Here is a 69,209-nt window from a genome sequence, read left to right as displayed (position 1 = left end):
CATTCAACCTCTCCCTCCTGTGGTGACATATGTGGCTCTATGTAGCTGGATTTCCAAATACTCTAGTGCTGAAGATGCATCACCTGATGGTCTGGTCCTCTAAGCTTCCTCATTGTTGTGGTTGATACCAGGCTGTCTGCGGCATTTGGTTCATGTTTGGAAATTCTGTACGTCTTTGACATCTCTGGGTTGCTTGGTATTTCATATCATTGTAAATGAGATGTTGTCTCCATTCTTCAATGGGTATAGCGTCTAATGCCACCACATCTCCCAGGCTTGCCTGCACTGATTGGGGAAGGGCGTTAATGACCGCGTTCTTCCACAGCATTACGACAGACGGTGAAACGTCATGTCGTTCTCCAGTGGAGTCCTCCCACACTCCTTCACATCTCTTCAGGAAGGCATACATGTCTTCCCCCGGTTCTTTTCTCAGGCTGTTGAGGGCATGTAAACTCCGTGTTGTTGGGTAGATGTGACGAATAGCAGCCCAATAATTCGACCTGATGTAGTTGAATGGAGTGTCATCTGGGTCATTTGTGCAATTGGCCTCGGAATCTATTGCTCTCACTTCAAGTCGTCTTTCAATCCGTCCGAGCAGGGCCCTCATGTCTCCCAAGCACAGGTGGTCCTGGGCTGTGTATCTCTTCAGATCATTCACCCACTTCTGACCTCCTTTCGTGAGTGGAGGTAGCTTTGACACTAATGCTTCCATGTCTCTGTGAGTCCCTTTTTCATTATTCTGCCGAGTTCTTCCACATGTAAGCTGTTTGTCAATCCTTGGCTGGCATCTTCCAGATGGAATACCAGACTTGCAACCATAGCTTTTCTTTTTTCAGCTCTGTTCATAGCAATGTTTACAGGTCCATACCAAGAGGGTTGTCCGGCTTTGATCCATGCTTGTTGTTCTCGCAGGTATTCTCCATTTTCATGGTCAATTACTGCTTTTCTATTGGCTTTCGTTGGTGCTGGTTGATCATCAGCTGGATACAGTCCTCTTGTTTGCCATTGTTCCAACAGTTTCTCCATGTGGTTCCATGTTTTTTGTCTAAGATTTGGAGCTGTTATGGCATCTGATCTGATTTTTACCCTTTCCTTGATATCTGCAGTTGAGCCTGGCCCTGCGTCTAGTCTCAACTTAGTTTGTTTTGGTGACATGTTCTCTAATTATTTATTAACCTATCAAAGATGAAGCACTAATCTTCTGACTAGCACCTTCGTTGCTGTTCGTCCGAACTTTAATTTTTTTTTTTTTTTTTTTTTTTTGCTCAAAGTTTTATTATTTTTATAGATTTTTTTTTTTTAAGTTTAAGGTAAAATATTAATAAAGTTAATTAATATATAAAAAATATGCAAAATTAAAATATGAAATGTTAAAATAAAGTTGTACCGTGTATGGTTTTGACTTTGAAATATGAATTTGGTTCAAATTCACAATGTTATGGTGTTTCCACTATTTGGGTAATAATTCTGTACTACCACCAGAGTGCGCTATTTTAAATTCCAGCTTAATCCACTAGGGAATAGCTGTTTCAAAACTGACTCGTTTTTAACAAGGAGAAACTTAGTTTCCTCAAAAATATCTTTAAAATAGGAATTTACACTATGGTTACACAACACAACACATAACCGCCAAAACACATTTGCAAAGAAGAATATTCACAATGTTATGGTGTTTCCGCTATTTGGGTAATAATTCTGTACTACCACCAGAGTGCGCTATTTTAAATTCCAGCTTAATCCACTAGGGAATAGCTGTTTCAAAACTGACTCGTTTTTAACAAGGAGAAACTTAGTTTCCTCAAAAATATCTTTAAAATAGGAATTTACACTATGGTTAAACAACACAACACATAACCGCCAAAACACATTTGCAAAGAAGAAGTACTTCCAATAGTTCTAACTCTAACAAGAAGTATGATGTTCTTTAGAACAGTGGTTCCCAACCTGGGGGTCGCCAAAGATCGCAGGGGGGGCGCCAGACCTCAGATGATTTGAGGCCTAATATCATATTTAGAATTAAAAAAAAAAAAAAAAATGTACATATCATTTTTTTTTTACATATCATTTTTTTTACATATTGTAACGCAATACATGATTGGCGCTAAAAGCCTTGTCTACATTACAATCAAATATAGAAATGAATTGATTAACTAAAATAAAAATTCAAAAAATTCATCTGATACTCCTCCGATTGGCGCCAACATTGACGTTACTGTGTCAGCTTTCATAATAATAACAGTTTGCTGCGCTTGCTAGCTAGCGACCGACTTCATAAGGTGAATATTTTTCGTCTAAAAATGTCTGAAAAACGTAAAGGAGATGACAGCTCATCTGCAATCAAAAAGAAAATGAGGACCTACCTAGAGAGCTATCTTAACTTCGGTTTCATGGAGGGAACGGACAAAACCCGCCCAGAGTGTGTGATATGCAGAGAGAAGCTAGCCAACGAAAGCATGAAACCCAGCAAAATGAATAGACACCAACAGACCATGCACCCAGAAACAGTCGGGCGTGATCGGGACTTTTTCATAAAGAAACAACACCTTGCAAAGGCAAACAAGCCAATGGATATTAGAACAGCATTTGTTAGGGCTGGCAGCGATGCACAGAAGGCCACCGAGGCCTCTTTTGAATGTGCACTTTTAATAGCAAAGGCAAAGAAACCGCACAACATTGGCGAGCAGCTCATTAAGCCAGCTTGCATTAAGATGGTTGAGAAACTGTGCGGCCCGCAGGTGGCGGAGAAGCTAAAAACTGTACCACTGTCAAACAATACGGTGAAAGACAGAATTGACAAGATGGCAAGTAACCGCGAGCTGCAGCTGCTCGAAAAGCTTGGAAAGGGGCCATTTGAGATACAACTTGATGAAACCACAACTGTAGCAGACAAGGCTGTGCTGATCGTTTATGTGCAATATATAGATGGGGAAGATTTGAAGCAGGACATTCTTATGTCAGTCAACCTTACCACTACCACCCGGGGTGAGGACATTTTTACTGCAGTGGATTCTTACCTTTCATCCCACAATCTTTCCTATGAGAATTTAGTTGCATGTTGCACAGACGGAGCTGCATCAATGATGGGGAAAAACAAGGGATTTAACAGTCGCTTGAAAGAAAAGGCCCCACACTGCACAATATTTCACTGTGTGATACATCGCCAGGCCCTGGCCAGCAAGAAACTGTCAGAAGACCTCAGCGAAACACTCTCAACTGTTGTTAAAATAGTAAATTTCATCAAAGGTCGCCCCACCAACAAGCGTCTATTCGCAGACTTGTGCGAGGCTGAAGCGCACCAAACCCTCCTCCTGCACACCGAGGTGCGCTGGCTCTCACGCGGCCGAGTGCTGGCACGCTTTGTAGAACTGAAGGAAAAAATTGAAGAGTTTCTACAAACTCGTAACCGCCCACTGTCAGAGCAAGTGACTGAGTCATTCTGGATTAAAACAGCATACCTGGCCGACATCTTCGGTCTCTACAATGAAACAAACAAGCGTCTGCAAGGCGTGGAGTCCAACATTCTCCAATGTGAAGAGGCGCTCGATGCATTTGTGCGCAAACTGGAGTGCAGGGTCGGGAAAATGGAGAGGGGGGAGCTGCAACAGTTTCCACTACTGCTGAAACAATCCCAAAACAATCCTGAAACGGTGCCTGTGTCTGTACGTCGCGAGTTCATCCGCCATATGAACGCACTGCAAACGGAAATGCAATCACGGTTCGCTGACATAGACGAGTATGTCTCCAAGGAATTGTGGGTTTTAGATCCCTTTATTGCCAAAGTTGAGGATGTGGAATACCTGGATTGCGAAGATGAGCTCACCGACATACAAGCTGACTCGCTGTCAAAGAAATACTTCCAGGAAAAAGGATTTAAAAAGTTTGGGATTGTCAAAGGACCAAGCCTCGCTCCAAAGATCACACTTCATGCCACGACCATGATTATACTCCCATTCAGTACGACATATCTATCAGAAACAGCCTTCAGCGCACTTGTTGCCATCAAAACAAAAGCACGCAACACACTGGACGTTCACAACGACTTTAGACTGGCTGTCACTCACATTACACCGGACATTCCATCCCTGGCTGCGGGCGTGCAAGCCCAAGGTTCACATTAATGAACCTACTTGAACCTCGTCTTCTCTCTGCTACCTTTTCCATGGCAGACAAGCATTTGATTTACCTGCTTAATATGCCAGTTTTTCATTTTTGTTTTATACAGGCCTATGCCACCATATTACAATTTTTTTATTAGACATAGTCTATTCTTTTGAAGTGTCCTGTTCTTCGACATTTGAAATAATTATGATGCATACTTTCGCAAGTTAGTAGCTATTAAAAGCATAAAAAGACAGAAATGTATCATTTTTTTCTTTAATAGAAATGTTTCTTCTGCGCGTAAAGTGTCGGTTTCAGTTGGATTATTTGTCACAGTTGCTCCGATCAGATCGGTCTCCTCCATTTTGTAGATTATTTACGATTTTTGAATCCACATAAACACATCGCCAAAATCCGGAATTGAATTGTTTCCACTTGCGTCGTCCTTTAATTTCTTCATACAGTGGGCATCCAAATGAATTAATCCTGAGTCCAATAACCATCAAAGTCACTCCAATAGTGCTCCTTAATTACGCTTTCATCCTCCTTTAATGAAATACTTCACATTCATCCAGTTTGTGACAGTAGTTGTAGCATTTTTGAGACTTTTAAACGTGTGTGTGTGTGTGTGTGTGTGGGTGTGTGTGTGTGTGTGTGTGTGTGTGGTTGGTAACCGCTGTTACCAGGCACGGCTGTCACTAACCGATCTGCCCCCCTGCCCGATCTGTACTGCACATGTGCGAAATGGTCCGTCATACTGGACAACTACATACGGCAACTCTAATAGGACACTTCACAAAGTGGCGTTTGGCAAAGCAGAAAAAGAACACAAAAAAACGGGAGAGATGAGTTATTGTTATTACAACGTGACTTCACTATTATTTAACAACTCTTTTTATTGGGTTCTTTTATTTGGGGTTAAGTACATTGTCAGAATAAGTGAGACATGGATTTAACTTCTGTTAGACAGCTATACGCCATACATTTTTGCATACATTCACAGTAAATATTTATTCAGTATGATAGCTGCCAAACAGAAGTTAAATCCATTTCTCACTTATTCTGACAATGTACTTAACCCCAAATAAAAGAACCCAATAAAAATAGTTGTTAAATAATAGTGAAGTCACGTTGTAATAACAATAACTCATCTCTCTCTTGGTTTTTTTTGTTTTCTTTTTGTGCTTTGCCAAACGCCACTGTGTCAAGTGTCCTAGTTGGGTTGCCTTACGGAGTTGTCCAGTATGGCAGACCATCTCGCACATGCGCAGTACAGATCGGGCAGGGGGGCAGATCGGCAACAGCGATAATTAAAGTTTCAAAGTTTTGGGGGGTCGCAAATACCAACAGGAGTCATTTGGGGGGGCCCTGGGTGAAAAAGGTTGGGAACCCCTGCTTTAGAAGATGGAATGCCTAGCCTCAGTGTGTTAAAGCAAACAGTACTTCAATTAGCATTTCATGAAATGGTGACTGCCGTGTGGCTCACCGTGAACATGAGGTCAAGACAAAATGGCAACTGGTTTTCCAACCTTTGACCTGAAGAACAAAGGGATTTGAGAAAACACCTGGAGTTGAAATTGGTGAGGTGATATTTTGTCTAGTAAATTCAACAAACAACACTGTAGTTTAAAATAACATTTCCATTTAGTTTACAATGATAAATGGGCCTCATACCCTTACGTCATAGCCCTCTACCCATGTACGTAAATGTTTTGACTTTAAGAGTCTGTATGGTCATCTCTTCTGTTTAAACACGCTATTTATGGGACAAATAGGACGCTAAGCAAACACAATTAGAAGAATATCGTCTATCTAACGCACGAATGTCGCACTTCCTGCCGTAATCCACAACGCAATGTCTTGAAAAACAGAATGGTGTAACCACTGAGAGCTTCAAACTACTCAGGCCTTTTCCTTGAAATAGGACTTTTTTAAAACAGCCTCACGCTGTTGTTACACAAAACACTCACTCCAATAACCTTAGCTTCAAACTTTGGCTGTGTCTTTGCCTCAAGCAGTCCCGACTGCTTAATGGCCTAAAACCATTCACGTAAAACGCCACAAAAGACACATATAGTGATTGGCCTCTAGCCGACATGTACTAACAGACAAACGAATAGCATGCAGGGTTAAATAGAAAAAAAGAAATTGAACTCACCCTGCCTGTAACAAAGCAACGCCACGTGGTATGCTACCAATATTTATCAATTTAGGCTTGTTTTAACTTAAATTGCACAGCTATTTTCAGGATCCGCTGGCCGCCGTCAAACACACAGAACTAACATTGTCCTACATTAACTATTGAAGAATTCGGTATAACAGGTTTCTCCATACCTAGTTGATTTGAGCTCTCTGTGTGCTGAACGGATGCCAGCGGGTCCAGCAAGCAGCCTGCTGTAGTCTCTCCGGGTTTTGCGAGATCCTGGCTAGCTCGCCAATTGTTAAATATGTTCTTTATTCTCGCGTCCAGGAGAGAAGCTTTAAAATGAGACTAAATGGAGTCTCTGAAAAGATTCAAATGGGATACTTTAATTAAAAAAAGGCGCGGTAGTGTTACAGACAGAATATTGTTCCGGCAGAAAACAGCTGTGATCTGGTTCTCCTGAGCAAGAAGAAGACAGCGGATCTCTCCTCCGGCGCTGCTATATATATCCTCTGCTGGCTCCTCCCCGCCAGCCGGCTCACCTCGTCTCCAATGTCCGTTATTGCATTTAAACAGAGGATAGGTTCTTTTCACATTCAATATATGCTTAACACGCCGTTTCTCCTCATATTCTCTTTCATCACTTTTCATTTAACACATTCTAAACGCTGTAATCAATACTCTAAACAATACTTCTCGGCTCGTTTGGTTTCCGGTCATTCCGGATGTTGTCACATGCTTCTCTCGTCTGTAAACAATAATGTATTCAAATAAACTGTACTTTCATTTAATATTCAACATGGTAGTACCTCGACATCTATCGTTGTAGTGTTAAATCAGTAGGTTTCGGTTTTCACCACACCAAGTCATTTCGCTTCTCAATTCACCTCTTTAGGAAATCGTATATTAGATGAAGTATAGTATAGTAGATGAAGGATTTTCAGAATAAAAGCTTAACTGCTTGTGCACAAGAATTTCTGGTTTTTCAGTATAAAAGAGCGTTTAAACTGACGGTATGTTTAAGCTACATTATACCATCAAAACATTGATTTTAATTTCTAACAAGGCCTATATCTGTTGTATACTGTATGTTTATACTTGAAAAAAAAAAAAAATTCAGCATCTGAAGTAACTTCAAGCCTTATTGGTGATCACAGCTAACTGCCTGCCGTCAGATTTCATTTAAAAAACAGGTCTGATTTTAAACTTGTATCTTCAGTAGACTCGACTACTGCAATGGTGTCTTCACAGGCCTCACTGCTTTCACACCGTCTACAGTTTGATTTGCATAGAGGGAGCTCTGTGGCTGAATAGCCAGCGATTAGGAGTGGCCCATTTATCATAGGTGATCAGAGCTACGTGTGATTCTCATGGGGGGATGGGCACATAAGGCACACACACACACACACACACACACACACACACACACACACACACACACCTCTGTAACTGCCTGCCGTCTGATTTTAAGACTTTCTGCGCTCATGAAGAATGATAAGAATAATGCGTATTGAACTGGTTTCAATAATTTGTGAGTTTATTTAACACTAGATCCGCCAATCGGGTCAATTTGTGTGATGTGGTGTGTGTGCAATGTAACTTTTTTCAATAAAATATTAAAGTCTCCCAGTCCGTGACTTTTCCTGAAAGTGTGTTATGTAGCACCCTATGTTTTTAAAAATTGCATTCTAATAGCGGGATATGTTCATGGCCATGTTACCATTTGAAACCTATGAGAACATGGTCAGAATCACAAACTGGAGCGGGAGCAAAGGGGAAATGCCCCTTCCCCTCAATGTGAGGCAGACACTTGAGTCCAGTGTCTCCCGTCGGTTCCCAGGCCTGACCACGGACCAGTGGCATAAAATTAGCGAAGAAGCATGGTTGTCATGGTTACCCTTCTGTCTATTCTCAGCGGTGGGGGCCGAGCAAGCCCCCAGGAAGTGCGCAGGACTCTGAGTAGAATATTCGTCGTGGCCAAACGGCGGTACTACACTTCCGTTAGGTTGCTGGGCCCGGAAACACTTTTTCCCATTGACTTACATGGGGAAAGAATGGTCTGTAAATCGTTGGATAATTTAAAAAAAACTAAATAAACCACCCAGTATGAACACTTGTATAGCCCTAATAAAAAACATTCGTTCCTCAAGTTGTAAAACTGTGCTAATAACGTTATTCTGAGAGTTATATCCCTCTGCATTATGAACTCGCATCGAACCCACGGGACCGCGCCGCCCGGCACGTTCATGTTACGTGTTCAGCAGGTTCAGCACTCCATGCGTTTATCTTTACCCATGGATGCACAATAACAACGGACCCATATCGTCTCACTGCCATCCCACGGAGCTGTAATAATGGATATATTGCACATGTTTGCTGTAATTCCTCATTTGTAAAATATTATACTACATGGGTTGTATGATTAAATCTTGTACCGTAAATGTTGTATTAAATAAAATGTTAATATTACCGACGTTAGATTAACGTCCCTGTAGCTACTTATTGCACTAAGAAGCTTATTGCACTGTATATATATATATTAATATACATGAAGAGTTTATCGCCGGCCACTAGAGGGCAGTGTCACTGCTGTCGCTGCCTGGTTATGCCGTGCTCTGACCCGGAAGTGCCGAGCGGCCATTTTAGTTCAAACATTGTTCATGCACTCCGCCTCGAGTTGAGACGTTCGTCCACTCATTCATGTAAGACTGTTTCCACTATTATATTATACCATATATTATACTATATATATATTATACTATTATACTACTATACTCTGTTTCGTGGTATATATTTGTGTTGATTGAATTGCATGGATGTAATACTTTGTCAGCTTATTTTGCTGCATTATTCTGTTTTAGGGTGTCGTCATCCTTGTCAATAAATCACCGAAACTGACATTGAGGAGTGTGTTTCTTCATGACGACACCATGGTCGTTGTTGGATGCCCTGTCCCCGGCTGCGAGTTCAAATCCGATGACTTGTCTGAAGCACTCGTCATTGCTATATTGACGATTCATGGATGTAGCCACCAGCACGCAGCGCCTGTCATGGCCGCGCTGGCCCAGGCCCCAGCCCCTCACGGCCCGAGACTCGATCGGCCCAAAGTTGATGTGGGCGTGTCAATAGAGGAATGGAACGTGTTCATCCGCCGTTGGAATGTATTCCGCGCCGGCTCAGGCATAGGGGACGCACAGGCCCCCTTCCAGCTGTTTCAGTGCGCTGGGCCTGTACTTGGAGACAGCCTGTTGAAAGCCGTCCCCGACGCCGTTTCCGGACCCTTGCCAGACCTGATCACCGTCATGCGTTCCCTAGCTGTCATCCCAGTTGCTACATGCGTCCTGCGCACCGAACTACTTCAGTTACGCCAGGAACGCGACGAGACATTCCGCGCATTCGCTGCCAGAGTGCGGGGTAAAGCAGAGACATGCGCATATAATGCGGTATGCGAGTGTGGTAAGGACGTGGACTATACCGACCACATTATCCGCGATGTGCTGCTCAATGGCATCTATGACTCGGACATACGCCGCGAGACGCTAGGGACAACTGACGTCCTGGTCAAGCCAGTTAATGACGTGATTGCACTCGTCGAGAACAAAGAGATGGCCCGTAACGCTCTCCCGTCGTCCTCCCTATCAGCCATGTCGTCATTCCGGCGCTTGAAGACGACTCCACAGGCGAGCCCCGCCCCGAGCCCCGCGGACGGGGCTAAACGTGCCTCGTGTCCGGAATGTAAGAACGTCTTTAACGTCTTCACGGAGGGGCCTCGCGGGTGGAACCCTAAGCCTCACCAGGTGTGCATCGGCTGCTACAGGGCCCGCCGACAACAGAGGCGTCAACAGCCGTCATCCGACAGTCAACAGGCCGCCATGGGGTCGGAGCTGGTATCCCAGGTCTCGTCGGTGCAAGCTGGAGCCCGCCCTAGCCGACGTCGCGGGAGCCTTCGCCGACGCCGCGCCCCTACGTCGCACGGCTGTGTCGACAGGCCTTCACCTATCATACTCGAGCACCACATCTTCTCCAAGGGCGAATGGAGGCGAGCCAGGCTGAGAGACCACCCCCGGGCGTTAATCACCATCTCGATGGACATGCCAGTCGGGCCGAGGGATGGCACCAGCAACCGGGGCTCGGCCGACGGAGCTCGAATATCCGCCGTCGCAGACACTGGCGCGCAGTCGGACCTTTGGTCTCTGGAGGAGTTCCTGGCCTGCGGTTTCGCGCGGGACGACCTGCGACCCGTCAGCCTCAGCCTGTTGGCCGCCAACCGCTCCCCTATAGCCATCGAGGGAGCGTTCTTCGCTAGGCTCTCGACGACCTGCAGCGGGGGCCGTACTACATCCTGCCGTTCCATGGTATATGTGAGCAGCTCAGTCCGGGCCATGTACCTCTCCTACGAGTCGTTGCTCAACCTCGGCCTCTTGCCCAGTAACTTCCCGTCGGACGACGTTGCAAGGGGGCCCAAGGACAGGCGTAGCCCTGACACGGCTGACACGCCAGTCCAGCCGCTGTCCATCAATGCGACGAGGTCAACCAACGGCGGCTGCGTGGGGCCAAGTGACCCCGGGGACGCCCAATGCTCATGTCCTCAGCGCACGGTCCCCCCGGCGCGCCCCGCAGCACTACCGTTCCCTTGTACGCCAGAGAACAATAACCGGATGAAAGGTTGGCTACTCGGGAGATATGCCTCGTCGACATTCAATACTTGCCCCCATCGGGCACTACCATGCATGGAGGGGCCGCCTATCGAGATGCACGTGGACCCCGCAGCTACGCCTAAGGCATGCCACACCGCGGCTACGGTGCCTCTACACTGGCAGCGGAGGGTTCACGATGACCTCCTGCGGGACGAAGCCCTTGGGGTCATTGAACGCGTGCCGTACGGCGAGCCGGTGACGTGGTGCCATCGTATGGTAGTCACTCGGAAGCACGACGGTTCCCCCCGCAGGACCGTGGACCTCTCCCCCCTCAACAAGTTCTGCCAACGTGAGACCTTCGCCACTGAGTCCCCGTTCCACCTCGCACGCCGCGTCCCGAAGGGCACCTGGAAGACCGTCACGGACGCCTGGAACGGCTACCACAGTGTTCCCCTGCGTGAGTCGGATCGCCACCTCACTACCTTCATCACGCCCTTCGGCCGTTGGCGCTACACCAGGGCACCACAGGGTTTCCTGTCGTCAGGGGATGGCTACAACCGTCGGTTTGACGCCGTCCTCTCGGACTATGAACGCAAGGAACGTTGTGTGGATGACACCATCCACTATGACACCGACCTGGAGCAACACTGGTGGAGGACCATCGACTTCCTGACGCGTGTCGGCCGATCGGGGATCGTGCTGAATCCGGACAAGCTTCAGTTCGCGGAGAGGTGCGTCGACTTCGCTGGCTTCAGGGTGTCGGAATCTACCATCGAACCGCTCCCAAAATACTTGGACGCCATCCGGGACTTCCCCACCCCAGGCTCCACGACGGACATCAGGAGTTGGTTCGGCCTTGTCAACCAGGTGGCTAACTACGCCCAGTTGCGTGACACGATGGCTCCATTTAAGCCGTTCCTCAGCCCACGCTGTGCGTTCCTATGGTCCCCCGTTCTGGAGGAGGCCTTCCAGACGTCCAAGCAAGCCATAATGGAGGCCATCCGCGAGGGCGTGGAGATCTACGACATGCAGAAGCGGACCTGCCTCCGCCCTGACTGGTCCATGCGTGGCATTGGCTACTTCCTGCTCCAGCAACATTGTCACTGTGCCTCGGGCATACCGGACTGCTGTCCAGGAGGGTGGAGGGTCACCCTCGCGGGCTCGCGTTTCCTGTCCCCTGCGGAGCAGCGCTATGCAGCCGTCGAGGGAGAGGCCCTAGCTGTGGCATGGGGCCTGGAACAGACGCGGTACTTCACGCAGGGGTCCGACAACCTCGTCGTGGTCACCGACCATAAGCCGTTGGTGAAAATCTTTGGCGACCGTACGCTGGATGAGATCACAAACTCGCGTCTGTTTAGACTGAAGCAGCGCACCCTCCCATGGCGCTTCGACATTGTGCATCTGCCTGGCAAGAGCAACTATGCCGCTGATGCCACGTCGAGGCATCCTTCCCCCTCGGGTTCAGCGAACGGCCTCTCATTGGGGCTGCCGAGCGGGCCTGACGCCATGGAGTCAGCACTCATGGCCTCCATCCGCGACGACGCACGGGAGCTCGGAGCCGTCTCTTGGCCCCTCCTCGCACGGGAAACAGCGGCTGATGGATGCCTCGGCCACCTCCTCCAACTCATCGAGCAAGAGGGTGGGATTGACGTTAACGACCCTGCCCTGGCGAGTCTGTCATCGGTCTGTGAGTCCGTCTACGCCCAGGACGGCGTCCTGCTCTATCGGGACCGCGTCGTGGTTCCCCCATCCCTCCGTGGGAGGGTCCTTCGGCATCTCCATGCCGCTCACCAGGGGACCTCAGCTATGGGGCAGCATGCCCGAGCCATAGTTTACTGGCCCGGGATGTCCGGGGACATTCAGGCCACCAGGGACGGGTGTGCAGACTGCAACCGCAATGCTCCGTCACAGGCGGCTACACCCCCCCGGCCGTCCCCACCCCCGTCCACGCCATTCGAGGCGGTGTTTGCTGACTTCTTCGACTATGGGGGCCGTCACTACCTAGTTGTCGGGGATCGGCTCTCGGGCTGGGTAGAGGTCCTGAGCTCTACGGCGGGTACTGCCCTGGCGGGCTCAGCTGGCCTGGTCCAACACCTCCGGTCGTTCTTCGCCACCTTCGGCGTACCGGAGGAGCTCTCGAGCGACGGTGGTCCGGAATTCAAGGCGAGCCACACCGAGGACTTCCTCCGCTTATGGCACGTCGAACACCGTGTGTCTTCCGTTAGCTTTCCGCAGTCGAATGGGAGGGCGGAGGTTGCGGTTAAGACTGCTAAGCGCCTCTTGATGTCCAACACCGGCCCGTCGGGCAGCCTTGATCAGGACCGCTTCCTGCGCGCTATGCTGCAGTTGCGTAACACGCCTGACCCCGACTGCGACCTCTCGCCAGCACAGATCATCTTCGGCCGCCCACTTCGTGGCTCGCTCTCCTTCGTGAACCGCCTCGAGAAGTTCTCGAACCCGCATATCCGCCTGCTATGGCGCGAGGCATGGGCGGCGAAGGAGGACGCCCTTCGGACCCGTATGTCCCGTACCACCGAGTCTCTGGGGGCTCACTCGAGACCGCTCCGCCCATTGGCACTCGGCGAAAGGGTATTCCTCCAGAACCAGCAAGGCCCGAGCCCCCACAAATGGGACAGGTCGGGGATCGTGGTGGAGTCGCCGGGCCACGACCAGTATCGGGTCAGGGTTGACGGTTCGGGACGTCTGACACTGCGCAACCGGCGGTTCCTCCGTGCCTACACGCCGGCCACACCCTGCGCCCGCGAGCAGTCGGCTGCGCCGTCGCCGCCGCCCGCTGCCCTGGGTCATCAGCCCCCACCTATCCACCCGGGCTGGGCGACGCCCCAGGGGATTGCTCAGCGGCCGGCTGTCGGGCCCCGCGACTCGGCTATTGGCGCTTCCCCACCGACGCCTGCTGATGGGGCGTCCTCTGACCTCGCTGTTCCTACGGGTGCCTTCCTGGGTGCACCGCTCCCGGTGCCGCAGTCGCCGCCGACGCTGCCCCAGCCGACTCGGCCGGGCCGCTTGAGGAGGCCGCCTGCACGTTACGAGCCCGAGTCTGGCAGCTGGATACGGGATGTAGACCGTTAACCTATTCCGGCCCATAGCTTTCCGGTCTGGGGGGGATGAAGAGTTTATCGCCGGCCACTAGAGGGCAGTGTCACTGCTGTCGCTGCCTGGTTATGCCGTGCTCTGACCCGGAAGTGCCGAGCGGCCATTTTAGTTCAAACATTGTTCATGCACTCCGCCTCGAGTTGAGACGTTCGTCCACTCATTCATGTAAGACTGTTTCCACTATTATATTATACCATATATTATACTATATATATATTATACTATTATACTACTATACTCTGTTTCGTGGTATATATTTGTGTTGATTGAATTGCATGGATGTAATACTTTGTCAGCTTATTTTGCTGCATTATTCTGTTTTAGGGTGTCGTCATCCTTGTCAATAAATCACCGAAACTGACATTGAGGAGTGTGTTTCTTCAATACATATATATATATATACAGTGCAATAATCCTTTGCATTTTGGTTAAAGTTGCGCATGCGCTATGAGCACATACGGGTACTTCTCAGGCATGCCGGGTAATCTGTGACGTTTCGCTCTCTCAAAAGTTGGGCCATTTTATCATCATGCGCCAAGCAATGAATGAATGAGGCCCCGCCTCCCACGCTGTATCCAGTTATTATTATACATCCATGGGGCAGAGGTCAACGTGTATTAAATTTTAAATCTTCCGGACAAAATAATAAAAAGTGCCGGTCAAAGGTCTTCTTTGTTATTTATTGAGCTTTAAAACAAATAAATAACGACTCTATATAATAATAAAATACACGGAGCCTCTCTTTTTCCTCCCTCTCTCCGGACAGTGTCATTGTCTGTCTCATGCAGCAGCTGATCCAGTAATGAGTGACCTGGCCGACAGTAAAAATAAACATATTTATAACTAGTTTAGGTAGTTCGAGAGGTAATTAAAATAACTAAAGGCGATGATCTGACTAAAGTGTGTGTTTTAATCCGTTCCCCACTGCATCACAGCGGGGGGAGCTGCAGGTGAGCAGGGCTGCGTGTCTCCGTCCTGTCAGATTAGACGTCACTCGCGTTTATGTCCATATCGAGAGAAAGATAAATAATCTGAATAGACCCTTTTACAGCCGACGTCATCAAAAAGTTGCGCGCGCATGTGGGCAACGGAAGTGGTGTTGTTTTCAAGCAGTTCTGAATGACAAAGACGAGGTAGCAACTGGTTAGCAAGCATTTACAAACTGTACCCAGCATCAACATGTCTGGTTGTTGCGTATACGGTTGTACGAATCGCTATTCCACCGGCGGACTAAAGTTTTATAGGATTCCGAGAGGACCACGACCATTTCAGAGCAACCGGCGGCGTCTGTGGCTGCAGGCGATTAAACGTGTGGACTGGAATGAGGACATAATCAAAAATGCTCGCATCTGCAGCGCCCACTTTATATCAGGTAATGAGGTTATCTAGCCTACTCTTTGATTTTACGGGAGAGCCTTGTTTACATTTACATAGTGATTGTCTGTATGATGTAGAATAATAATCAAATGCAGCTAAAGTTTGATAAGCTGGTGTTAGATTTGCCTAGTAGCTTGCTAGGCTAAACAAACGTGTTTGTGTTTTATTTTTGCAGACGAGGCATCATTGGACTCTAGTAGTCCTGATTTTGTGCCATCTGTGTTCATGTACACAAAACAAAGCCAGAACCCAAATGCAAAGATGGACAGGTAAGATTAGAGTTGACATCCTCTCAGTCGTTTTTTGTTTTGTTTTCCTCTCTTGCATAAGCTTTGGTGCCTACAGCTGCTGTTTTGAGATATGGATTAGTCTAACTATGAATTTCTGCTGTTACTGTAGGTACCATAGGAAAAGGAGGAGAGCTGACACTGCAGTAAATCAACTTGTTACTTCTGAAACTCCAGAACAAGAATGCAGCATGGATCATTGTCCTGGTATGAATATATGAATATATCATCTTAGAATTAACTGATTGATTGTCAGGGTTCCCACCCTCACTGAAAGAGTCAATGTGCTCCTAGTGTGTGTGTGCTCCTGCCAGGCCCACTGCTCCAATTGCTATGTATGTCTGTGTGTGACGTGTACACTGGCCCCTGGATGGGTCAAATGCAGAGGAAAAATCTCCCCCTGGGATCGATAATGTATCTTCTCTTCTGTCATGGAAAAGTTTTGAATTCATTGATAAAAATGTGTGAGAACCCCTGAATTGTAAACTTGTTTGCATTGGTTGCAGCACATGCTAATTTTTCACTTTTCTATATTTAAGCTGAAGAGGATATCCCAGTTCCAAAGAGAGAGTACGATGATCTGAACCTGAGATACAGTCAACTTCAGGAGGAATATGTCAACCTGCGACAGGAGTTTGACACACTACGAGCAGAAAATGTAAAGCTGAAAGAGGAGCTGCAAAAATCTACATTCTCCTACACCACTGTTAAGTGCAACATTGGACAATTGATTTTTCTCACAGGACTGACCTCTGTGGTCTTTGAGTGGCTGATTACAAAAATGATGGGCAGCGTAGAAAGAATTCACAACAAACTTACAGTAGAGGACCACCTATTGATTATATTGATGAAATTAAGGTTGGGCCTATGTAATACTGACTTGGCTTATAGATTTCAGGTATCAAAAACCACCTTATCAAATATTTTGCGGAGCTGGTTCCCTGCTATGGCCTTGGTCCTCAAGCCACTTATTAAATGGCCAAGTAAGGGTGCAGTACTTAAAAATATGCCAAAAATATTCAAGCGCAGCTTTAGAAGAAGCCGGTGCATAATAGATTGCACAGAAATGTTTATAGCTAGACCCAGTAATCTGACTTCCAGGGCCCAGACATGGTCAAACTATAAACACAACACCATTAAATATTTGATCGGCATCACTCCAGCTGGTGCAATTTCCTTTCTGTCTCCTGGGTGGGGTGGACGGGTTTCAGACAAGCAGATCACTAAGGAGTCAGGTTTCCTCAAACCTTTGGAGCCTAGGGATGAGGTTTTAGCAGACAGAGGATTTCTCATCAGAGATGAGCTTGCGGCCTATGGTGCAACCCTTCGTATCCCTCATTTCACAAAAGGAAAGAAGCAGCTTTCTGCACAGGAAGTGGACACATCTAGACAACTTTCTCGTGTGAGGATCCATGTAGAGCGAGTTATTGGTCGGTGGAAAAACTTTAAGATTTTACAAACAGTTATTCCTTTGTCGCAGGTTGACATACTAGATGATGTTGTTATTGTATGTGGTGCCCTCACAAACCTCTGTAAGAGTGTTGTTCCCAAATGAGTTACACATAACCATGTATGACTTATAAAGTGATTTTACATTTGTAAAACATGTATATAGGCCTACTGTACTTAAAACTGAATGCATTTTAATAAACCTCCCCACATTGGCTGCCACTGGTGTGTCTAATGGTCCTTTCCCCCCCAGATTATCTCAACAATTCAGAGTGCAGTATCACATTTATTTGTAATGTTGTTACTAACAGAGTTTCATTCCATTCAGGTGCCATTAAAGTGCCACTAAACATTAACAACATAAAAAGTAGGAGTATGTACAATATATTAGAATCAAACTGGTTCTGTATGTTGTAAACAGTAAATAATAATTTTAGGTCGTAAATTATCTCTATGGATACATATATAGCATTACAGAATAAAACTTAAAATATCTTGTTGCACTGAAGTGCATCTAGACACAGCTGTCAATAACAACATCAAATGTAAAGAAAAGGCTGATGATGAATTCATTGTTTCAACTGTAATGCAACTTTAACAACCAGGGAAAGACAATCCATAACCGACATCTAACACCATATCTGGTCTCCTATCACAATACAATACATTATATTGCCCACTCCTACATGAAGGCATTCAAGCCTCAACTCTCAGACATTTCCTACATAACCATGTTGCTGGCTTCCTTTTTATGTGTGCACAACTGTAGTGAATGTGGTTGTTGCATTTGACACAGATGATCATTTTACCAAAATCTGGTCTTTCACAGTATTCGCAGGCTCTCTGTGACACCAAGACAGGATCATGTCTTCTTGTCAGTAATTCAGGCAACACACTCGAGCTAAAGAACTCATGTGCTTTTGGCAAAGCCTCCTGCAGAAACTCTTCATTTCTTAGGATACGTTGCACAATGAACTTCTCCTTAGTCCACAACACAAAGTCACAGTAGCTAACACCACACACAAACATGTGAAGTTGAGTTTGATAGTAGTGCGTGTGTGAATGTTTCAAAGAGAATGACTTGTCCAGACAAAACTGCTTGTCTTCTGTACATCCTTGAAGGCTATTCCTGTATTTGTAGGGACATTTGATCTCTACCACCCCTTTGCCACAGCAGGTACATCTTGCTATCCCATCTGGCGATGATCCAAGGTGTGGCTCAGAAGGTTGCACTACTAAGCCACATGAGCTGATGCTGAAATCTGGATGGCTTTGCGACATAAATGCAGTGTAGGCTTGTCTTGCCGTTTCCTCCATGTTTTGACCCCAGAGCACAGATGGGACATTTAACTCTGTTTTGTTGTACTGCATTATACCATTTAGGTATGTTTTGCTGATCTTGTCAGTTGTGGCTGCATGGTGAAATTTGGTACTTGTGATCCGACCAGCCCTATAGGTCTGCCACTCATTTGACCTTGACTGTTTCCGTGTCACAAATTCCAGTTTCTCACATTGTTGAGGTTGTAGTGTAGTTTTTAGTTTGTGAAATGTATCCTCACATTTCACCTTCATTTCCTGTGGTGAGAGTTCCCGGAGTGTTGCATCAAATAAAGCAGTCAAGGGCTCAGGTAAGTCTGGATGCTCCTCTGAATCAGTGTCAGACGATGCAGTGTCACTGTTTTCCAGGCTCGTCAGCACTGCAGCACCTGGGTTCACATCCAGCAGTTCCCGGATGTCATCATCTGTCAACACTGATAATAGAGCAACAAAAAGACACAATTAGTGTGCTGCATAATGTTCACATTTTAAGAATAATGACTGAATTATTCTAAAACCAGACCAGTTAAGCTGTAGATAACAAACAATCGAATTTCTAGAATCAGTAATCTGAAGACAAAAAGGCAGACATATTCAAACTAACATAACAAATGATACTGAAACTATTCAAACTGAGCGTGTATGTTTACAAAAAGTCATGATGCCACGTTGGTCTGTAGGCCTTTTCATCTCTGCATCACCAAGTAACACCTTTCTCAGGCTACATTATGGTGTCAAGACACTGAGGAGAAATCCTGAGAATTAATTAAATGCACTATGGCAAAAGGAAACTTATCTAGGCTCTGTCAACTATTACATGCCTCTGGGTGTGATACTATTCTTCCTAGCAGATGTTGAAGCTGCTGGAAGTTGCCTGCCAAGCCTCTTTGGTTTGTGGAAGCTGATTTCCCTCAATGGAGCTGGTCTGACTTCTTTCCTGCTGATGTCTTTCCACATGCACACTCCAGAAGTAACCACTGCTTTCTCTGTCCTTCCCATCCTAACATAGAGCTCAACTTTGAATAATATTGCAGCTGCATGGCTGCAGCATGACCCAAGCCTGACATTTCACAAAATCATAATAAACATACTGGGCTTGAAAGTAACATTTGCTCTCAGACAAATCTCGGCTCTGGCTATGAAGTAGGTAAACATCTAACTTACTAGACATGTGAGTATCCTAAGCTTAATCAGGTTTTGAATGTAACCGAATGATATTGGCTGCTGACATTTTGAACCCTGTTGTCATTGTGTTGTTGTTCATGAACATGTTAGTTTCAAACCCTGGTTATGATGAGAAAGTTACAGGGCAAGGCATACGATTTTTGATATGGAAAGGAGAGTAATAGCCAGCTGAAAGGACAGTAACACACACATGAACTGTTAACTACAAGCCCACAACACCAAATAATAGGCTACTCACCCCGCCATACAGGTGCAATTCGCTGTGAGGACGTAGTTTTCTCGTTGGTTGATTATGACCCAAGCCTCATACATCGTTGTCTTGTGTCCTTGTCTTTGACTAGGGAGAATTTCTGATCTCAAAATACAAAACTCTGAGTCTATGTCATGGTATTTTACGTTCTGTACATGACCACAGACAACGTATTCGTAAGCATCCACTGATTTATAGGCTCGTAATTTCTCTCTGGTGTACACGCTCGGTTTCTCAATTAAATAGGTATATCTGGCCACTGTATATTCGGCCACTTGCTAACGTCTTCAACCCACTCATCAATAGAACACGGATCTGGAAATCGGACACCATTTGTCAAAGTCAACTTGTTAAGGTAACATTCACGATCTTTAAGAGATAATCCCCTTGCGTAGCTTGACAAGCTGTTTATCTCTGTCATCCTTCTGTTGCCACAATGCGCGCGCATACGTTCTACGTCATTATTGTGTACAAACACAAAAAGGGTCTATTCAGTGTGCAGTTTACTTTGACGCGGGGGTGAGCAGCAGAGATGGGGAGAGGCGGGGCTATTGCGTCATCATTATCAGAACATGATGGTATAATTACTGAGTTTAGGCACGTTAATAACGTTTTAATGAAGTTGAATACAGTATATTCATATTTGTCAGTGATTTCATGTCAATTCGGCAAACATAAACATAAATGATCGTGGTGAAGATGATTAAATTAGGATTAAAAATAGAGAGCCGGGCTGCATTTCCTGTACTGTACAGTATCTGACTTTATTTCACATGAGCTCCAGTGTGGAACCCCACTGCACCCCCTGGTGGATCAATGATCCATTGCAGCTGGCTTCATTATAATTACATTTATTTATCACGGGGGCGGTCTCAAGTCAAGCTGGAGGTTTTCCCTTGAGCGAGGGCAGATCACGTACCAATCACGGCCCTCGCGTTTCAAACTGTCTGAAATTAAGTGCTACATCTGTATGTATTTTCAAGCTAAAGGTGATACACAATATAAACTGTATACTATTATTTTTTCAAAGACAAGTTACATTTCAAAAGAGTATATTGCTATGTTTAGGACAAACAATTAAAGACTGCTTTAATTGAACAAATTCTACACTATAAAAGTGGCAGATTGGCTTTATTAAACAGAGCAGACCTAGGCTGCATACCAACACAATTAGGAACATGCTCACATCTTACTATGTTGGTCTGAAGAGCTGAAGCATTCATACACAATGGATACAAACTGTGTTGTCTCATTCTATATCCTGTGAGAAAATGATATACATTTTGCATTAAAAACTCAACATACTATTCCTAGCGTGAGGAAGATCTGAATAATCAACAGATTTGAATGGAATCTCTAACATTTTCACGTAGAATAAAGACAAAAGAGTGATTATACAAATTACATTTATTGAAATTTGAACCAGAAGATAAAGTCTCAAAGAATGTTTTAAATAAAAGGACATGAAACAAAAAGGTGGATAATAATAACTTCTATTAAATGTATATGTAAAGACATTTGGTCAAATGAAATGAAACTGAGCCATTGATAACAGCAACGCCCAGCGTGGAGGAAGATGTTGCAGGTCCTTTTTCATGCCCCCCCCCCCCCTCACCTCCGTGCTGTCCCCTCAGAGGAAGTGGGAAACGGGATAAGACTCTGGACACCACGCTGTCTCAATGATCCACACTGTTAATATGAGAGGAAAATAAATGTTTTAGGAAATGAAAAATATGAAGTTAACAAATAAAACACAGCTCAGGGGCATCATGGATGGTAGGGTTTCCTACAAAGTTAACTCAGCCTCCGTTGATTTTCATATCAAATTAGCGTGTTAATAAAATAAGCTATCATGGCTTATATAGGGGTGTAACGGTTCACAGAATTCACGGTTCGGTACGTACCTCGGTTTGGGGGTCACGGTTCGGTACGGGTTCGGCACAACAAGAAAAAGCAAACTCATGTTGAATAATTAACTGTATTACACTGTTAAAAACAAACCACAAACAGTACCACACAAACTCAGATGCCCAGATTATATAATGGCTGATGTCAAACAAAAAGGTTCAATAAGCTGTAAAACTAAAAAGAATGTCTTGAAAATATTAAATCATAAATAATAAGAAAGTGTTTCAAGAGCGCATGGCCGTTGAAATATATATGCCAATAGCTTCCGTTATTTCTTTTGGTCTATTGGCTTCTTAAAAACAAGCTGTTGTCTTTTGCCGGGCTCCGGTGATTGGCAAATCTGGGTGATGCCTTCTGATATGATTTAGCATGTTTGGCGTGTGTTACCATTAGCATACCGGACCGCTGTCTAACAACGCCAACACACCGTCCTCGTCCGATCCACCATTCACACTCCATCGTTATTGTAGTCAACAGGGAACCCGAAATGTTCCCACACAGCTGATTTAAAAGAAGCAGGTGGGTTCTAGCTCCTGTGTGTTATCTGAAATCGCCATACTAACTTTTCTTCTTCTTGTATTTTGTTAGTTTTGTTGTAATGTGTTTTCTTCTTGTTCTTCATTTGTTGTTTAAGGGCGGCTGGCAAACAGCTTTTAGGCGCAATACCGCCCCCTGGATTATAAATAGTGTAATGGATACTGCTCTGAATGACAGACCTTTTTCCCACTCGTAAAAAAAGGTGTATTCGTTGTGTGACTGCATGTGCCGAACCGTGACGTCCGAACCGTGACGGTACGGGACGAATACGGATACCGTTACACCCAATGTAGGTTGTACCCAACCAATGTAGGTGCCCCCCAGGGCTGTGTGAGTTCAGCTGTGCTCTTTACTCTCTACACTGATGATTGTCGTACCAACACACCAAATCAGTCATCATTAAGTACTGGGATGATACTGCAATAATATCTCTGCTCAGTAACACAGACGACCCTGAGCTGCACCAACAGGCTGTAAATCAGGTGGTTGAGTGGACTGATAACAATGCTCTTGAGATCAACACCAAGAAAACTGAGGAAATTATTTTTGGCTCACCATCTGACTCCCATAAAGTCCCCATTGTCATCCATACAGATGAAATCAAGCAGGGAGTTTCATACAAATACTTGGGTGTAATGATTGACCATCTTCTGTCATGGAAAGATCACATTGAATATCTGTGCAAAAGTAAAAAACAAAGAATTTATTTTCTCCGCCGTCTTAGGTCTTTTGGGGCGAGCAGAGAAATTCTTCTGTCGTTCTTTACATCTGTGATCATGTCTATTCTGCAGTCCTGCAATACTACCTGGTACAAATGTTTGTCAGCAGCTTTAAAATCAAAACTGCTCCACCTGTTAAAAATCTGCTCAAAGATTGTTGGTCAACCCTGTCAGAGACTATGACTCAGCCTATCATAACAACCTAGTGAGGCTGTCCAACAACATCATCTCTGACCCAAACCATGTTCTGAACAGTGAATATGAACTGCTACCATCTAATCGGAGATACAGGGTCCCACGATTCAATAAAGTCCGACTGAAGCACTCCTTCGTGCATCAGTCAATCCTCACAGTAAATACAGAGCTAAATCCCAGATCAAATGCACGCTGAAGGTTCTTTGAGCATGTTTTCTCTCAACTGATTGTGCTGTTATGTTAAATGTTTGTTGTTTGTGTTTCATGTATTGTGTCTGGATACTTGTCTGTTGATGTTGGACATGGAGCCTCTGTGACGCAAGTCAAATTTCAGACTTGATCTGACGAATAAAGTATTATCGTATCGTATCGTTATACTTGCATATCTAAACAGAATCATGAAAGCCTGTTTGTAGAGTCAGCCTTCTATTAGGCTACTAGCTTGCATTGTTATGGATTTAAAGGTAGCAAAAGCTAACTTTCATAGCACAGCTTTACTTCTCACTTAACACAATAAAGAAACAGACCGTATAGTACAGCACAAACAACACAAATGATCAATACTTACATATATTTTCACTTGTAGTATTATAATAATTGAAATGCTGGTTCTTTTGGGGGTGTTCTATCCACGCTCACCTACCCAGCCTGTCCTCCTACAAAAAACGACCAAATAGGTCGATTGTTTAAGCAGTGTTGATCACGATATTACGACCCATAGCCACGTAGCTTTCCCATTATTCATTTCTAGCAGCAGTTTATTACAACCTTTTGTCACGTTTTGTCACGATCGTAATCCCGTGAACTTTAACCTTGCGCATCAATAAAAGTGCGACGAGCCAAGAAGATGAAGATGAAGAAGAAGATGAAGAAGAAGAAGGATTGTTAAAGAGCGTCAGAGCTTTACAAGTGGTAAATCTGATTTCTGTATTTCATTTGATTTGTTTACGCTTTTAATTAATCCTGTCGTTTTTCTACTAAGCATGTTTAACCACGATATTTCAGTTTTACGTTTTAGGGCTGGCCCGTGGCATAGGCAGTATAGGCGAATGCATGTTGTTAGCAATAGCATGGCTGTAAAGGTTAGCGCTTAGCGCTTAGCATATGCGCTAACGGATATGTATTGCAATATAAGAAGGTTCGTCTACAACAAGTTGTAGGGAGAGTTTTCTCCTTCGCACAAAAGGAGCTAAAATCTTGCCTAAAAACAAAACCCTTGGTAGCACGTGACATAACACATAACAATGGCAAAAGTATGTATATTCAGCTAACCAGACCAGGACATGATATGAACGTAAACAATGCGAAAGGAAATGGCACTTTAATAATAATAATAATAATAGTTGACATTTACATGGCGCTTTTTATAATGCACACACTTTTTCTTTCTTCGAAATGTCACCTAACATGTTGCATTAATGATAGTTAGGGTAAGTTCAACACTTGAATATCATCAGGTCATAGTTGTTTTATTACTTTAAACATTCGCTAATTCAACTTAAGTTTTGTGAAAGCATCACATCTAGTTAAAAAGAGAAATATATTTCCCTGTAATTACTGATTTACCTGGGACTTGATTGATTTTGGTGCCTGTAGTTTTATTTTGGCGAATGCTTATTTATGAAGCAACAATTAAATTACATGGTAGCACAGCTAATCTGAGTTCATCTGTTTGGTTTTTTTAAGGTCATCTATCAATTCAATTATATGAAGTAGCCTATTATCATAAAAAAATCAACGGTTCTTTTCAGAGCCATATTCCTCTTCCTACTCTCTTTCACCCCTCTCGTTTTCTTGTCTTTTGTTTTGTTTTTCTCCCTCCCTGTATGTCAGTTCATCCTTTGTTTGTTGTTGCCCTTTTTATCCTCACTTAAAAATGGCATCCAAGCAACTGAATGAATGGCTAGAGATAGGGAATGCCCTCGCAGATGAGTTGGCAAATAAGGCAAGTACAACATTATCCAAAAATGTATTATAACATTTACTCAAATGATAACAGACACACACATTACAAAGATGTGTGTGCAACAATTAAGGGAAATATATAATCTCTTTTATATATTTATATATTAAGATATCAAAGAAACCAAAGAAACCGAAGATACAGAAGATACCAAAGAAAATAACGCAAGGATCAAATGTTTCCTGGAGGAAGAGGGACCTGGATGGGAACATTATAGCCCAACATTGGAATAAGAATCGATCTGGTCTGTAAAATATAATCTAGTTCTAGTGTTTCATTAAGTTTTAATGTCGTTGGTCGGTCCTCAATAATGTTTCCCATAAATTCGTACTTTGTTTTATGCAGTTAAACCTTCCAGCTCTCAGAAGTCCCCAGAGGTCGAGGAGACACATGAGATTCCTCTACAGGTCCCAAGTCTTGGTATGCACAATGAATTCTTAAATTATCCTTCAACTTGAAATGTAGGTAATTGTTTGTAGTATGTAATAGCTTTGTTCATGATACATTGTAAAGTGAAAAGCCATGTATGGAATATCTTTTTTAAATTAAACTAAATTCCATGATTTGTTTTATATTTTGTTATTTTAGATCAACATCTTCAGACACTGAGAAACCTGTTGGGTTCTCTCACTGTCCCTGCATCATCAGAAGAAACACCCACTGCATCAACATGGACCCAAAGACAGTTGAAACGTGAACAAACATTCAGAGCTGCAATGCCAGAGCTCCTTCATTTGAAATTGGCTGCAGAGATTGTCACTACACGTTCCTGTCTCCAATGCAAAACTGCTGATGCTGTGGTCCGGTGCTTGGACTGTGTTCCACCAGGAACTCCCTTTCTTTGTCCGGCATGTGACCCTATTATCCATGGTAAACATGTCTTCCATGACAGGGAAGCCATGTTTGATGGGTTTTACAGACCTATTCCTCCCACATCCTTAGTGGTTGTGGATGAAAGTGGCCAATATGGACTCTGTGAACAAGGTGGGTTCAAATAAGGTATTACATATTCCCTTACCATGGTTTCCTAATGTGCACTACATATACAGCGGCATCATTTTCACCATGTCGGAAGTTTGCTTTAACAGTTAAAATGTCTCAATTTGTATTGACTACATTTCCTAACATGTCCTAACATGCATATGAATCTCTGAAATTGTCTTTGCTGCAGTGTGTCTGCTTCCAATTCCTCCGCCATCCCAAATCTGCTTCTCTGGTCCAAGCCAAGATTTCACCATCATCCCAGGAAAGCAGACCGTGTTGGTGACTATCAATGGTTTGTTGCCACCAGAAGACGATCAAGCAGAAATACAGGATTACTATTATACTTTTGTCCTACATTGCATAGATAGCTGTCAAATTGCACATTTATATTTTTTCTCAGGTCCATACAACGTTCGTCTGCCTTCTGTGTGCTGCCCAATTTGTTCCGCCAAATGGTCCCCGAGCATAGGTGACTTGCTGGGATACAAATACTGGCCAGCAACCGACAGCTGCAAAATTATTTTTAACTTTGATGTGTTCACATCATTCGAGCAAATGAAATTGGCCAGCCCAGCATTATCCCAGCAAGTATTTATAAAAATGCTTGAACATCGATCGTTTTCCACAGGAAGGGTAAGAATAAAATGTGGATTTCAAGATGTTTGAATACCAAACTTTTAATTAACCAAATGAATACCATTCTTTTTTCCAGACAGGCAGAATCTGTAGCGATATCTTCCACAGAGTCTTTCGGGAGTTTGCCTTCTGTAATTACAGACAAGAAGATCTATGCCTGGTGGAGCCCTTTAAATGCCCAGCATGCACACCTGACATGCTGGCTATTGCTGTAGATGGCAATAGAAAGCATTATCGCTTCAAGAAGTCCAGAGGGTCAGTGAAATCATATTCTCATTTTAGTTGTTGTTTTATTGACTAAGCTGAATGTCTTTGCTGAAATGTCTAACTTTCCCCAACTCTGCAATTTATTTTTCCAAAGTTTGTAGACCATCAGAAAACAATAGTTGGTTTGAAATTACACATAATTATATAAATCCAATTCATAAAAATTATTATATATGACGCCTGTAAAGTTAACTCAACTTTAAAATGTTAAATGGTTGACGTTAGTTGGATATGTTGGAGCTAAGAACCAGTTTTGGATATAATCGCTTCATGAAAAATGTATTAAATTGCCCAGGAACCTTTTTCTATGCCTTCCTCTGCCCTATTCCATGCCCATCAATATAAATGATGTACTTTTATTTTTACCTTTTTACAAGAAGTCAGTAAACTTTTCACTAATGTTAAATAATGGTGGCAAAAGACTTTACACAGAATTACAGATCAAATTCACAAAGACCTTTTCCACATTTAGGAAAATGTTATGGCAAAAGCAAATTGGCCACATTAAATAGAGGACACAATCAAACTTATGTATGTATGATAATGTTGCTTACAATGTCTTTCTCGAATTTCGCAGGACAGATGAACCGTCTCTATTTGATGGACTGTTCATTGCCCAGGACAGTAAAGTGTCTGCCTTTGTCGACAAAATCAGGAGCCAGATGACGATTGTAAGAATCTATTCAATCCCTTAACCCTTTATTTATTTTTCTTAGCACAGGGTTAAATGTAACAGATTGTGTCTATTTCAGAAAAGTGGTCGTGATGTTTGTGGACCGGCAACATTCACAGCTTGCAGAGAAACCTCACACAAGTCCAGGGCCAAGGTGGATGAGGAAGGACTGCAAATAGCTGTGTGCAGACATGGCATCTTACTACAAGGCCTAAATCACTACCGTGGTGAAATATATGCCTACCCAATGTTCCTGCAGAAGGAGCTGGCTGAAGTTGCGAATGCAACATTCTTTTGTATGGATGTTGCCTGCAGGTAGTTATAACTATTGCAAAATTGGAAGTGTTTGTGGGAAACGTGTTATCTATTTAATTCTTGCACATCCAGTAGATGTAAAGCAAAAAAAGCATTCATTTGGATAAATGCTGATGTTGGTTACAAGGATTGTACTGGTAATTTTAAGGACCTGGTTTATCTTTTTACTATTATGCCATCATGCAACTGGAAAAGCTAATTGATTTTGTCATTACAGGTACTGGCCTTATTTGGAGAAGATGGCAGCAAAGTTGCCTGAGCTCCAACCACTTACAGAGATGAAACCTTTTCTCTCTGTAATGCACGCCAAGGCCCACACAGGCAAATGCGAGGTACAGTATGCAAGTTAAACATTTGTGTCACTAGATTCAAATGTTTTAGAAATTGTAGTGCACATAAGAATATCATGTAGTATATTCTATTCAAGCCTGTGGAATAATTGTAATAGTTACAAATGTTGACAAAATTGTGACAAAAGAGACTGTCACAAGGATAGGCTTCCAAAACCCATTATGTTTATTTTAGTAAATATATCCGCACTGTAGAAATAATGAATGAATAGAGCTTCAAATAACTGCAGTTGTGACATTGTAGTTCAAAGCATAATTCAATATCAGAACATTTTAACTTTCTGAAATTGCTCCTGACACTGATGATAACTAAAGATGTACAGTACAAGAAATTATAATATTGAACTAAATAGCTAGATCTCATTGTTTATGATTCTGAGCAGGTGAAGTGGGGTGGCAGAAGCCAGGAAGGTGCTGGAAATACTGTCGGCGAGGAAGTGGAACAGGTTAACAGCTTCCTCTCAAGGGCAGCTCTGACAACAAAATACATGACCAAATCAGGTTGGTAGAGGAAAACAAATAGTTTTAAGTAGTGCCACATTGTAAAGCTCATATGAATTTTCATGTTTTTGTGTTTACAGCTAGAGCAGATATGATAACCGTGCTGGCTATGCAATGGAACCACAGGAAGGTGGAGAATCTCCACAAGACACTCTCAAAGAGATTTGTCAAAGTAAGACGTCCATGCTGCATTTCAAAATGTATATTAAGACTATCCGAGTTTGTTGTTGTAGTAATTTAACACCATCCTTAGCTACATGTTGTTGAATTGAATGTATTCTGCAATCATTTCATTATGATGGTGCTGCCATGGCACACTGTTCTGCCAAGAGAGTCTCTGTTCTGTTTGTTTTTAATAAAGCACTATAGGTTGATTCATCTGAATTTCTGGATAATAATAATAATAATAATAATAATAATAATAATAATAATAATAATAATAATAATAATAATGTTAATCCTGCTTGATCTTGAAAAAAAAGGGAAACTAAGGTGATACTTGCCAACCTTGAAGAGAAGGTGTTTAGCATTTCATGTTGTTGTCTGGTCAGTTAATGTGCATAAAGGAATTCAGTAAAAAACAACCTTCTCAACCAACTGGAACGCATATTCACTTTTTCCTTTTAAACATTCTAACCAGACTACACAGAGAGCACAAACTGAAGTGGACAATCTTGAGAGTCTCAAGCAAGAGCTGAACATCTCCCTGGAGGACACGGAGCAGTGGGTGTTGGAGGTCAAGCAATGGGCAGCCACTGGTATGTTATATGATCACTGTGGTATAGATTTGGTTCCATATTTCCAAACATTTGGCTTCATGTTTTATGATTACACCTTGTTGTTTCTGTTTTCAAGAGAAACATGGAGCCCAGAGTAGCCAAGAGGAGCTCCAGAGAGAAATAGATGAAATTATTTATTCCCTCCGAAGAAAGAAACACGACCTCTATCGACAAAATGGTATTTATTATTACGTTATCTAGAAACAATATTTGTTTCTTGTTGTTGTTGTTTGTATTATTAATATTAGTTTATTTGTATTTTGTTTTACTTTACAGACAGCAACCAAACAAGGCAACGCAAACGGAGAAGACTGACAGAGCTCAAGAAGAAACTCAGAGAGAGGATACTGCAGTACAACACCATTGATGCCTGTTCAGAGAAAATTGACACAGAAGCAGCATGCGGTCTGTCTGAGGATGTCATTCTGCCCTGGGAGGCGCAAGGAGATGGTAAGAAACAACTTGTTTTTGTTTGCCCTAGATATTCCATAAATTCAGTTGAAGTACTAGAATACAATCACCAATGTAACACAGAGCTGTCAACATAGGTGTCACAAATCATCATGATCACAACAAATCATTCTAAAATAATTATATTGAAAGGTCTGTATGATGTTGCCCTATCAAGTCTTAATAGTCTAGTCTCACTGGGACAGGCATATCTATGGAAACAGTAAAACCCTTCCTGACCACCCTGAACTGCATACTAATGTTGAATCTCAAGACATACTGAATGTAATTCTGCCAACATAGACAGAATTGAAAAAATTCAGCAAGCGGCGAGGTTGAATTTTTTTTTACCAGATTTTAAGGTTTTGGTCAATTTAATTAAAAAAGATTGGATACAAACTGATATTATTTGTTTTATTAGCCTTACCATTGTGGTTGTTATATTTTGTGTTTTTTCCATTATAGTGGTGAACCTGCGCACAAAGAGGCGACTTTTTGACCAGGTTATGCTGGTCAGGCGTATGGAAGAGGAGAAAGTCATCATTGTGAAGGAGATGACCCAGCATTGTCAAAATCTGAGGCAGGCACTGGACAAACTGGACCGCCTCCTTCATCAGACAAAAGACGACATCAGAAACCAAAGTATGTTCCACAAATACCGATTTATAACATTTGCCACTGCCCCCCTCCCAGTGTCAAATGTCTATCACTGAATAGCATCTGTAATGATTGCGTTTTTTCTGAATCACAAATCTTTTTAGCTAATATACAGCCTCGGAGTTAAACATTCAAATTGCTTATATGGAACCAACATCAATGCTAACTAAAAGTTGCCTTACATAGACTGTCATTTTGTCTTTTTATTTTAGTTTCTCCAAGCGATATAACAGAAGAGGGATACAGGGGACTGCACTGCTGTATTTTACACCATCAATATCTTCTGGAGCAGAAACTGAGCAGAGTCACCAGCACCTACAGCTGTATTGGCTCGGACTCGTCTTTTCTCATGATGGAGGAAGACATTGAAGATGGTAATGAGGACGACGAACAGGACGGTGATGAGGACGGTGGTGAGGACAACGAACAAGACGGTGATGAGGACGGTGATGAGGACAACGAACAAGACGGTGATGAGGACGGTGATGAGGACAACGAACAAGACGGTGATGAGGACGGTGATGAGGAAAACTAACAGGACGGTGATAAGGACAACAAACAGGACAACGAACAGGACTTAACAAGTCTATTGTGTTGTATGCATGTCAACGTATTAAAACGAGTATTACGATTGAATGGCTTGTTTATTACCTTTTTTTTTATATGATCCTGCTTTGCATTTACTATGTCTGGTATTCAAGTAAATGCCATTAGCAGTTATCAGTCACCTTCAGATCCGAGTTACCTCGAGGGCCAGAGGTTCCCCACCCCTGGTATAAGGTTTTGGTGATCACCCTTATTATCATCATGTCATTTAATCATGATCTGTTTAATTAGCCAATGCTTACATCCAAAGAATGTGTCTAGACTTTACTCCTACAGACACACACTAACAATACAAATTGAGCTAAGTAATACACTCACGAGCCACTTAATTAGGTACACCTTGCTAGGATGGGTTGGACCCCCATCTGCTTTCAGAACTGCGTTAAGTCTTCATGGCATAGATTAAACAAGGTACTGGAAGCATTCCTCAGAGATTTCACTCAATATTGACCTGATCGCATCACACAGTTGCTGCAGATTTGTCGGCTGCACATCCATGACGCAAATCTCTCGTTCACCATATCCCAATGGTGCACTGTAGGATTTGGATCTGATGACTGTGGACTGTGACATTTGAGTAAAATTCATTGTCATGTTCAAGAAACCAGTTGGAGAATATTTGAGCTTTGTGACACGGTGAGTTATCCTGCTGGAAGTAGCCATCAGAAGATTGGTACACTGTTGTCATAAAGGCATGGACATGGTCAGCACAACCCGGTATCACGGCAAGACGTGAACATGTGACGATTTACCATGATGGGAGACGTGAAGCTGTCACGATTTCGTCCCTTCAAACGTGACAATTACACAGTATTGTTAACGTGGCCCAACCAGTGGAGATATACCCGGAAATGCCAAGCAAATGCTACCCCGACGGTCGGTTGTTATTATTATCAATATTAATATAATAATGATTTCATTTGTAATAGTCACACTCAATTTCGCCAATTTTCTGTTGCCCCAGCTGGTCGGCACCTCTTTTAGCAGATACAAAGGCTATATTAATGTATTAAATCGATGTGTGTGGATGTGGAATTAACGGACGTGACGTTGCACGATTGCGTTACCAGGCAACAGCTTCGGTTCATGTTAATTTATAAACTCTTCAACTCGAACCGTAGTTATATTTTAAAACATTTTAGAAAGCCTCATGAAATATTTTAATGTACATTTTAATTTAAATGTGAAGGAATGTGTGTATAACAAAATACATCCGTCAAAAACAATACCGGAAACAGACGTAGGCAAGATCCTCGGTTATGGCTAGAAAGGATCCTTCTATTGTAAATATGACGTCACGTTCTCGTTGTAACTCTCGTTGTAATCGGAGCGGCTCGGAAACACATCTACAGCAGTAACATGATGCAACATACACATTAATGCAGCAGCAATATTAATAGAGAAACATCAGACATAATAGTAAAACACTGCAAGGGAACATTTTATTGCACCAGGAGCTATCTTGGGACTTTTACTGCGACAACGTTGACTTGCCTGTGAATAAAAAATAAACCATAGTGTTGGTGATCTACAGTGTTGTCATTCTTCTTTGAACACCAGCAAGACCGCTTTTCAACGATCACACTCCCTGTCATTGACATAATTAATAGATAGTTTAGCTTCTCACCATCATTTGCTGTGGCCAAATGATGTTAACGATCCTAACTGAAAGGCTGCCTGCCAAACGTAAACATTCAGCCACGTGACATTCAGCCGAACTCTCGCGAGAGTTTTACACAAGACGGATCCTTTCTAGCCATAACCAAGATCCTCAGCTCGGTGATTCATGGTTTAGCCGCAATGCACGTTGGGAAATGGTGTTTATGCGATGTGAAATCCGAAAACATTTAAAAAAAAAATAATAATACTTTATTCCGAGTTTGCTTGCTTTTCTCTTTGGAGCTAATCACATAACGGCATTGTAATACATGGTTCGGCTGCATTACATATTACATATCTGCCGTAGTTATCTATTTATAGAGCCCTGATGAGAAGACTTCTATACAAACAGGAAGAACTGCCGCCAAAACTGAAAACGTGACGTGGATCACAAATATATCAGCCATTTAACAACATCTTAGATTTATTTTCACACAATATGTCTCCTTGCAATATCAACAGTAATTCGGCTGACTTTTATATTGGATCCAATTGGTAGATAGGCAGTATTTACACCATAACGGTGCACAGCTGATAAACGGGCACCTAGTGGTTAAAGCATGTTATTGAATTTTATTATTATTATTAACTAACAGAATAAGAGACCTGACAGGTGATGGTCAGACGTTGACCTGGCTGCACAGTCACAGAAGCTGGCTGTGTCAACTGTTCACACTTCACACCTGTACAAATACAAAAAAAAGTTATATGACAGATTATCCTGTTAAACAGCAGTATAATAAGTGTTGACTCACTTCCAGCTGCCAGCAGCAGCAGCAGCAGCAGAGAGAACATGATGATGATGACTCTCATTTCATTTAATTTCAAACCTTTATTTATACAGGTGTATCCCATTGAGATCATTGATTTCTTTTTCAAGGGAGACCTGCTCAAGTAGGTTCCACACGAAACATAAAAACATAAACAGAACAACAAAAGGACATCATACAGCACCATTTACATAACTATCCACATAAACAGGTACCAATAGCTTCCGATTGAGTAGCATCCAACCGAGCTTTAAAAACATTTAGTGGCACCAGATTGCTCAGTTTCCATTTAATTTGCAGACTATTCCAAGACAGAGGAGCTGCGCATCTAAAAGCTGTCTTCCCTAAGACAGTCCTAGCAGTTGGCACATTTAATAAAACCACAGCATTCGATCTCAGGCAGTAGCCACTTACAATTTTCCATGAGATCAGGGAGCAGATATAAGATGGAAGTTTCCCTAACATGGCTTTGTATATAAAAATGTACCAGTGACTGAGCCTCCGTACAGTTAGTGAAAGCAAACCAGCCCTTGCATACAGGGTACAGTGATGGGTTAATGCTTTACAGTTTGTCACAAATCTCAGTGCACTGTGATACGCAGCATCTAACTTGACCAGGCAATTGGCAGGTGCATTCATATAGATCAAATCACCATAGTCCAGCACAGGTCAAAAGGTCACAGTGACTAGCCTTTTCCTGGCCTCAAGCAGAGAAACAGGACTTGTTCCTGTAGAAGAAACCTAGGCTAACCCTCAGCTTTTTAAGCAGGTTATTGACATGAAGTTTAGAAATGTGAGACAATCATCAAGCCAGATACCAAGGACTCTGAGAAGACGTGAGCTCCTGATCCCCTTTAATCTCCACAGACAGTCTCTTGTGAAGGCCTTATAACTGTATCACAATGGATATTACTGAGTTTGCATAGAACCAAACGTGTTCACGTGTGAATGTGAACATTAATAGAATATCACCTCCCATCTTCAGAGCAATCTGACTATTATAACATTAGCGTTAAGAAAGCTTAATTAAATATCTGCCACAACATAAGTAACTGGATCAAAGTAACAGTACAGTCCGCGGCATCACATCATAATGTATCATATATCTCCTTATCTGAGTCAGCTGAGCCGTATCTGGCCGTGCAACACTTACAGTGTCACATACTGTATGCAGAAGTATTATTTTAAGCAACACATTACGAAACACTCGAGTCAAATGTAATTAAAGTCAGATCGTGTCTTAGACGTGGCATATCATAAACCTGTTAATGTACGCATTCAAACACTTTTTCTTTTACCAGCTGTGTTCACCTTGCAGGTGCAGCTATGTGGCTTTTATCCTGGATAAAGTGTTTGAGTCATGGATGTTTAAAGTCTTCATATTTGTCTAATTATATAGTTGACTTTTCATTCAGGAAGTATACGCGCTGCGCTGTCAGTACGCTTCTCCATGTTTGTGATTGGTCGAATGCTCCAAATACTACCCCTTTTATGTGAACGCGCACCTAACTAGATAGGCACGGCTGGCTTGAGCGATCCACTTGATAACCCGTGTCGTAGTGCCGTTTAGCGAGAGGGCGTATGTTTTGGATTAGGCCAACCGGCTAACTCAAACATATCCGGGTTAGGTTGAACCAGTTTCGTGGTATACCCCCCAGGTCTTGTCCTGACTGAGCACAGGCACCTGTAGCCTTGGCTACTGTGCTCTCAGTGTTTTGTCTCCCTGTTCCTGCCTATTGGCGTCAGCTGATAGAGGTGTTGGTTTTATCTTGTTATGCACAATGTTGATTCTTCTCTCAGAACTAGCTAAATATGGGTCTGGGGTAGAGATCTTCAGAATTGGTTTGGCATCTTTTGTGTCAATTCGTGGCACACAACATGTCTTGTGAATAAACCATCAGTTTGCCATCAAAGTTCCTGCTCTCCTCGTGTCTCTCTGACTCCTGTTTCCATTGCTTCAGAAGTTTCCATCGCATATGAAAGATTTTCACATGTTTGTAAATTATTTTGGTTTCAGTGTGTGTGTTTCACATGGGTGAACAGTATATTTATATGTTATGGAATGAAATACAATGTCAGATTAGGGGAAAGTTAGGGGAGTGCATGTTAATGTGTCTGGAGGTGGCGTGTTCCAAAAGTGTTTGGGTTTGTCTGCCGTGTGTGGGCTGCGTTCCATTTCAAATTGCCGCCTGTACAATGTATGCACCAGTCTGTGATATGCCGATGTGCAGGCCCGCCCCTCCATACACGCCGATCACACAGACTGCGTCTGCCTCTCGCCCTCATCTTGTGGAGGGAGCCTCATCTGATGCGCAAATGCGGCGCAATTGAGCGCGCCACAGTTTCTGCTGCGAGGCTCCACTAGCTGTAATCGGCTTGGTGTGTCCAGGGTTTACACACCACCCCCCCGTCGACGCTCGCGAGGGCCTCATCACATCACAGCCCTGCCGATGTGATATAATGTATAGGACCTTTTTCCTCATGGGTGTCATTCACAACAGACCAATCATGACAGTTTTAGAGAATGAGTTTGTATGGATACACTTAAAACATATTTGTATTTGTCTTGGCTTCAGCTCACTGATAACATAAGAACACAAATAGGCACAACACTTACATAGATGTTTTTTTATATGTATTTTATTACTCCAAAATAGAAAAAAAAAAGTCAGCCATATTTAACTGGAAAAGTTTTCCTTTGGCTCCCAGGAATTTTTCCACTTCGCCCCACTGTAAAACAGAAACAGTCAATCAATCAATCAATCAATCAATCAATCAATGTTTATTTATATAGCCCAATATCACAAATGTTACATTTGTCTCAATGGACTTCACAGTTTGTACAGAATATCAGTATGACAATACTGACACAGCAAAAAGTATTACTTTTTGGAATATGTAGTTCTACAGTATGTTGACAATGCTATTTCAAATGAGAAGATATACTAAGTCACTCAAAAATATCATGATGAAAGTGCAGTATAATGTATATATTTATATATAACACGTACATCATATATAATACAAGGTACATTTTTTATTTCAAAGTCAATGTTTCATTTGACCAATTCTTTGAATTTGCTGTCTTATCAATGCCCAAACATACAGCACTAAACTTAGACAACTGCCTGCAAGACTGCACACAGAAATAATACTACTTATTACTACTAACTATACTTATAGTATAATTGTTAAGAACAAATGTAACAAGTCAGTAATTACAAAAGAGATCAAATACCATCCAGCCTCACATATCAATCATTTAACCTTTAGTGATATTGATCAATGATAAACTCTATTGTATATTTTAATTTCTATTTCAATGTAGGCTACTTCCCTGCTTATGTGCTACAATCAGACAGCGTTTCTAGGGCGCGATGTCTGAATGACGAAGGGCAGAGAACTTGGATGTCTTACTTTATGGCGCAAACGTCTGATAGAGCCATTGATGACATGGCTCCCCACCCCCATGTGATCAACTAAATTCAATTTACTGCTGAGGAACCCAAAATGTTTAAGTTAGTGATCTCAGGGTTGATGAAGTTGGTTGGTAAGACTACTTTGTGGCCCCTGTTCTGCCAGACCCATCAGCTACACTGAAGGAAACTTCAGATTAGATACATACCATCCAGAGCAAGACTGCCACTGCACCAACACTTCGGTATGGCCCTGAGTAAAGAAACACAGATTTTAGGTAAACTTCATTTTTTTCAAATGTCATACATGTAAATACAAAAAGTCCAGTGAAATCAAATGATAATTTGAAATAATAGTAGGTACGATTAACTCAAACATATGAAGGACTGTAACATAGTCAATAGCATTTTCCCCATCAGTTTAATATTTTGGAATACTATTATTATTTAAAAAAATATTTGTACTGCCAAGAATAGGAATTCACCTACAAAGGATTACAAGAAAAAATGTAATATATAAATAAATGGCTGGACATGATGCATTAATGCGACATGAAGCATTACACAAGTACCTCAACCTTAAATTAATAATAAATTATTGTTACTGTAATTTCAATATTTACATTAGCAGTCATGCTTAAGACTGAAACACTCCTTTTAAACAAAGTATACGAAAATCCAATAAGATAAGACTTGGTTCCACGGAAACATTATTGTCATTGTTTATTTATTTAAAAATATTTTCTAAACAAACCTCCCTGATTCGTTCCCTCAGTAGTTTTTTGTAGGGGAAAGTGTCTGACCCTTGATGAATGGGACATTCTGCAAGGAATTAAAAGATGGTAATAAGTTGAAGTTCAGCAATAACCTCCTAAACATTGCCTAACATCACATTGTGCTCAATTAAACTGTTCAAAATGGCACTGAGACTTTTGATACTGCAAAGTCTTAAACAAAACAAAAGGTGGTGTATTCTAATTGTACCGATGATTGTTTTCTCTCTCTTTAACTAATTCAATGTGCAAAATCAAACACAGTTTCAGTCGATGTAAATAAGATAATTACTAATTAACCCGCACATACCATTAATTGCCACTTTATTCCTCGTTGGTCTTCTTTTCTGTGAGGAAGACACTGAGGAGAGAGCAGGAGTCAGCCCGGAGGAGAGAGCAGGAGTCAGCCCGGAGGAGAGAGCAGGAGTCAGCCCGGAGGAGAGGGCAGGAGTCAGGCCGGAGGAGAGAGCAGGAGTCAGCCCGGAGGAGAGAGCAGGAGTCAGGCCGGAGGAGAGAGCAGGAGTCAGGCCGGAGGAGAGAGCAGGAGTCAGGCCGGAGGAGAGAGCAGGAGTCAGCCCGGAGGAGAGAGCAGGAGTCAGCCCGGAGGAGAGAGCAGGAGTCAGGCCGGAGGAGAGAGCAGGAGTCAGCCCGGAGGAGAGAGCAGGAGTCAGCCCGGAGGAGAGAGCAGGAGTCAGCCCGGAGGAGAGAGCAGGAGTCAGCCCGGAGGAGAGAGCAGGAGTCAGGCCGGAGGACACAGGAGTGAGGAAGAGAGTGAACTCAGTGTCAGTCTCGGTGGTAAGAGGTACAGACAAGTCTGATCCTGGGTCTGCGGCCATTTCTGCCTGTGTGGTACAAGGGCCCTCAGGTTCAACTGCCAAAGTCACTATTGAGAAGAAAAAAAAGTAGACGCATGGTGAGTAAATGACCAAGTATAATCCGCCATATACATTTATAATCTGAGTAATTACAGCTAAAAATGAAACAGCGGAACATCAGTGATTCTGTGTTACAATGGCGTTTGTTAGCAACCAGGAAATGACACCAGTAAGGACAAACAGATGAGAATGCTGCGTGGGGTCTGGGTGCCGTGTTGGCGGGACGTTGGGGGGCTCGCTGCTCCGCCCTTTGAGGCTCGAGGAGCAGACAGTGTGAGCTGGATTACTGGTGTTGTTTCCTGGTTGCTGTGTGGGGTCTGCGAGACAGCGAGGAACTCAGCCTGAGCGCACACACACACACACACACTCACAGCCAGGCTGTGAGTGTGTGTGCGTGTGTGCGTGAGGAGATCCGCGGAGCCTCGGCTGAGAAAAGATAAGGCTGAGTGAGTGTGTGTGTGTGAGCCGGTACGTCACTATGCCCGTTACGTCACTATACTCAGGAAGAAAAAAATTGAAAAAGAGCAGCATAGACAGGTATTTTCTGTGTTAGAGTTTTACTCGCTACAGGGTGTACTTTGAGGGTTTGTGACTCTGCAGACCGTTTACATGCAGGAAAAGCTTCATAACACACAAGGGGACGGGTAATAACCAGAAAAGCATGACATGGGCCCTTTAACTGACAAAACAAGACATAACGACATATTTTTACTACTTGGTAAACACTGATTCACATTTTTTTACATTTAAAACCAGATAACTGAGCAACTAATTTACAAAACATGTTAACAGATAAATTGCTGAAATATAGCATGCAGATTTGTATACTTTACCATTAATTAGGCTTTCGTAAATCCTCTTTATGGTAACAAGTGCATTGTTACCATCTTCTGTCTCGATTTGCCATGGACAGATGCAATTGGCAAAAACCATTTGTGCCTCTCTTGGCAAGAAGGAGGATGGGACGCCGATCTAACATTTTCCATTTGTGAAGCTGGAACACAATGGACACAAAAAAACAAGAAATATTATGTACACAACAGCTCTAAACATCATCACACACCTAAAGCCATTATAACTCCATTTATTTTGCATAAGTGAAAAATGCACTGATGTGATACGTGTGCACATTGAGGAAGGCACCCCACAATTAACCAGGTGTGATTTTAGACCCCTTTTAGGGGAGCCCCTAAAAAAGAACTGTAAAAAAAAAAGAAGTTTATCGAGCTCGGGTTCACTTTGAGTTTTTTTTACATGGGCATAGTTATTTTTATATGGGTTAGGGATGCCAGCGATTATTCTATTTTTCGAATATTCGTTACAGTCTCCATAATCGAAAATTATTTTTAAAATTCGATTTTATTTATATATATTTTTATTATTATTTATGTATTTCTTTTTTTTCCTGGCTTAGTTTCAATTCGGCGGCGAATAATCAATTAATATTCGCCAGGGCTGTCCGATTTTGATCATGGTCAGTTTCTGGCATGCCTAATATTTGTCCATTTAACTCTCACATTCAGATATCTGAATAAGCTACATTTAGCTTTGAAACATGTCAGCAAGCTATAACCTATATCATTTCAGGTTCAAAGTTCTGCATTAACAGCACTTCAGATGTAAAGCTGGTGTTACAGGGGAATTTTTAAATGACTGTTCGAACACGGCTCAAAGTCAGAGACTCTGGTAAGCTTAATGAAAGTGCTTTTAAGGGCCTCTTTATTAATACTAACTCTTTCCAGGTCTTGATTGTCTTTCAAGCACTATATTAATATGGGCTGGTTTTGATTCTGTGACATTCTTGGTTTTACCATTTATTCAAAAATGTATATGATATTTCATTTATTTTACTTTTGGAAACCATAGTCACATTATGTGTTTTCCATACCATGAAGTTCCAAAATAAAATATAAAACACCAAAATGCAGGTTTTTTTGTAAGATATAATTAGAAAAACATGTACATTGAAGCTCTGATTCTAGGAATTACCACTGGCCTGAACTATGTTACTTCTGGTTAAGAAATAATGTTTTACTAAAACTGGGTGCTTGCAAGTACAAACACTATCTAACATCAGTTCGAAAAAATGTGTTATGCCTTTACAGCTTTAAATACAACGGTGACAACAATTTTGCTTAACACATTACATGAAGTGCAGTAATCGTGCACTAGTCTGTACTTCTCACATAAACTTACTTAAGAAATTAGGATTATTTTTAAAAAGTAAATGAGGGCGACTGTTGGAAAGTATAAATCAATTCAGTAATTTAACAATTTGTATAAAAAGATTAAGATCAGGGATTATTTACACACTTTTTTATGATAACTGACATCTGCAAGAGAAAAAAGCTTACCAGTAAATGTGTCGAGTCATACACTTTGTTGACACTGTGGTTTTTCTGTTGCGTGGCCTTCCACTCCTGTGCAACCTTTTCTTTTTGCTTGGAGAGTTTCTCTTTGTGTGGTTGGATGGCACCACATTGTTTGCATTTTTTACTTGCTACTCCTATGCTTTGCCTGCATGTCTGGCACACTTTTTGAGTAGGCATCTGTAACAGAAACACAGATAATGTCAGGGAATACCAAAAATAAGAATACTATACTACAAATGTTTACAGGATTCATGTATTTTATTATATCGTGAAAAATCTTGTTAAAACAATGAACTCATGTTTTTTTATCTTTTAGATAGGATGAACAAAAATCACAAGAGTAAGGAAAACAATGTTATACAGAGTCAGTCACATGTTTAAATTGACTGTTATGGACAACCCTAATCTGTAAATATCTGGTTGATCCAAAAGTTGATGCTCCATCATCACAGAAAATAATACTAAAATCATCATTACCAGGGGTGTATTGCTAATTCTATAAGTTCTGCACGTGTGCACGCGCAGTTGTGGCTTGTTTTGAAGCTTATGTAACTACTGTCAATTAACACTCCAGCCAGAATCAACAAAGAATGGTCATTTATTAAGTCTGCATTATTGAATAAATGTGTGATTCTTACAGTAAATGCTGCACACAGCTGCGTGATAGTTAAGTGATCAGTGAAGGACCTTTATAAACTAACTCCCTCCTGCTGAGGTACAAAGGTTACTATATAAAAAGTGTGCACATGTATTTAGTATCCTATCCATGTGAATATGTTTTAAGTGGGGGTGGACCTCATGTCCTCTAGGGGGGTCCGGAGGCCCCCGTGAAGTTAAATGCATCAATCTTGTGCACTTGAGGGCAAAATTAACTAAATCTATGGATACATCTGTCAACACCCATATGAAACTTAACTGTATACATTTCAATAATAAAAAAAATGATAAGAATAATACTTTTTTTAAATGTATCTTTGTGCATATTTAACTATTTACTGTTTTGTTTTTTTATGCATTTGTTGTATGTCCAATAGTATGAATTGTAATGATTTCATCGATGTTTTAGATTCATTCGATTTTTTTTAGGGTGCTGTGTGACGTTGAACCTGCGACCTGCAACCTGTGACCTATGAACCTGTATTTGTATACTACCAAAGGAGCTATTGAACCTAAGAACTTGAATTTCCGACTCCTATTGTGGAACATTACAATAATATAAAAGTGTGCCTTGGAAATATGTATTTCCATATATGGTGACCAAACTGTTTCAGACCCACTGAGATAACTTAGACTAAAGTTAACTGTGTAAACATTACATTAGGTACATTAGCCTCTTAGCCTATCCGTTATCATAGCTAGCTAGCACCAGATGCTAACAACCATCCCCGTTTTAGGTGCCGGAGCGGTGTTCCGGCAGTATTACACCCCTGGTCACTCTTCACTTAATAGATAAATAGTATTTAATATAGTTATAAAGAATGTGACGTTTGATAACATTTGGATCAACCGCATGAACCGATGGATCACATAACTTCCATGCTCACGTTAACGTTAGCTGATTCTACTTTTGGGTAATTTAGCTTTGCTATCATTATTCCTAGGTAAACATAGTAATCTTAGTCACTGTACTAGACGACAAAATAAAACAACATAATACATATCCCAAAATGAATATACTTTTGATATCTGACTACTCACGTTTATTAGCTTGTCTGGGAAATAAATGGATGTTGTCTGATGCAGTGACGAGTCCAAAACCCCGGTGAGTTAGCATTTGACCACTTCCGGTTCCCTCGCGTCAGAACCAATGAGATTTCTCCATAGGATTTGGGAAAATAGCTCGAAATAAGGTCTGTGGTCGACACAAATTTAAGAGGCGGATCACGTTTTGTTCTACGACAGAAAGCCGTGATTTTTGAAGAGTGTACGTGTCTGAAAAACGATGGTTGTTAACAGAAGTTGTCGAGGACGTTGTACGTCATTACGCCGCCTCCCGTTGATTTAAAACGCGCCCGTGGGTCGTAAAGGTATACAGGCTGACGCACCCGTTGATTGAAAACGCTGCTCTGGGTCGTATTAATGGGTCGGAAAACGAGGAAAACAATCGACCTATTTGGTCGTATTAGTTGGAGGACTTGTTGAATCTTTTATGCTCTGGTCTGCTGGGGCTGCAACATCTCGGCTGCTGTCATGAAAGTTACATGTAGTTTGGTAACAGCACCAGAATGGACAGGGTGTGCAGACACAGGAGAGCCGAGTCAAGGGTAAAGGAGCTTTGCATTAATTGTATTTATATTGACCCGAATGGTTTACAGATTGAACGGGACTTTAGTGGCACAAGATCTAGGAGTAGGCAATGTAATTTTTTCACCTAGTTGTATCCCATAAGTGTGCATCTTACTGAGATTAAGGAGCTAAAACGATATTCCCTAGTCCTTGATAAACCAATCTGACAACATGAGAATTTCTGTTTCAGTTTGTTCTTAATGGCAACATGACCGAAACACATGCTCTTTGTACCAAAAGGACAACAATGTAGATCTGAAATACACACCTACATTTAACAACAAAACAGTTTGACTTCCTAGCTGACAAAACTCCAACAAAGTCAACACAAAATGCGGTCATTGATCCTCCTGTGGTGTTCGGGTCAAATCTGACCCATTTACTACTTTCATCAATCAAAACTTTTTTGTTTTACATTCGATTGCATTAAGGCAGCGGTCCCCAACCTTTTTTGCGCCACGGCCCGGCTTAATGTCAGACAAATTTTCACGGACCGGCCTTTAAGGTGTGGCGGATAAATACAACAAAATAAAATGACAAGACCATGGTATTTTGTAAATATAATAATAAAAAGCCTGAATCCACTGTGTACTTGTATGTAACTTTATTAGCAGCGTCCTCCTGACATTTTTTTTTTTTTTGCGTCCTCCTGACATCCACCAACAACAATAATAATAACATAATAATAACAATAACAACCTCTCTGCCTCGCGCTCTCTGGTCGCTTTGGTAACACTTAAACATACCTTCAAAATACAACATAAAACATATGAAGTTCATGAAAAATACAACTCACCATAACGCTAAATTAATGAGAGCCCTGAGCTTGTTTCTCTGCAATGAGACGGTCCCATCTCGGGGTGATGGGAGACAAAGACACCCGGAGTGTGTTGCTTATGTCCAGTCTATTTCGTGATTTTGTTTTGGTTGCTGTGACTGCAGAAAACCCCGCTTCACACAGATATGATGTCGGAAATGGCAACAGGGTTTTCAGAGCTGCTGTGGCAATCTCGGGGTATTCTGCCATGACTTTTATCCAGAATACCGGCAGAGTTGATGTCTCGAACATCCTTTTCAGGCCGCCGTCATTTGCGATCTCCAGCAGCTGATCTTCTTCTTGCGCGGACATGCTGGATTCGCCCGGTTTGTTGACAAATGGGTCGCGGATCCATTCCTTTTCAGTTCGTGGGTCTTTTGCGGTTGGGAAGTAGCGCTCGAACTCTTTTGAAAGCGAAGACAGGTGATCGTGCACCAGCTGGGAGAATGACTGCTCCGGCTGAGTCTCCTCCAAAATCCCTGCCAATGTTTGAAACATGTCAAATATGCCTCTGTTCACACGTCGTCTCCACAAATCCAGTTTGGCTTTAAATGCAGCTACTTTATCTGCCAACTTGAAGACTGTTGTCATTTTCCCCTGAAGAGACAGATTGAGTTCATTGAGCTGGCTAAATATGTCGCACAAGTAAGCCAGTTTTGCGACCCACTCCTCATCACTGAAATGTGCTGCCAGCGGTGACTTTTTTTCTAAGATAAATCTTTGCAGCGGCTCTCGTAATTCATACACTCTGGCCAGCGATCTCCCTCGGGATAACCATCTTATTTCTGTGTATAACAGAAGGCGTCTGTGCTCCGCGTTCATCTCCTCACAAAGTTGCTCGAATAGGCGTGAGTTAAGTGCGTGTGCTTTGATGTGGTTGATAACTTTAACAACATCATTCAATACGCTGTGAAGTTCCGGTGGCATTTTTCGGCTCGCCAGCATCTCTCTGTGTATGACACAATGTGTAGATTCACATTCAGGTGCAACCTCCTTAATCCGAGTAGTTAAACCAGACAGCCGTCCGGTCATGGCAGCAGCTCCGTCTGTGCATATGCCGACACAAAAAGACCATTTAAGTTTTCCTGATACGTAATTATCCAGCGTCTTAAATAGTTCTGCGGCTGTGGTTTTGGTTGTCAACGATAGTGCACACAACACATCCTCATGCACATCCTCCTGATAAAGGTATCGCACATAAACAAGCAGTATTGCCCTGTTGTCCACATCTGTTGACTCGTCAACCTGCAGTGCGTACCACGGTGATGTATTAATCCTCTCCAACAACTGTGTCTCAATGTCCTCTGCTATTTCCTCGATGCGCCGCGTGACGGTGCTAGCTGACAGAGGGACCTGTGCTATCTTTTTAACCGCAGCCTCCCCCAAAAGTTCACCGCAAATGTCTTTAGTAGCCGGAAGAATCAATTCTTCACCAATCGTGAGTGGTTTTTTAGCCTTAGCTATTCGGTTAGCCACCAAGTAGGATGCTCTCAGTGCACTTGCATTTGTTGTTGCAGAGGCCCTCAGTAATTGCTTCTGTCCTTCTTGTTCCTGCTTTTTTCTTTCAAAGTACTCCAAAGGCTTGTTTTTTAAAGCAGGGTGCTTAGTCTCTAAGTGGCGAAGCAGTTTTGAAGGCTTCATTGCCTCATTGGAGAGCCGGTCACTGTTACAGAATGGTTTAGGCTAGGTTGCAGCTCCACCCTGTGGACGTATTGTGCCTGTGTTATATATATATCTGCCTCACGTGACTCTACCCCAGTTGTATGATTACCTGCTTAATGTGAATACACGGCGTTGAGACACAGCCTGATTTGCCTTGTTCATTAATGCACCTACATCTACAAACATGGTGTCAGAAGCTCAAATAGGACCCAGCTGTGGATTGCATGCTACTATCCGTCGCTGAGACGGCGTGCATTTATTTGTTTTGGTGAGGTTTAGCAGTTTCAGTTAGCCTGTTAGCATTAGCGTCACGTTGGAACAATGGCATCCAGCATCCCACCTCCGGAGCCTATGAAGATGGCGGGGGACATCCACGGCAACTGGGTGAGCTTTCGAGCAGAATTTGAGGATTATCTGCTTGCGACCGGGCTCAGCGAGAAAGAAAAGCCGGTACAAGCAGCTGCGCTAAGGAGGCTAATGGGGAACGACTGCCGCCATGTTTACAAACACAACCTGGGACTCACCGCGGACCAACAAAAGGATGCGGGTGATATACTGGTGGCACTGGAGCAATACTTCACGCCCGCAAAGAACGTAATCTTTGAGAGGTACGTTTTTGGCAACCTTAAACAAGAGGATGGAGAGCTCTTGGATGCGTTTGCTACCAGGCTGAGGGAAAAGGCTGCCTCTTGTGAATATGGAGCTTTAAAAGATGAACTCATAAGGGACAGGCTTGTTCTCGGGATAACTGACGAGGGTGCTAGACGTCGTTTACTAAGGGAAAAGGACCTTAAATTGGACGAGGCCATTAAAATTTGCCGTGCAGCCGAGGTCATGGACAGCAAGTTAAAAACCATGTCACTGGGCAGCTCTGGACCTGGAGACAGCGTTAATGCCACACAAGGACAGCGATATGGACGGAGGTCTGCCAGCAGGCCATCCGAGTCCACCAACACATCTGCACAACCACAGAGCATGAGAGACGCTGGCGAATGCAAGTACTGTGGCACACGGCACAAGCGTGGGCGGGACCTGTGCCCTGCTTTTGGTAAATCGTGCCGCTCGTGTGGCACTGCTAACCATTTTGCAAAAGTATGCATGAAAAGAGGCCAGCAGGCACGCCAGTTGAATGCTGTGGATGACCCGTTGCCAGGGGAACTGGAGGACAGCGATGAGAGAGACGTGTACACAGCGGAGAGCGTGGGGGCTGTGAACACTCAAGGTAAAAAGTGGTTTGTCAACCTGCCACTGCAAAGTGGGGTTCAGAGGTGCCAGCTCGACTCTGGAGCCACTTGCAATGTGATGAGCATCAAGGACAAGACGAGACTGGCATCTAGAACGCCTCTTCTGAAGAGTCTCACCAGATTAAAACTATACAACAGTGAGTGGATGAGCTCATTAGGTGTGTACAGCACACAATGCATCATTAGGGGTAAAACGCACAGACTGGACTTTGAGATCGTGCATACTGGCCAGAGGCCCTTGCTTTCGGGTGAGACATGTGAGAGACTTGGTCTGATACGCTTCACCATTCCTGAGGAGCTGAATAAGGTGGAGCACTGCAGGAAGGGAGACCTGACCAAGGAGTGTCTTGTCAGCACCTACCACGACGTGTTCACCAGCCCTGTTGAGTCTCTGCCTGGTGATATTCACTTTGAGCTGGACAGCACTGTGACACCGGTGCAGTGTGCTCCCAGGAACGTTCCAGTGGCCCTCAAGGCAGCTGTTAAGGCTCAGCTTGATCGATATGAAGAGGAGGGACACTTGACCACAGTCACTCAACACACGGACTGGATTAGCAATCTAGTCATAGTAAAAAAGCCAGACAAATTGAGACTATGCATTGACCCGAAGCATCTCAACCGTGCTCTGAAACGGTCCCACTACCTTATGCCCACTTTAGATGACGTGTTGTATAAGCTGCCAAAGGCACGTATATTCACCCTGGTGGATGCACGTGATGCATTCCTGCAGTGCCGCTTGGATGAAGAAAGCAGCCTGATGACAACATTCTGGACACCGTGGGGTAGGAAACGCTGGCTGAAACTTCCTTTCGGTGTGTCAGTTGCCCCGGAGCTGTATCAAAGGAAGCAGCATGAGCTGCTGGCTGGCTTGACAGGGATTGAGCCCATAGCTGATGACATCCTTGTAGTCGGCTGTGGGGACACAGAGGATGAGGCCAATCGCGACCATGACACAAACCTCATCGCTCTGATGGACAGATGCAGGGAAGTAAAGCTGAGACTGGGCCTGAAAAAGCTGCAGTTCCGAGTGAAGGAGGTCCGCTTCCACGGCCACATACTGTCCGCGGAGGGCCTCAAGGCTGACCCTGACAAAGTCAGGGCGGTGCTGGACATGCCAAACCCCACAGACGCAAAAGGGGTCCAGCGGTGTGTCGGATTTGTGAACTATCTGTCCAGATTCATGCCACGCTTGTCAGCGGTATGTGAGCCGCTGAGGAGACTGCTGGACAAGGATGTGATGTGGCACTGGCTGCCCAAACATGATGCCGCCATGAAGGAAATCAAGGCACTGGTCACGGCGGTGCCAGTCCTAAGGTACTATGACGTCCGCAAGCCAGTCACCGTACAGAGCGACTCCAGTCAGGCGGGTCTGGGCTGCTGCTTGCTTCAAGGGGGACAGCCTGTCGCATTCGCCTCCCGGGCATTGACCCAAACAGAGCAAAATTATGCACAGATTGAAAAGGAGTGCCTGAGCATCGTATTCGCCTGCCAACGCTTCCACTACTATCTATATGGGAGGGGTGATGTGACTGCAGAGACCGACCACCGCCCGCTGGTGTCCATCTTCACCAAGCCCCTCCTCAGTGCGCCAAAGCGCCTTCAGAGCATGCTCCTCACACTTCAGAATTACTGCCTTGCGGTGGTATACAAGCCAGGCCCTGAGATGTACATAAGTGACACGCTCAGCAGAGCCACCACCCCGCCACATAGAACAGACACACTGTACCAACGTGAAATGGTCTGCAGCATGCAGCAGGAGCAGTGTGACACGGCGGCCATTCAGCAGGCAGACTATTTAAATGTCAGCAGTCAACGCCTGGCACAGATTCGGACACACACTGAGGAGGATGTGTGTCTTCAAACACTTAAGTCTGTCGTGCTGGAGGGATGGCCAGGACACAAAGAGGAGACCCCTGTAGCCGTCAGGGACTACTGGGCCGTCAGAGATGAGATAAGTGCACAGGATGGCGTGCTCTTCAGGAGTCAGCGCGTCATCATTCCAAAAGCTATGCGCCCGGAAATGCTGAGACGGATCCACTACAACCACGTGGGGGGCGAGGCGTGCTACAGGCAGGCCCGTGATACACTTTACTGGCCCGGTATGCAAGGGGAAGTCAAGGATTATGTGCAAAAGTGCTCTGTGTGCAATGAGTATGCACACGAACAACAGAAAGAGACTATGATGTCACACCCGCTCCCCACACGTCCCTGGCAGCTAGTAAGCATGGATCTGTACAGCTACGCAGCACAGAACTTCTTGCTCGTGGTGGACCATTATTCTGACTTTTGGGAGATCGACCTGCTCCCTGACCTATCAGCGGACACCACGATCCGTAGATGCAAGGCACAGTTTGCACGCTACGGTGTCCCAGACAGGGCCATTTCTGATGGTGGAGGCCAGTTTGCCGGTGGAGAGTTCCGGGCGTTTGCGAGAGAGTGGGGTTTTGAGCATGTCATGTCCTCACCGAGGCACCCAAAGGCTAATGGCAAAGCGGAGTCAGCAGTGAAAATTGTAAAGAGCCTGTGCAGAAGGGCAGACCGTGCCAAAGAGGACCCCTGGAGGGCCATATTGCATTGGAGAAATACGCCCACTGAGGTTATGCATTGCAGCCCAGCACAGCGGCTTATGTCGCGGAGACTGAGAACCCTTCTCCCTGTGGCCGACCAGCTACTGGTGCCTCAGGTCGTCACGGGTGTTCCTGACAAGCTGAAAGTGAAACATCAAGCAGCAAAGCTGACATATGACAGATCTGCCAAGGATCTGCCGGAGCTGAACGTCGGCCAGCCCATACGGATGAAGCCGCTCCCAGGAGACAGGACGGGCCGATGGAGGAGAGGTGTGTGCCTTCAGCAGTTGGGACTCCGGTCCTATCTGGTCGGTGTGGAGGGGACCACGTATCGGCGCAACAGGGTTGATCTTCGACCAGCAGAGGCGGCCCTTCTCCAGCCGTCAGTTCTCCCAGAATCGGCCCCGGAGCAGGCTGCGAGTGGGGGGAGCGCCAGAGAGGTCGTCTGCGTCCCCGAGGAGTCTCCAAGGCCATCACCCCCGAGGTCGTCGCGGTCTTCCCCGCAGACTGGGGGTACACCATGCCGTGAGTTACAGGGCCGGGCCTTCTCCCGGAGCGGACGGCTGATTAGACCTCCTGACAGACTTGACCTCTAGGACACACACACGCACTCACACACACACACTTGGACTGTGCGCACTCAAACACACATGGACGATAAAGATTTAAAAAAAGAAAAAAAAAGGAAGTGGAGAGATTGTAAAACAAATGTGATTGATTGTTCTGAGTTTATTGCTGATGTGTTCTGATCCAGCTATTATTGAAGTGTCTTTGCTAGGTGCACTATTTGTTGTTGAAATCATTTGATTAATGTTCTGTTTAAAGGTCAACCGTTTAATGGCAGTATTGATCCTGTGTTGTTACTTAACAAAAGGAAGGGAGATGTTACAGAATGGTTTAGGCTAGGTTGCAGCTCCACCCTGTGGACGTATTGTGCCTGTGTTATATATATATCTGCCTCACGTGACTCTACCCCAGTTGTATGATTACCTGCTTAATGTGAATACACGGCGTTGAGACACAGCCTGATTTGCCTTGTTCATTAATGCACCTACATCTACAAACAGTCACCACATATTATGCACAGCGGGCTTGGTGCGTGGGAATCACCTGTAGCGATAAATCCATATTTTAAGTAGGTCTCCTGGTACTGTCTGTTAAATGCAGCTTTCTTTTTCTTGGTGGGTATAGGCTCTTCTTCTGTCTCCTCACTGGCCCTTTTCCCCTTTGCAAAGAAACTTTCCAAAGACGTCTGTTTTTTACTCATCTTTCTAGCTTGTGAGTTTCTAGCTTGTGAGTTAGCGCGACCGTTAATATTTAATATTAGCGCTAACCGTTAATGTATCACGTGACCACAATATTGACATGTGTCAATCGCATAGGTCAAGCGGTGTCAAGAGTGGGTCACGTGAGTCATAGACGGATGTAACGGGGAGAATTCGGAGAATTTTTCAAAATAAAAGATTGTTCAGACTCGAATAATAAATAAAACGGAAATAATGAAAGTTATTTATTCTTTCTGTGCGGCCCGGTACTTAACGACCCACGGACCGGTACCGGTCCGGGGCCCGGGGGTTGGGGACCACTGCATTAAGGTTTATGATCTCCTTCACCGTAGACATTTGAACATATACAATTGCTGATCAGCACTTTCATTGAATTTTTGATGATTTAGTCAACTTTTTAACACCAATGACCGCCATAAAGAAATGGGATTAGTAACCATCCGGATCAGATACAACACACACACACATACACTAGATGTGTTTCCCCCCCTTATGTGCCCATCCCCCCATGTGAATCACACCTGGCACACACAAACACATACACACAGAAGTATTCTCTCCGCTATGTTTGACAAACCCCCGTGACGAGTCCTCAAGCTCTGTGATTGGATGTTTGAGTGGCAGTGCGCCGTGGGTTACGCCGAGCGCCGAACAGGCAGCACTTTGAAATGGGATGGAACCACGGCAGACTATTCAAAACTGGATTCGGATGGGTCCACCACCCCCCTCCCCCAACCCGTCCCCAGAACTACACACGCTGGCTATTGTGTGTTTCGCAAACATGTTCGCAACATGTTCTATGGCACGTCTCTACTGGGAATTATAGTTTTAAAAGACGTTTTAAGAACATAATAAGAAGTTGCCAGTATTAAAACTGTGTACATCCCTGGAGGTTTAGGAGATAGGAAACACTCAAATGTAAAACATATAATTAATAAATGGGTGAAAATTAATTGTGCCCATAATGGGCAGCATTAATATATACCCACATGACAGCTAAGGTCAGAAGAGCTTTATTTAACAGTTGGTCTTATGTCTGTGACCCCTCCTGTTGTTCATTGATAAGCCTGAAACATGCACTTGTCAAGGTTCAGAGGCAAATTTTGTAAATATGGCAGTAACCATCGATCATCTTAAGATAAGATATACTTTATTGATCCCAAGTTGGACATTTTTTCGTTAGAGCAGCATGTGTAACAGTTGTAAATATGCAGTGGTGTTTATTTGTAAACCATTTAGTATAATCACACAAATTCTGTGTTTTATATTGAATAATTCTGTGTTCTTTATTTATTGAATGTTCAATACCTGACAAGGCCGGAGATGAAAAACTTTGGTCGCAGGTTCCTCAACAGTGCATCACAAGACATCTATCAATATGTGTGTCTACCTCCACCATTAAACTGTCATATTCTGCACATTTCTTATACTATCTACATACATCTTATAAGAGTATAATACATATGTATAATATCAGTTAAAATAAGTGCTTAAACATACAGTAGTTAACATTGCAGGAAAACAATATATTAGTACTTTGTCAGGCTTAATATGTATACCCCCAAAGCTTTTTTCTTATTCAAAAGAAGACCTTAACCTAAAGTATTCTTTAATGTTTAAATAAAGCTTTATTAGTGTGTCTGACTATTAATATCTAATAATAAAAATAATAAAATTCAATAACGTGATTTAACCACGAGGTGTCCCTTTCTATCAGCTGTGCACCTTTATGGTGTACATACAACCTATCTACCAATTGGATCAAATATAAAAGTCAGCCGAATTAGTATTGACACTGCAAAGAGACGTATTGTGTGAAAAGAAATGGAAGATGTTGTTTAATTGCTGATATATTTATTATCCACGTCACATATTCAGTTTTGGCGGCAGTTCTTCCTGTTTGTCTAGAGGTCTTCTCATCAGGGCTCTATAAATAGAGAACTACGGCAGATATGTAATATTTAATGCAGCCGAACCGTGTATTACAATGCCGTTATGTGATGACTTTCAAAGAGAAAAGCAAGCAAACTCGGAATAAAGTATTATTTTATTTTTATAAAATGTTTTCGGATTTCACATCAACAGGAAGTCCGGTTAACTAAAATGTCCGTGCGGAATAATACCCCAACCCATAGATCCGTGGGTGAGTAATGTCAATCACCCATAGCAATCACCACATTACACACATTCGTTCACATTTTAATTTACATTAAAGTATTTGGTGAGGCCTTCTAAAATGTTTTTAAATATAATTATATATAATATAATTAATATGTTAGCTTATTCTGTGGTATGCATCCGTTTTTGTTTAGCTGCTATGCCACTTTAGCTGTAACAAGCGGAAATGTCCCCGCTGTGGGACTAATAAAGGATTTCTGATTCTGACATGAGCCAGTTGAGGTGTTGCACAGGGTGTCGGAACTTGGACACACTTGTATGTTTTCTTATATGTAGCTGAATGCTGTTGTAATGGTACATTCAGAGGGTGTGACGAACACTGAGACTTCTGTGACAAGCTGGTTGATGGAAAATGAGTTTATTTTAATACAATTAGTTATGAGAAACATTAATAAGACAAGATATGAGCCAGTTGAGATGTTGCACATGGGTGTCAGAACTTGGACACAGCTTACATTGCCTCTTATATGTAGACGAACGCTTTTGTAATGGTACATTCATAGTGTGAGAAACATGACAATAAATGTAGTATTTTGTTAACTTGTGTACCTGTTTTACTTTAAGAAAGCCAGGTGAATACCTGTCGGACTATGGGTATTGGATAACATCTGTCCAGTTGGAAGGAAGTGGGCTAAAATAGCATTTATTTAATTAGATAACAGATATGTGAACATCAACAAAGAAATTAGTGAGTTGACACGTAAACCATGGTTTGTGAACTTCAATTCATATAGAATTTTTATTTTGTGGGTTTTTTTGCGCATATGTATCCCAGTTCACAAAGGGTAAACAACCCACAAGTTCCAGGCCAATCGTTACAGAGTTTTCAACACAGAAGTGATTTAGCCAATCAGAATGCAGATCCTGCAGCACCGGAGGCAGGCTTTACTGCACTCACAATGTGACACAGTGAAGGGAGAGTTCTGCTTCTGAAGATAATAACTCAGATAAAACCGTAATAGCACAATATAATGTTTTCAACTCTAAACTGCAACACTTTGTAGTTGTAGGTAGGTGTGTGTGTGTGTGTGTGTGTGTGTGTGTGTGTGTGTGTGTGTGTGTGTGTGTGAGTGTGAGAGAGGGCATGCTCACGGAAAGCTGGTTGCTGACACAGAAGGACTCCCGAATAGGTGAATTGTGTTAAAGAAATAAAAAATAGAGAAAGTGCATCTCTGTCAGCAAAGCTTCTGTCAGTCAGAGGGTTAGGCAAAGGTTGAGATAGTTATCATGTGAGGAGAATTAACTAAAATACAATACATAGCAATGTTTGAACCAACCTTAGTCATGGGTTTGTTTTAAATACAAACGTTTACATATTCCTCACAAGCCACATTTTTAAGGATTGTTCAAGGCAATTCATTCCAGAATGTTCACTTAGTTCAAAGAAGCAACATGCATAGTAAGATAACAACTTTTTTTCACATTATTTGAAGTGAGAAGTTGTGTGTGAGAGTGCACACAATGTTATTGTTTGACGATAACTGGCCTCTGGTCTTAATACTGGTAGGAGAGGTTAAGTACATTTCAGTCAATATCATGGTGTGTGACATTAACAAGAATTCTGACTGAGCAGAGGTATGTGTGTCTGTGTGAGGGAGGGTGTGTCTGAGTGTGTGGGTCAATTATTGTAAATGTTTAGATGTTCATGTTCTATGTGTGAGAGAGACTGGCACATAGAGGAAGAGACTGAGGGAGCACACAGAAAGGAGAGAGAGAGAGGTGGGGGGACATACACCCAGCATGTGTGCCAATCTGTATGATGTGGCTCTTTGCAGTAACGCAGGGAAAATATTGTCTCTCAACCTCTAACTGGTTGGCCACCCCTGCTGTACAGGGGTGGCCAACCTAGTGTCCTTCAGGGTAGGGTGGGGGAGAGAGGCGCTGTACCCCAGCATCCTTTCCTCAAGGAGGGGGTAGGGTGGGGGAGAGAGGCGCTGTACCCCAGCGTCCTTTCCTCAAGGAGGGGGTAGGGCGGGGGAGAGAGGCGCTGTGCCCCAGCGTCCTTTCCTCAAGGAGGGGGTAGGGTGGGGGAGAGAGGTGCTGTGCCCCAGCGTCCTTTCCTCAAGGTGGGGGTAGGGTGTGTGTGATGTCCTCATCAGGGTCTTCCTCACTGTCATCACTGTCATCACTGACTTGGTGTTGGTTCTCCACAGAATCATCAGGCCATTGAGGGGCATTTGGTCCGATTGCCAGGCTGTAGGCCGAAGAAAGATGCTGGACGTGTGTGTCCACGTCAGCAAGTCTTTTCTTTAGAAGACTAGCTAATCCATCTCTCCCTTCTTGAGTCATGTCTAGGGCAGAACATAGAGAATAGAATAGTGAAAAGGCATCTCATTTTTGTTACTAGTACACACTGTGGATGTTAAGTAGTATTTGGTTATGGCATCATGGAATTTACCACTATGTCCTCCACATGACACATGTTGCATCTGCATCCTGATCTTGTCAGCCTGACTTCTCAGATAAAGGCAGTGCTGCCTCATCTCTCTCACAATTATGGCCCTCTCCTCCACAAGTCTCCTTTTGCCCATGTAGGCATCAAAGACTTTTTTTGGGGCCAAAATGGACACCGATTCTGAAGAGAGAGGAACAGCCAGCATACCATTACCGACCAAGACATGCACCAGTAGGATAAGTGACTGGTCATAGTCCATTGACTGGGAAGCTGGTGTTATAGGTCTTGCTTAGTGCCAGAAAATAAACATATTATATAAACACAAACAAGAGAAGCTCTTACCATCACTTTGTACTTCCCATGGCCATATTAGACTGTCTGTTGTTTGCTGTTCTGCAGACAGTCTTCTCTCCACCTCTTCTTCCTGGATTTCTCCTTCAGGAGGCTGTCCGGTGTTGTACTGGCGTATTGCCGCTAAGAGTTTGGTCTTTTCCTCCGTTAACCTTTTGCGACGCAACTGCCGAATCTTATTGCTGTCTATATGACGCAATTGTAAAAAAGATTACAGAAACAATATTCAATGGAATTTTTTAATTACATGACTGCAACTGAATAATAATAACTTACCAGTCTGTCTATAGAGAGGCAAGCTTTCTTTTGGCACAGCCCTAAAATAGCTGCTCAATGGACATCTGGAGAGACTGATTGTCGCCTGATGTGTTGTCTTGGGTAAATAACAAGAAACACAGTTTGAGGACAAAGAAAACATAGGTGTTAATACTATACGTTAAATAACAATGTTATATTATCAAGTTAGGAAACAGCATACCATTTGTTGCCCAGTCTCTAACATCATTAACCCATTGTTGGACTTTGTCCTCAGGGCATCCAAGCTCTTCGCAGGTGTCCTTCATTTTTTTTGTTTCACCCTCCAACATTGTGACTGTCTGTTGTAAAAAAGATGTTGCCGATAAAGATGTATTTTCAAGATTTTCACCAAAATTTCCATAACTTTTCATGTCTTGAAAATAGTAATTAATCATTCAAACTTTTCCAGACCTGCGCAAGCACTCAGTATCCAACACTTTACCAGCTTGGACAATTATTGGTTTGTGACAGGTTTGCACATTAGTCTTACAAATCCAATCTTGTCATGCCTATGCTTACATGGCCAATTACCTTGACATATCTCTTGGCCAACACGACATGAAGGTTTTCCTGCTTCCGTCTGTTCCATCCCATTGCATGGACAGTCAACATGTCATTGCGAGCTGTTTTTAAAAGTAAAATTGACAAGCAGATAATATAACTTGGGTATTTGGAAATCAACTCATAAAAACTCTAGTACTGTTGAAACAGACTACATCAAAGACAAAGATAAAGTAAAGTAAGAGATGGATAATAACTTCAAGACAGAATTATGTTGGTCTAATGACAAGAGGACATACCTGATTTTGTCATGTACTTAGTTGTGATGGCACAACGTGACAGAAAGCTGTTCACCATCTCCACTTCTTCCTCGGCCGTCGAACCAGCACCCTCCAAATTTCTCCCACTCCACACAATCTAACAAATACACATATATCTTACAATCACAATAATATAAGAGTGGGCCTACCTCCCACTTTGTGGAATGGGCCTTGGCATGCATGACCGAGAGAAACGGTTGCATGCTCAGCAAAGGTCGCAGTTCTGGCCTTGTCTTTGCCACTTTCTCGAGGTAGGGCCAGTATTTACAAGCAATATCTGTGCAATAAAAATGCACGTTTGTAGCTTGAAACTGCGTTTGAAGGAACAAGGGGTAGGCAAATATTTCTCCTCTGAACATGTTGAGAGCTTTCAGTAGCACTCCATGTCTACATACAGCCACCTCTAACCCCTCTTCATCAAGCCTGCTGGCTCTTCTTGCTGTCTCTCGAGCAGCTGACCACTGGCTGGTACCACATGTACCTTTTCCTGGGGTCTACAATTAAAGACATTTTAATGTTACACTCTCAAAACAAGTAAAGGCTAGAAAAATGATAGGAAAACATTTTTTGTGCTTACACATTTTACATTTGTTCTGACTTTGTCAACAAAGTATGTGACAGCCGAGTCTTCCATGATGAACGGCCCTTTAAAAAGTGGTTCATCGATCCTAAATTCAAAAATAAATATTCAATTCATTATTATCATCATTGATAGGCTACTTCTTAAATTCAATTGACATACAAAAAAGATGTACCTCTGTGACTGTCGGAAACGGTACTGTTTCCTATTCCCATCCCCCTGGGCATGAGAAGGGTTCCTCACACGTCATTTTCTGGCACTCGTACTGGCAGGCCATATACTCCAGAAAGCTTCTTTGGAAGACATCTCCATGGATTTTTCCTGTCTGGAAGTTTGAGAAGCAAAATTGTTACCTTACACATGTCAGAATGATACGAGGAAACAGGAAGACTTTCACAGTGGTTGGAGGCAAGAGGGGGGCTATTAGGAGTATCCCTAACACACGATATCCTGAAAAGTGAAGGTCAGGTTAGGATTGGCAGATGCTGGAAGAGAAGGAGCTTTATTTCAGCTTTTGTCATATGCACCATGACTCTACTTTCTCTACAGTACAATACAATACAGAATCCCATTTTTTCCCACAGAAGAGCACAATGTTTTTCATCATACAAATTGTGTTCTTTAGTAAAGAACAAAAGTTGGATTATGATATGTTTGATCTTATACAGTATGTCCTACATCTACCAGTGCTAGGTTTTTAGCTCTAATGTAACACTAGTTAAACTACTTTCAGTAACATTGTAAGCTTTTCAATTTAGTTATTTTGACATAAACATATTTCCAATCAACATGTTTCAACTACACAAAATAAAATGCATCCTTTCACAATGCCCTCTACTTATGCAATACTCAGTGAAAGTCATCTTACCCTCCCATAATGCTGTGACCTCCGTTCCAGCATCTGTAAAAAGGCCTGTCTGGACAAACCTGGTGCCACAGTCTTCAGGTCCTCAAAAGATTTGAAGACATCCGTGGAATATAACGTGTCTCCGTTCACAGAAGCTGGCCAGTAACCGCTTCTAATGAGGTCTCCCCAATCAGGTGTCCATTCGTAATGGCATGTGTTGCACACCCTCTTGGGGAGATGCAAATCATAACGCCCTAATAACAAATACAGTTTAGTAAGAACAATCGCATTCATTACCTGTATTAGGGTGACAAAAAGAACACTTAAAATCATACCATTAATGCAGACGAAAATGACAGGCCTGCCTATAGACTCTGTAACACCTTCAGGGTTACACGAGTGTGAAGGCCTACCAGTGGGCAGAAGACGATCTGTGAAGAGAGGTTACAAATATGTCTTAAACTACCAGCACATTAGGAAAGTTATAAAATAACCACTTGGGGCTAAATTGTGTTAAGTGAAATACCTTGGTGTCTCAAAGTGAACATGTCATTTGTCTTGACTAGTGACATTGTTGGGGGAATACATTTGAAATATCCTTCATTGAAGGACTCCCTGTTATGAAGGGTGTGTATGCTGTGTTTAGAAATGTCACAGTCATGACACAACCATTCAAGGGGCATGCATTCTCTGCAGCGAAGGACCGCAGGAGCGGAGCAATGTGAGCATCTCCTTTCCGGTACCATAGTTGAAGACAGCAAGCTGTCCAAGTGATGGGACCTTGCCTTTTGCCACTCCAATTGGGCAGCACTTTGGCGCAGGCACCATGAGGAAGAGGTTGATGGTTGATCAACCAAAAGCTCTTGCAATTGCTGAATCTCATCTTCTGGAAACAAACAAAAAAGAAAATGTTCAGCATCACAAAAGCGTACTCATATTGCATCACGTATTCGTTTGATGTTATGTTGACACATTTCCTAACTTTCAATGATAGTAAATGTCATCCTACCAAAAAGCTGAGGGGGTACTGCAGAGGTTGCTCCAGCTGGTTCCACAGTCACTGGACTGTCAATGGCAACAGTTCTGGCTGAAAAATAATAATTATAATAATAGATATATTGGTAACGGATAATAATTACAGAGAACAGGAGGCAATCGCAGGCAAATGTTATGCATTAAAAGAGTTCTAACAGTTCTAACCAACTCTAACTATTTATTACAATGGCCTATTTTTATACGTACGATGGAATAACAGATATTTTGTTCAATACCTCTCTAAGCTGAAACATGCTGTACCAATCATGTTGCGAACAATCAAAACAAAAATGATATGTTAATCATGAATACCTGTATACATGCACAACCCTTTAGTAGGTCGGCAGGTTGCCCCACTTCTGCTCCTCCTTTTTAGAGGACAACCCTGAGCATCTTTGCCAACCCAGCGGATTCTGCTCCTGTTAGATGCTGCTCTGGCCCTGTCTTCTTCCTCCTTCAATAAAGTAGTCATGCATTTTCACAACAAGCTGCATTTAATTCCCAGTGTATTCCTATTCACTTAAAAGCATTACAAAATTACAAGCACATAATCAATCAACCTAATCAGTACATCGGGAACAAAACCAATACAATTGAAATAAAAAAATGTATCTTCCGTTGTTTACAAAGTAAATCGGCAAGGAAAATGGCATCTTCTAGCTGTTCCTTGCCTTGTTCAGCAGCCATTTCAGGAACTAGAAATCAAAACGCACACAGGTGTGTGTGTTTGCATGCGTATAAATACAAAAGAGAAAGTGGTAATGAGACAGAGATGAAGATGGTGAAAATGGGGAGAAGACAGGAAGAAATGTAGGGAATATAGCTCTGAGGAGGGAGAAGAGAAGAAATTGAAAAAGGCTCTTAAAAGTGCTGTTTGATCTTGCTTTGGTTTGGTATCTGTTGAAAGAAAAAAATACAGTGAACACTTTAGAATGCATGACAATTAACAATCTCACATATCATCAACAAGCTTTAACATTGGGTGTCATTTACGAGTTAAAGCACTAATCAATCAGGGGCGGACTGGAACAAGGACCGCTCTGAACGTTTTGTCCTAAATAGGATCACAACAATCAGCGTGCAGTAACAGTCTGTAGATGGTTGTCATGACATTTCTTCACAATACTATTAGTTGCCACTGTATGCAAGTATGACAGCCACAATAGGCATTTTTCCAAGCTTTGTATACAGTGCCAAAAGTATTTAACTCAACATTTTCTTATATTAACTTTGTTTCCAACACAGCATTTACATTGTTAGCAGTTATGTTTTGATGTACTTCTAAAGGTAATTATTCTAAAGGTTCTTATTATACATCCATGGTCTGTAGTTCGTTTATAGCATAACGTTAGCATTTTGCTTCTGGCCATTAGATTTATGATTCGAAAATTATAAAAGTAGGGTAGATATGTGGAGATTATCCGGCTGAACAAAACGTGCATTTATCAAGCAGGTTCGTTTTCCAAAGATCTTATTTCGAGCTATTTTCCAAAATCCTATGGAGAAATCCCATTGACTCTGAGACGAGGGAACCAATAGTTGTAAAATGCTAACTCACTTCCGGGTTGTAGGACTCACCACTGCACTATATCTCCGGTCAAGTAAAGCTAATATGTGTTTAGCTAGCTCGTGCTTTAAAAAGATATGTAACTACAACTGATTTACTTGCAATAAACATTAAAATATTGGAGGCATGCGGTGCAGCACATTACCTGCTTGGCGAATTCAGACAGAGAGGAGGTTGTAGCCGATGTCCGGTACGTTCATGGTCATCGGATAGTAATCGGTAGCATGGTGTTCACTTACTACGCGACGGCACAATGTAACGTACAGTAATTCCACAACCACATAAATGGATTAACATCGATTTAGCTGGGGCAACAAAAATAAATAAATGAATGAATCTACTGGTTTCATAATTTGAACCAAAAGTGGTGCATTTTGCACTATTTATCTATCTTTATTTATTTTCTTATTATGTCCTATTTATATTATGTTGCACTGTTGGAGGAGCTCGGGATCTAAGATTTGAAATGCCAAAATTACACTGTAGCTAGCATCTGATAACAAAAACCCTTGACCCTTGAACCTTAGTGGTGTTTATTTTTCACGGAGTTCAGTTGCTAAACGGTCACACAACGTCACGTCCGGTATTTCCACAACAACACAAATGGATTAACATCGTAGCTTTTGGTTCTGCTAAAAGAGGTGTCGACCAGCTAGGGCCACAAGAAAATCGGCGAAATCGAGTGTGACGATTACAAAATAAATTAAAAACATCTCATTTTGACAATAAAAACCGACCAATAGGCGCGGTCGACCATTTGCTTGGCACTTCCGGGTATTTCTCCATGTTAACAATACCGTGTAACTGTCACGCTTGAAGGGGATTAACATCGATGTAATACATGAATGTAGCCTTTGTTTCTGCTGAAAGAGGTGTCGACCAGCTAGGGCCACAAGAACATCGGCGAAATCGAGTGTGAGGATTAAAAAATAAATTAAAAACATCTAATTTTGACAATAAAAACCGACCAATAGGCGCGGTAGAGCCTTTGCTTGGCACTTCCGGGTATTTCTCCACTGGTTAACATGGGTTAACAATACCGTGTAACTGTCACGTTTTGAAGGGACAAAACCGTGACATATTCACGTCTCCCAGCATGGTAAAACGTCACATGTTCACGTCTTGCCGTGATACCGGGTTGAATAGGATAGTCAATACCTGTGTTTTTTCAGTTTATCAATGTAAAGAATTACAAAATATTTCTTTCTTTACTCATATATTTTCTCTTGCAATTATACATTTTTTGAATGAGTATTAAAAGTATTTGTTATGTATTTGACAGTGATATATACTCATAACAAAAGTATTTTTTTGTAAAATTACAGAAAATGCAGCTAATTTTGCCAACAGATAATCACTTATTTTTACGGTTAGTTTTGTTAAATTCGCATTTAAAAACTGCTAAAAAGCAGATAAATAATGTATTCCATTTCTACAGTATTTTTTGTTAAAATACATGACACATTTCAATAAACCGTTTATTTTTGTAAATTGAATATGATTTCCTGTAATTATGAAATACAATAAAAAAAAGAAATAAAAAAAAAAGATGTACAGTGTAGGGCCACACCTCATTACTGATAACAGCAGTTAATTGAACCTGGTTCTCCAGGAGTTAATAGAGGTGAGATCTTGCTGACGTTGGTGGATCTGAGCCAAGCAGTAAACTTATAGACTTAATAACTTCTGTTTGGTCAATTAGTAGGTGTGAGTAATTTTCCGGAATAAATTATCAGCCCTCCGGACTCCCAAGAGTAGCCTACTAATTGAAAATAACCTGTGTTTGGAAATGTTGCACGTGATAATCTGAAATTAAGGTGGGGTCCTGCTTTGGTACCTAGTATTTATTTACAATGTATGTTTGGTGCTTTTAGAAAGTCAGGAATGTAACGTTTAAAGATTCCCACTAAACAATAAGAAAACTAACCTAAAGTATAAAAAAGGAATCGGACAAAAATAGATAATAACATAAACACAATAAGCCTAAAACAGAAAAAATTGTAAACGCAAGCCAAAAAGAAGGTCTTATCACAACATATAATAATGATACATGGGATTATTATAGCGCTTTTCCTAATGCTCAAAAACGCTTTACATAAAATCAGAACATAAACAGTACAAAGAAAACAAAAAACATAACATACAGTATGTGAGGTGTATTGTGTTGAAATTGCGATAGCCCACAGAACATAAACACATCTAACAAACTATTGTTATCTTAAACTGTATTAGTTGGGCTCTGGTGTAGTGTTATGATTATTACTTTAGCTTTGAGTATTTTTTATTATTACTCATACTATGATAAATGATAGTACCACTTTCTATTAAGCCATCCTTTCAAAATGGTTTGTAAGTTGTAATAAATTACTTTTTTGATGTTTTATAAATAGTTTATCGGTATTATTTTTTATTTTCAAACTGCAGTAGCCTATGTTTCTTTACTCTTCTATTTATTTGCTAGAATAAAACAGTTTGGCACCACTATCAACCGGGCAGCTTTTAATAGCATGAGGAGGAGTATTCATTGTATGATTCTATCCCACATTGAATACTGTTTAACAAACTGGTCGTTTGCTTGTGCCACAAACCTGAAACAAATAGAACAGCTGTACGATCTATCAAGGTGTTTGATAGAAAGCCAAATTCATACCACCACTGTACCATCCTTGATAAACACAATTTTGAGTTTTGACAATTTTAAGTCTTTTAAAAGTATGTGTTTTTGAAATAAATGTTTACATGGACTGCCCCCCCCCCCCCTTAGGGGAATTCATCCACAAAAAACACACTGGACGCTGCACGAGGTCAGAAACCAGAGGAGACTGTGAAGTCCACCGTAGACGGACAACTTTTGGAAAAAATGTACTCTCCATTAAAGGCAGCTCATTGTGGAATAGCCTCCCAACTGAGATACAGGATTGTCCCAGTCTCAATAGTTTTAAAGGACAACTTAAAGAATGGTTGAGCAACAAACAGACGTGTAATCACCGCTAAATGCACTTTTATACAGGGGTATCTCCTCTTGCACTTTATGTAGCACTTTTATCTTATCTTGCACTTTATATATCATGCTCTGCTACATTGTACTGCCATGCGGTAAATGCTTGTGTGCTGCTCATGCTCTTCCTGCATATTTATTTTTGCTATATATATAAATGTCACGTTCTTATGTTGTATGTGACGGGACTACGGATGGAAATTATCTCAAAGCTCAAATCCGGCTCATTTACACTTGTAAGCATTATTTTTGTTTTAAAGTGTTCATCAATGTGCACTGTCCCGTTTCAAATAAACGATTAAATAAATGAATAAATATCCACACACTCCACACAGCATCTGCCTACACTCAACACCACTCGGCTTTGTATTACATTCTTCACTGCAGGAGTCACACTGTATAACATTAATTTATTCAAGCAACCCTAAAATCTCGCGGTGCTACCATTCAGACATCTTGCATTTTACTAAATCTGGTTTTGGAGATTTTTCCTCATTAAACATATACTTTATCGATATATATTCTCGGTAGAAACAGGCTACTTTTGGGGTCCTTTGAACCAAGATTCCTCCGAGCTAACAGATGTAAGGCGGTCGGACCGAACCTCGCGTGCCAATCCCGCGGAGTTTAGACGCTTTCTCACGGGCTGCTCTCGCCGTATTGTGCGTCATCTCCATCGCTGCCGTTTTGTTATTTTTCTCCAGCGAGGAAACATGGCAACTCCCGCCGCGGTCAACCCGTCCGGTAAGTCAGTAACGGAGCTGTTGGTGGTTGGAAATATGAATGTTTCTTAGTGTTAAATAGAACATTTAGAAGCTTTTACGCTGTTGCTGGACAGGCTGAAGCGAGGACAGGCCGCCGAAGCCTGACTCCATCCTCCATCCCCCTCCCCCCACTGACCGCCGCTCACAACACTGCTATTCTTCACACATTTGCAGCCAGTCATAACGAGTTTTTTTGTTGTTGTGTTTCTATGTATTTATTTTAATATGGTGTCGTGTTGTTGGTTTCCTCGTTTGGGCTGGCTATCGTTCTCTCGCCGAGCCTTTGCTCTCCTCTCTGGGATACAAAAGGTTATTTTGCATATCGCTATCGCTGCTCTGCCCTTCATTAGGTCTGTGTTTCGTCGGGGACATTTTTACATTTGTTATCGGTAAATGTTGTCACTTATATTTCGCTGTTCCTTGCCTGTTGAGTCAATATCGTGCAGAAAGGCTTTACATTTAGTATGAAGGCTGTTCATTCAATCTTATGCCTCAATAGGCAGCAGGAAATTGCGTGAACCAGGAATACAAGTTAATGTGAAATGACTAGAACAGGTTTGTAAAGCGAAAGGCGTGAGGTTATGTTAAACTTGAGTTAAACTTTTATTTGTCTCACCCCAGACAGTATAAAATAAGTTGAGCAAATGTACTGTATCATCTTGCTATCATTAGCGTACTTTATTTTTAATGAGCTTGAAATGTACAGTATTCAAATAATACAGTTAATCATTTTAATATGGCCAACTGCCATTGCAATGCATTACATTAATTACAGTTGACTTAACCTACAGTGGCTATTGCATGGCATGTATGTGGATCTGCATCATTAGAAAACAACTTTTGCTCCAAATAGGATGTCAAGTAGAAAGAGACGCAGTATTTGGTTATAAAACAATAACACCAAAAAGATCTGTCTAAATCAAGAAAAATTAAATATTCTTGTATAACGAATGGATGAGCTTCTATGACCTCCATGTCAACCACAGTCTATCTCACACTCTGCGCCACCTCATTGGCAATGCAAATGAAAAGAGAATATAAATAAAGAATTGTCTGGTTATTAACACATTGGCTGCATACAGAGTGTCTAGGAGGGGTGTTTTTAGAATAAGCAATGTACACACATGAGAAAATAACCCTGTCAGATAAAAAAAGGGGCATATGAAAGACAAAACCAATGCTTCCCTTAATCTCTTTTCTTTTTCTTTTTTTTAAATAAAAGCAATCTGTTGGTCATTTTAGATCAGGCCTGGGCAAACTAAGACCCGCGGGCCAAATACGGCCCGTTGGGCTTTTGAATCCGGCCCGCCGAATATTGGTACAAAATTGTCCAAATTATAGTAAAGACCGCATTCATTTTGCCTTTTTCCTGCAATACCCGCAATTTTAGTTGATCCCACTAGATGGCGCACTCTAGACACAATTTACCTTTGCTGGAGTCTGGTCTATTCTCTCAGCTGGCCCCACTCAGCAACCCGGCCAGATCGGCGAATACAAGTTGTAACAAGCAGTAGCGCTGAGCAAAGTGACTAGAACACGACCACACACTTATACAACACACTTACTGTATATAAAGTCAGGCAACACTAACCAGGCCTAGCGTGATTCTGTTTATTTTACCTTACTTTAATAACCATCCGTTCACTGTTATTGACCATTAGAGGCAGACGTTTTCCTTTTTGTTTTGTATTATTGCAGCTATCAGATGGAATCAATACATGGGCTACATGTGGCCATCACAAGTAAAATCATAACGAAAACTACGCCGGTAAAAATGCGTGTAGAAAACGGCTTATGCCACAATATGATAGCAACAATTAGTCAAGATAGTCTGATGAGCTTCGGTTGCTATGCTAACATCACCTGTAGAATGCCAGAGAAACGTTCATAACAGCGTTGTGATGCCAAACAGCTTTCAGACTAAAACACATTCACTGATGGGGATGGGGGATATTTCAGACAATGTGTGACAGTCAGACAATGAAAACTTTACAGCGGCCGCTGCAGCGAGTTAACAGGAGAATAAACTCCGGTAGACGAGCAGCACTGCAGCAGGCAGTAATGCAGCTGAACCGCATTAATAAACAATGCACCACGGCACTCTGGAGAAAGGTACAAGGTTGGAGAAGCAGTTCTTTAATTTAATCTGGCTTCGTATAATTAAAAACTACCCGACGCAGTCCTCTATTGATGTTGTTGTGAGCGGTGTTGCGGAGAAAATCAGCGACGTAAAACGCTGTGTGGGTCAGAAGAAGGCACGTAAACGGTCATGACGCAAACGATGACGCAATAATTCACCTTTGAACCTAATTCACCTTTGAACCTGCATCTGTAACAATGAGTGGACCAAAGAAAAGAAAAGTCTTGTGCCGAGTGTATAATGAGGAGTGGACAGCTAAATATTTTTTTACCGATCTGCTACTGGCCCGCCCGCCTGTCAAATTTAAAACTCATAGTGGCCCCCGAGCCAAAAAGTTTGCCCACCCCTGTTTTAGATGCAATTCAACATGTATACAAGATTCAAAGGCTTTATTGTCATACGCACAGTACCTACGGTGTAGATATGGCAATAGAAATCTTAAGTCCCAGGCTCCTCCAACAATGCAACATAATATATAAGACCTAAAACTCATTTAAAACAATAAAATAGTGCAAGAAGAAACAGAGTATATTAAATTAGTGCAAGATTATCTTGCAAGACCAATATGCGGGTAATGCAGAATGAGTTAAAAACATATAAATTCAATAAGCTAAATTATGCAGAGAATGTTGTAAGTAAACAAGTAAATGCAGGAGTCTATATACATTCAAATAGAATAAGATAAACAAGATCATAATGTAAACATAAAATACTATTTTAGTTATAAATAAATAAATAAATTGTAAGATGCAAATAGATGAATGTCACTGCAGATCAGAGTAATATCTTGCATGGAAGGATGAGGGATACATGTTGAAGGAAAGCAGCACAGAACTACCAAGGACTGTATATTAGTTCAGCCCCCCCCCCCTCTGCAGTTGCATGTGCTGCACTGTGATGATCCACTCAGATGTTGAGCGTGTAGTGAGAGATACGTGCAGCTCCTCTATCCGCTGATGAAACCGGTTAGAATTAAGTCATGCCTAATGCTGCTGCTGCTGTAGCCAAAGTAGGACAGTTATCCTGCTGATCTGTGATCTGCCTTCGTGCTCCCCGGGCATGGCAGTATAGTCAGGTGAGCTGACCTCGGACCAGAGGCTCTGGATGTGGGAATGCTGTGTCATTGCAGGATTATGTGCAACTGGCCTGCACCCAGATCCAATTGGTGTAAGAGCCTGTGAAACATTACGAGTGAAATTATCTAATGAGACTCTTTCCAGAGGACTGTTGCATACAAAGATCCAACTGCAGTGTGCATTGGACATTATCAAGTATTGAATGTACCCATGTATTGATTGATACAGAAATTTACTCAATCCATGCTACTATTTTCAGTCATTATCCAAGTAACTTATCAAACTAAAATAAGGCAAACACTCTCTGACCCCAGCAGTCCACTTTCATCTGAAATGTTCTCTATTTTACTGACTTTTTAACTGTCTAAACCAGGGGTGCCCCCAGTCGATCGCGAGATGTGTCTAAAAATAGAACAACAATCTTCTGTTTTATCGAAAATGTCCTATAACATAATCTTCCTGTGCCAGAATAATGCACTTGAACGCATCAAAGCTTTGTGATTGGCCTGCGTGACCCCATGTGTCGGGGCGTGGCTGGTGGGCAGTGGGCACTATTTCGCTGACATTGTCCGTGTCAACAGGAGTGACAGTCCGCACACACACAAGACCGCAATTATGGCAGAAGCATAAAAGCACAAAATATATAATTTTCACTCCGAGTGGGAGGATGATTATTTTGTATCCATTCCAATTCAAAGTCCATCTGTCTCATCTGCAATGCGAGCGTGGCTTTATCGAAGAAGGGTCATTTAGGAGCGGCATTTCAAAACGGTGCACAAATGCTGCGAGACGGAATTCCCTCCTAATTTTGCCCTACGCTCCCAAAAGGTGAGGGACCTGAAAGGACAGCTAAATGCACAGCAGTCCAATTTCACCAGGCCCAACAACAAGAGCAAGGCTGCTACCATTGCATCTTATCGTGTCAGTCACGTTCTTTGCGAAACACATGAGGTCTTTCAAAGACGGCGAAGTTGTGAAAGAAGCATTCCTGAAGGCTGCCGACGCGCTTTTGGGGGACAGTAAAATAACAGTAGCA

The 69,209-nt window shown here is 42.6% G+C and overlaps 5 protein-coding genes and 2 long non-coding RNA genes across 16 annotated transcripts in view; 3 read left to right on the top strand and 4 right to left on the bottom strand.

Annotated features, from left to right (window-relative positions):
• The first annotated feature begins 15,008 nt into the window (after positions 1–15,008).
• On the top strand, positions 15,009–17,327 carry LOC307028662 (uncharacterized protein). The gene is made up of 4 exons (XM_079663882.1): positions 15,009–15,364; positions 15,545–15,638; positions 15,769–15,863; positions 16,196–17,327. Exons 1-4 carry the CDS (start codon positions 15,172–15,174, stop codon positions 17,209–17,211), a joined length of 1,398 nt encoding a protein of 465 aa, XP_079520008.1. The 5' UTR covers positions 15,009–15,171; the 3' UTR covers positions 17,212–17,327.
• A 44-nt stretch (positions 17,328–17,371) lies between these two features.
• LOC307028663 (uncharacterized protein) lies at positions 17,372–20,397 on the bottom strand. Of its 2 annotated transcripts, XM_079663883.1 has the most exons (3): positions 19,846–20,310; positions 19,244–19,482; positions 17,372–18,856 (listed from the first exon to the last, which is right to left on the bottom strand). In XM_079663883.1, the coding sequence occupies exons 1-3, from the start codon at positions 19,917–19,919 to the stop codon at positions 17,802–17,804; spliced, it is 1,368 nt and encodes a 455-aa protein (XP_079520009.1). In that variant the 5' UTR covers positions 19,920–20,310; the 3' UTR covers positions 17,372–17,801. The 2 variants fall into 2 exon arrangements, 1 of the variants encoding a protein (XP_079520009.1); XR_013805055.1 differs by lacking the exon at positions 19,244–19,482 and having other exon boundaries at positions 19,846–20,397.
• A 4,898-nt stretch (positions 20,398–25,295) lies between these two features.
• LOC307029835 (uncharacterized protein) lies at positions 25,296–31,427 on the top strand. The gene is made up of 16 exons (XM_079665922.1): positions 25,296–25,423; positions 25,525–25,599; positions 25,768–26,163; positions 26,351–26,455; positions 26,564–26,796; positions 26,876–27,054; positions 27,644–27,737; positions 27,819–28,054; positions 28,272–28,386; positions 28,788–28,905; positions 28,986–29,077; positions 29,546–29,663; positions 29,761–29,862; positions 29,961–30,134; positions 30,600–30,776; positions 31,004–31,427. Exons 3-16 carry the CDS (start codon positions 25,896–25,898, stop codon positions 31,324–31,326), a joined length of 2,334 nt encoding a protein of 777 aa, XP_079522048.1. The 5' UTR covers positions 25,296–25,423; positions 25,525–25,599; positions 25,768–25,895; the 3' UTR covers positions 31,327–31,427.
• A 5,164-nt stretch (positions 31,428–36,591) lies between these two features.
• LOC307028522 lies at positions 36,592–38,472 on the bottom strand. The gene is made up of 2 exons (XR_013805015.1): positions 38,326–38,472; positions 36,592–38,064 (listed from the first exon to the last, which is right to left on the bottom strand). It is a non-coding gene; the product is annotated as an uncharacterized lncRNA (long non-coding RNA).
• Positions 38,473–38,634: 162 nt separating this feature from the next.
• Positions 38,635–43,388, bottom strand: LOC307028521. 2 transcript variants are annotated; one of them, XR_013805013.1, is made up of 4 exons: positions 42,961–43,388; positions 41,245–41,439; positions 39,724–39,884; positions 38,635–39,316 (listed from the first exon to the last, which is right to left on the bottom strand). It is a non-coding gene; the product is annotated as an uncharacterized lncRNA (long non-coding RNA). The 2 variants fall into 2 exon arrangements; XR_013805014.1 differs by having other exon boundaries at positions 38,641–38,898.
• A 10,256-nt stretch (positions 43,389–53,644) lies between these two features.
• On the bottom strand, positions 53,645–63,153 carry LOC307029138 (uncharacterized protein). 7 transcript variants are annotated; one of them, XM_079664802.1, is made up of 16 exons: positions 61,341–62,551; positions 60,300–60,525; positions 59,941–60,082; positions 59,603–59,680; positions 59,120–59,479; positions 58,929–59,024; positions 58,615–58,847; positions 57,922–58,071; positions 57,744–57,834; positions 57,562–57,660; positions 57,146–57,263; positions 56,877–56,968; positions 56,325–56,421; positions 56,040–56,234; positions 55,701–55,877; positions 53,645–55,593 (listed from the first exon to the last, which is right to left on the bottom strand). In XM_079664802.1, exons 9-16 carry the CDS (start codon positions 57,798–57,800, stop codon positions 55,364–55,366), a joined length of 1,065 nt encoding a protein of 354 aa, XP_079520928.1. In that variant the 5' UTR covers positions 57,801–57,834; positions 57,922–58,071; positions 58,615–58,847; positions 58,929–59,024; positions 59,120–59,479; positions 59,603–59,680; positions 59,941–60,082; positions 60,300–60,525; positions 61,341–62,551; the 3' UTR covers positions 53,645–55,363. The 7 variants fall into 7 exon arrangements, 5 of the variants coding, with proteins under 5 accessions (XP_079520928.1, XP_079520930.1, XP_079520927.1 ...); XM_079664804.1 differs by having other exon boundaries at positions 57,753–57,834; positions 59,941–60,525; positions 61,341–62,552; XM_079664801.1 differs by having other exon boundaries at positions 59,941–60,525.
• Positions 63,154–64,524: 1,371 nt separating this feature from the next.
• The window catches only part of arnt2 (aryl-hydrocarbon receptor nuclear translocator 2), a 143,452-nt gene continuing 138,767 nt past the window's right edge, over positions 64,525–69,209 (top strand). Inside the window, exon 1 of one of the 2 annotated variants that reach the window (XM_079664798.1) lies at positions 64,525–64,937. In XM_079664798.1, coding sequence (XP_079520924.1) covers positions 64,907–64,937 — 31 coding nt within the window. In that variant the 5' untranslated portion in view covers positions 64,525–64,906. The remainder of the gene's footprint in view (positions 64,938–69,209) is intronic. The other variant, XM_079664797.1, reaches the window with a different exon arrangement.

This window comes from Notothenia rossii (genome assembly GCF_949606895.1).
Source record: "Notothenia rossii genome assembly, chromosome: 2".
Lineage (NCBI taxonomy): Eukaryota > Metazoa > Chordata > Actinopteri > Perciformes > Nototheniidae > Notothenia > Notothenia rossii.
Note: the sequence above shows the minus strand (reverse complement) of the source record. Positions and strands in the feature narration are given on the sequence as shown.

What these genes read in the sequence shown, in the direction of transcription:
- LOC307028663 (XM_079663883.1), bottom strand. Translation starts at nt 19,919, where the DNA reads ATGTATGAGGCTTGGGTCATAATCAACCAACGAGAAAACTACGTCCTC. An exon ending in AATTGCACCTGTATGGCGGG is followed by an intron (nt 19,483 to 19,845) that starts GTGAGTAGCCTA and finishes GTGAAATGTCAG; the next exon opens with GCTTGGGTCATGCTGCAGCC. An exon ending in GAATAGTATCACACCCAGAG is followed by an intron (nt 18,857 to 19,243) that starts GCATGTAATAGT and finishes CTCTATTATCAG; the next exon opens with TGTTGACAGATGATGACATC.
- LOC307029835 (XM_079665922.1), top strand. Translation starts at nt 25,896, where the DNA reads ATGCCAGAGCTCCTTCATTTGAAATTGGCTGCAGAGATTGTCACTACA. An exon ending in TCAGGAGCCAGATGACGATT is followed by an intron (nt 27,738 to 27,818) that starts GTAAGAATCTAT and finishes TGTCTATTTCAG; the next exon opens with AAAAGTGGTCGTGATGTTTG. An exon ending in CAAGCAATGGGCAGCCACTG is followed by an intron (nt 29,664 to 29,760) that starts GTATGTTATATG and finishes TCTGTTTTCAAG; the next exon opens with AGAAACATGGAGCCCAGAGT.
- LOC307028662 (XM_079663882.1), top strand. Translation starts at nt 15,172, where the DNA reads ATGTCTGGTTGTTGCGTATACGGTTGTACGAATCGCTATTCCACCGGC. An exon ending in CAGCGCCCACTTTATATCAG is followed by an intron (nt 15,365 to 15,544) that starts GTAATGAGGTTA and finishes TTATTTTTGCAG; the next exon opens with ACGAGGCATCATTGGACTCT. An exon ending in CCAAATGCAAAGATGGACAG is followed by an intron (nt 15,639 to 15,768) that starts GTAAGATTAGAG and finishes CTGTTACTGTAG; the next exon opens with GTACCATAGGAAAAGGAGGA.
- LOC307029138 (XM_079664801.1), bottom strand. Translation starts at nt 57,800, where the DNA reads ATGGAAGACTCGGCTGTCACATACTTTGTTGACAAAGTCAGAACAAAT. An exon ending in TAAGTACATGACAAAATCAG is followed by an intron (nt 56,969 to 57,145) that starts GTATGTCCTCTT and finishes TTTTAAAAACAG; the next exon opens with CTCGCAATGACATGTTGACT. An exon ending in TGGCCAAGAGATATGTCAAG is followed by an intron (nt 56,422 to 56,876) that starts GTAATTGGCCAT and finishes TATTTACCCAAG; the next exon opens with ACAACACATCAGGCGACAAT.